This window comes from Hippoglossus hippoglossus, chromosome 20 (assembly GCF_009819705.1).
Source record: "Hippoglossus hippoglossus isolate fHipHip1 chromosome 20, fHipHip1.pri, whole genome shotgun sequence".
Classification (NCBI taxonomy): domain Eukaryota; kingdom Metazoa; phylum Chordata; class Actinopteri; order Pleuronectiformes; family Pleuronectidae; genus Hippoglossus; species Hippoglossus hippoglossus.
In genome coordinates, this window is record NC_047170.1 from 13396395 (window position 1) to 13468483 (window position 72089).

Genomic DNA, 72089 nt, shown 5'->3' on the forward strand with positions numbered 1-72089 from the left:
TGAGTACGTCTGTTTATCGTATCCAGAGAACTTTTACCTCTGTGCTTCCACTGCTTGTCTATCTGCAGCTGAGTGACGTGCAGTAAAGCATTGTGATTACAGCTTTGAAGAATTACTCCACCGCTGCATTGATGAGACACTTTCTCTCATAACATGTGATTTGCTGTAATACAGGAGAAGCAACACAATCACTGCTCGACACCTGACAGTCTAAACGCAGCTTAATAGAAGAGACGTGCTATTTTTGGGAGCATATCATTAATATCTCCACTCAATCCACGCGCATCAGGGACATTGTTATTCTGTGCAGTTGAAAGAGTGATGCTGTGGTAATTAGAAAATGGAAAATGAGATTCATCATTGCAAACATTGTTTTTATGAGATAATAACACCTTTTTCATTCAGCTTGTGTGTATCCATGGTGACATCTAGAGGTAGAATAAAACCCTAAAAAAAACTATGATTGAAAACATTCTTAAAACGTTGAATTTTTGAGAAATAAACAGACCTGTGTGTTTCCCCTCTCTGATCCAGTTTCATTATGCGCATTATTGACACAGAGATCGATTCTATTGGATTTTGCTCTAGTGCATCACAGCTGCTTCTGTTGTGCTCGGTTCTACACTCCTGCTCGTGATTGGCCCAGGCACATGGGAAGTCCGGTGACGGCGACCAATGGGATTAGAGCTTTATTCCATGTCCTGGTTCCGGAGTGGCCTGTTTCTATTTTAAGTAGCAGGTGAAATATCGGTGAGTATTCCTCATTTTAACATTACAGTTGTGTTTCTCATGGTTAATATTAATTCCAGCACACGTTATGTATTTGTGAGACGTGAGTATTGGAGGTAGGAAGCGTCTTGTGGATGAGAGATTGGATCGCATCGTTCCTCGGCGTGCGCGCTTTTTTACGCACGGATGAATCGTCCACGTTTGACATAACGAGTCGTAAAAGATGTGCAGTGATGTGAGCTACATGTTCACAGACACGTTGTGATGTGTGTACTGGTGGTTTATGTGCAAACACACACGCGGAGTAAGAGGATTTCTCATGGTGCTGCGTTCCCGTCACAAGTCCGTCACTTCCAGATCCAGCCAAGATTAATGTGTCGCCCACCATGGAGGGTCTGCAGCCGCCCCCCCACCCTCCATAACACCCACCATTTATTTATCTATTATAATAAAAACACTCTCCGTGTGGCAGATGGATAATGTTGCTCCACACATTCCAACATTCCTCCACACAGTTCAAATCACTGGATTCTACACAGACAAATAGAAAAAACATCCATCTGTCGATTTGTTTATGACTCTCACCTGCACCAACACAAGGTGGCGCCATATCTCCGATTGAATCCTCCCATTGATCGACAGCTCTGCCTGCAGGTCTGATAAAGATGGATATGTATGCTGTGCCCAGCCCGGAGATACCAGGCTGCCCCCCAGGACTAGAATACCTGACCCAGGTGAGCGTCTTTATTTATATCTGACATGTTTAATGTAATGTCAGCTGTTCATTTGGAACAACCTCACCTGCCGCCTTCTATAACTCAGTCTCCCAGTCTCTAGTAGTCTATAGAATTATAGAATTGTTTTATATTTAATTTAGTTTCCTGTTTTTATATTTAAACTCGCACAAATACACCACAGCAGGTTTAGGCGTCTTTGTCGAATGAAAAACAAAATGTCTGCATTCGAACGTAGCTGCTTCAGTGTTATTGTGCACGCTGGCTCACTGTCACGCTGTTGTGGGTTCGTGGGACAAGCTATAGATGGGTTTCCTGTTTACAGAGAGTCCAGTGTACGTGCACAGCAGGAGGAGAGAACATTTCAGCCCACACGAAAGAGTATTTTGGGACATTTTCAGTCAGAAAATAATGTATTTCAGATCAGAAATAAAGCAACTGGCTGGAAATCCCCTCACACATATTCCAGTGGGAAATACTATAGTAGCAAAGATAATACGAACAAAGACTAGACAAAATTAGTCCAAAACCATTGATCTAGTTACTGAGGCCCTATCACACTATTTAGCATTTAGTCACCTTACTACCAGGAGCGTTTCAAGGGACCTTGGGGACCCCGGGCAAAGGGGACCTTGGGGGCCCAGCGTTGAGCCAAACCAAAGTCAAAAAACACGTGATATCAAACCACATCATTCCAATCTTAAGACAAATCTTTCATCGTCAACATTATACACATAAATAATAGTAAAGTAGTAAAGTACAAACCTTCACTACCATCTCAAATACATCATATACACACATGTAGACGTTCTAGTCTTCAACCAAACCTCTAAAAGCCGGAACCTGAACATATCCGATCATAGAATTTAAGTTGGGTTCTCACACAATTATTGTTGCTGTGGAGTAATATAATCAACTGTTCTCAGGGGCCCCCTCCTCAGCTCGGGGGTCCAGACAGTCGCCTGCTTGGCCTTCACCCTGCTCTTGTTGTTGTTGTTGCAGATTTAACTTGTGTTCTCTGGTTTTCTAGGTGGACCAGCTGCTCATCAAACAGAAAGTGGAAGTTGTTGAAGGTACAAAACGTAAACAATGAAACAACTGAAAAAATATCACTGCTTCCTGGTTTGTTCTGTGCCGTTGGGAACGTTTACCACTAACGCCTCCGTACGTGTCGTTCACCCTCACGCAGCCCTCGTCGGTTTCGAGAGCAACAACAAGTATGAAGTCCGCAACGCCATGGGTCAGAACGTGTTCTACGCCGTCGAGGAGAACGACTGCCTGAGTCGACAGTGCTGCGGCCCCATGCGCTCCTTCACCATCCACGTGCTCGACAATTACGGACAGGAGGTCATCACCGTCACCAGGCCACTGAAGTGCATGTCTTGCTGCTTCCCTTGCTGTTTGCAAGAGGTGAGTGGAGCCTCTTCTTTCTAAGCACGATCCGTTTGTGTCCCTGAAATGACAGAGTTCGCCGCGGTTGCGGTTCACGATATTGTCCAAGCTTCAAATTTACATGTATTTTTGAAACAGTTCATGCCTACTAATCACACCCTGTTCTCCCACAACCCATCACTCAGCTGGAGGTGCAGTCCCCCCCTGGTAACACAGTGGGGTACGTTGTACAACAGTGGCATCCGTTCTCCCCTAAATTCCTGGTTACGGACGAACACTGCGAGCCTGTGCTGAAGATCCATGGGCCCTTCTGTGGATGGAGCTGCCTCCCAGATGTTGACTTTGAGGTGGGTTTCTCTAAACACAAGAAAACCATTAAATTGGTGAAAACATAACATGACACGGTAACATTCCCGCCCTCTGGGGGTGTTTTTTTTTTGTACTGGATCCTCCTTGTGCTCTGAGAAGGAAATGTGCTTCCAATCAAAGTGCACTGTAGCTTGGACGGGGGGGGCACGCTCCTGTGTGGTACAGTCTGGCCATTGTTCCACGGCTCAGCTGCTTTTATTACACTGAGCTGAGACAGGGATTTGGGTCAATGATACGGACCTTCTACCAGGGGAGGAGCCAACTGAGCCATGATATCACCCAGCAGATTTGAAGTCATTACTGTGGTCGCTGTGGCAACGGGCATAAAAAAAAACATGATCTCCCTCCAATGAAATGAATAAGTTCAAGGACTGATCTTTATCTTAACGCGACACGTTGGCTGTTTGTCTCGTCCTCAGATTCTCACCATGGATGAAGTCAGTAAAATCGGGAAGATCAGTAAACAGTGGACGGGACTTCTGCGGGAAATGTTCACAGATGCAGACAACTTTGGCATCCAGTTCCCCATGGACCTGGACGTGAGGATGAAGGCTGTGATGATCGGCGCATGTTTCCTCATCGTAAGTGAAATGTTAAGCATCTTAGCACGACTCCATGGTTAGTTACAGTTACATTTCGTTTTTTCGAAGGATTCTCTCATAGCAAATGAAATGTTGCCCGAATTGTTGCTGTTACAGTTGCAACAATCTAATGTGACCCAGCTTTTATTTGGGGAATGTATTCCTCTTCACGTGTGTTTGGATGTTTCATGTACGCACCTCTTCATGCACCACTTGGTTCCACATTTTGTAGGAAATGCGACCTGAAACCAGCCGATCGACACAAATGCAAAACAGCTTGTCGGCACTTCCCTCTGCAGTTGCACGACTTACATTTGTGAATGTTAGTAAAGTGCGTACCTCCGCCAAGGCCCGGCGGCACCATTAAATTCAATCAAGCTGCACCAATTTTCACATACTCATAGATATCAGTCAATTTTAGCAGTGATGTATCCATGAACGAATATGTCTCCTTGGCTGATGTATTTTACTGCAATAAGGCCTTAATATCATTTTAATGTTTTGCTTTTCTACAGTATTTACACTTTCTTCTCTTTTCCTCTTCACAGGATTTCATGTTCTTTGAGACGACTAACTAGGGGCCGAGCGGGATTTCCGAGAAAGCATTCAACATTCCTGGAAGAACAAGGCCATAAAGCCGTGATGATCAGTACTGAAAGCCCTGACATGGAGCAAACCTGTCCAACGGATGGTGTGAAGAAAGTACTGAGAGGTATCCACGTGTTTTCATTTTGCATGAACAGTGAAGCCTGGGGGGGGGGGGGGTGCAAAACTTCAAAATTAAATGATAACGACCAGAAACACGTTAATGAAACGTTTGTGAAGGAAGAATTGTGTTTCGTCATAGTTTGGATGGGGTCAGCCTCGTGTGCTTTGGTCAGATCAATAGTCAAGATGTTACTTTGTAGAGATCACTCAGCTTGTCGTTATATTGTGAGACCTGCAGGACTCGTGTGCTGCATTAGTTCCTAGATCTTATTTATTGATTTTTATATTTTGTGTTATTTGTCAACATCAGTGTGTGAGGTGCACGCAGCTTTTTCGTGTCCGTGTGCTACGAGTGCACTTGTGTGTGTGTGTGTTCACAGAATCATGAACTATCATAGGAATCAAGTTGATATTTTTGATGCCATAACAATTATGCGTTGTCGACTCCGGGGGAGGTTTACAGCATGTTATGCTGTCCCGGTCTTGTCCACTAGAGGGAGCCAGCTTTTCATTTAAAAATAATGCCCGAATGAACAAATTTAATCAAATACTAGAGTCTGATGACATTGTATATTTTTGGACAAACTCAGGTTGAACTGCATGGTACTGTAAAATAGTGTTGGCTGCTTACCTGCTGGCTCTGTGAATCCCACACCTCAGTGTTTGAGTACTTTGGAGGAGGTTTTGTACATTAAATAATATATATATTAATGTTATATGTCATATTTTGAATAGATATCCTGGTGCATCCTGGATTTTTCTAATCTATTCCACTGTTACTTTACATATTTAACAGTTTGAAATGCAAAGCTCAGAAAATACAGCTGATGCAGCATTATACAGTTGATTTGATGAGTGTGGCAATCAGTCTGATTTGGAAAGTATTGCAGCAAAGACATTAGCTATGTGCTACATCAACATTACGGTTCCTTTGTAGCATCATCATTCTACAGATGGTTAAAAACACCCATCTAAAGTTAGTTATTAAGCCTTAAAAGCTTAAAAGGCTTTTTATTTTTGTATGAAGTATTATACACAGCCCGCTGGGAGGTGTTTCCATTGGCAGACTCATATTTTCTTGTGTGGACAGTGTTGTTTTTCTGCCTTCAGTGCAATGACACTTGTTTGTAGAATTACCATAAGTGGATTTACCTTTTAAAAGCAGCATTTCAAGACGAAACTATGTGATCGAGTGCTTCAGATGGATGTATTTTTGCATATTGCTCTGTTTTTATGGCTTAAGTTGTTGAGAAACTATTCGATTTAATGTATAAATTTGAATTACATTCTTGCCATTAACATTATTTTTGGTTAAAGAAGCATTAACAGTAGAGGCTGGTACTGGATCCTCTAAAGGCTCTGTGATTGTGTTTAAAAGCCAAATATTCAAATCAGAATGTGATACAAAGGGAATTAAGCTATTTGTAGTATATTTAACAGTTAAAGTACTTATTCTTCTACTTTTGCACTAATACTGTGAACTAATGAACCATGTTGTCATTTTGTCATGCGATGAATGCAAACTAACTCTGTGAGCTGAGCTTCAATAAAACCCAAGTGTGATGTGTGCTGTTGTTTTGTGGTTTTTTGTAAATCGTCAGATCCATTAAGCTCCAAAACTCACTGAGCCTCAAAATAAGATTTTTTTTATCTGGCCTTGAGTCCTCCCTCCAGTGCAGACTCTCACAGTGAGCGTAACAATGGTCAGACCTTGTCAAAGTTAATGTAAAACCACTGAACCTTGCTTGTTAATTAGTGGAGCTCATTTGCCACCGTCATCTTGTTTTAGCGCAGCCTCCTGAAAGTGCTCAGGTGAAAGCTGAAAAGTCGGAAGAAAAAAATGTAAACTGCCGCAGCGAGTAATTGACTGGACCAATTACGTCGAAACGTAGATTAAACGATTACATGAAAAAACGGAAATTAGACGATTAAGTTTTCTCCGTTTTCAAATAAGCCCATTAACCTGAAGCAGTTAACCTTTGGTGTAAAGTAAAGAAAATCCCTGTTTTAATCACACAACAATGGAAAGAGCTGCTCCGGGGTCGACTAAAGACGAAGGTCGTGCTTCCATTCTTACTGTCTCAGCTCAAACTGTAATTTTTTCTCAAACTGTTACAACTCTGGTATAATAGAGTCTTTTCATTTTTAATCGACAAAAGATCAGAAGGACTGTGTTGAATGGCCACTCTGCTGATACGAAACATTTGAGGCCACGCGTCTGTTGCGTTTAACCTTTCATATAAGTACCTTGTTCTATCTCTGACTTATATGAATTCCCATGAGTCATGGTGAGAACGAGGCTTTTTGTGTAAGTGTCGGTTTAACACATTTCCTGGAATAGTTGTCTGGAACATATGAGGCAAGTGCAGCCCTGACTCCTATAGCTGTGGTTAGAAAACAATGAGCAGTGGAGGCGTGTACATGCGCAGCAAGAGATGACATGATTTACAAAAAAAATATTTGTATAGCAGAATAACAGTGTAAGTCAATTCACCCCTGGGACGTTTTTATACAGATGCTCATGGTCCCCAGAGGATGAACCCTACAGACTTTGTCCATCACCTGACTTTTCCTCTAGCACCACCATGAGGTTGATCAATGAAATAAACACAAATTAGAACAATGTAAAACTACTTTTTTCTCATTTCCTCCAGATCGTGACCACAACTTCTAAGGTTTCTGTTCTCTGGCATGATGTAACATTTACTTATTGATGGAAACAGACAGCTTTTGAATTCCTTTTACAGCCGTGATTAGCAAAGATTAAGATTGACTATTTCCTACAAATTTCTTTCGAAATGGACCACGGAGACTTCTGCAGAAATCCCCCCCCTGTTGGGGTAAGACGACACTAATTTCCTGCTTTGTTGGGTGAGATGTTACAGAGCAGCACTCGTCCTTTGGAATGAATTGAACGCAGAGGCCACACAGTGATACGGCTGATGTCATCCCTGCGATGATTTGCTGGCTGCGACGTCCCAGTCTGGGAAAAACACAGATGTTTTGTACTCCCGGCTACAGAATGTGGGATTCTGCTTACACCCCATTTCATGGACTCCCCCCTTGTAATTAGAATCATATTAAAGTTGTGCAACTCGTAAAACTGTGTGATCACTCTCTGTTGTGCGGCGTCTTTAAAAATGACACGATTCATTACACCAGTTACTTTGAAGTCAAACAAACAACAGCATTAATAACTTTGCTTCTGTGATTGAAGCAGGCGTGGTGACTATTTCCTGTGAGTGTGACCCGTGTTTAAACCCTGTTTCTGTCCAACATGGCACAGAAAGGACAGTAGCGTCTGTCGGTGGGTCCCACACTGAGAAGTGTTTGCTCATTGTTAATGGTGACCACTGTTGGCTCCCAACAACCTACTGGAATTTCTGGTATCTGTGCCATAAACCCACTTGAGATAAACAAATGGGCTAAAGCAACATCTGTGCAAACGTCGCCAGGGAAAACACCACACAACACCCGACTGGGGGACAGACAGCAGATGTAATATATAATGGGGGGGTTGTTTGTTTGGTTTAACACTGGCTTAGCTCAGAACAAATCAAAGACGGCAGAGACCGGAGACACTGGCTCCTAAAACAAGAAGCTCATCCGTAATGTATTTGCTTTGGGAAACGTGTCATGCAGAAAATAAACTGCTAATCAGATTGTTTTCCACAGAACGGGATGAGAAAACAATTAGTTTAAGTATTTCATTTGTTTACCAATTTAGCAAAATGATCAATGTTTCAGTATAAAAAAAACAACAACACTGAGTTGATGCAGGAGACATTGACTTTTTACAATATTTAACTGAAATCTGACCAAAAAACCTGATTTTTAATCATTTAGCAGCAACTGCCAACAATATGTGGAACACACGGACCAAATCCCAGTCCCAGTCAGTGGTATCCAAGTCTCCTCCCAGTCACTGTGTGGCATTAGAAAGACGTCACCCAGCTCTTTGTACTTTCAAAATCATTATCTGTGAATCGAAATATACAGGAAATTACAAGGAAAGGCTCTCTTGGAGCTTATTCATCCGCCAAAGCCCAAGAGTCCCTTCATGAAACCCTTTTAAATCCACTAGATCAAGATTTTTATTTGGATAAATATATTGGTAATTTGTCAAAATGTAAAAAATGCCCTTTCTCTCAATGTTAACGAAAGCAATTGGTCTTAATGGGTTCTTTCTAAGCCCAATTTCGGTTCAGTAGAATAATTATGTCAAACTAAACATCCAACCAATCAAACAAAAAAACATCCAACCAACCAAAGAAAACAATCAACCAACCAACTATCCAACTATCCAACCAAAAAACAGGAGTAAAAGCACAAACTCCTTGGCATATACTTAAGTTTCTTCAAAATAATACCCTGCAAATCAAATAAGTTGTTTATAACTATATTACTTCACTAAGTGGCACTGGAAGGACATGATTCATTTACTTTAGACGCCTTCTCTCCTCGACCTACGTCTGGTACATTTTTGGAGCCGTGTGGTTTTTAACATGGCCGCCTAATGATGACATTCAAATGAAAGGCCAAGAAAAAAAAGCTCATTACGTGTAATTTCCAAGGAACACTGCCCTAAAAAGAAAAAAGGTGGAATCAGTGGAGATGCAAATTTACAGGAGCCCAAAATCGCACAGGTTTGAAAAAATCTCCAACTTTCCTTCAGCATTTTACAGTCACTCGCTGCTCAGGTCTCTGTAGTTAGCTCAGTATGAAACAATAGATGAAAGACCGCCTGTGAACAAAGTGAATTAATTCTCGTCTAAACCCTTTCCCCTTCTGCAGCCAGACACTGGGGTGACATTAAAAATCTAGTCTTGCTGTGCTTGTTAAAAGCTCTTTGGTCTAAGATTAAATGAGCTGTTGATGACAAGACCCTGGACCACACCACGAGCCAGTGGATGCCCCCCCGCCCCCGGCCTCATAAGAGGAGCTGGCGTAGACAGAAGTGGTCCAAGGTATGATGGAAAGATGAGCTGCGCGGAGGAAACGAGCGTCCTTTCCATCGACCGAATTAAACTTCCTGTGGAACGATCAAAGCTTTTGGGTTTAAAAATAAAAACCTATTCTTTTACAATCATTGCGCAATTGTGGTTTCTCCGGCACGGTTGATGGGGACCACGACTCCAGGATTTGTGACTCACCCGTGCAATTGCAAAACCATCCGGCCGTGCCACCAATAGAGGGTTGAGTCAAAAATAGAGTTAAGATGTCCAAGGTGGGGCTCAACCACTGACACTTCTGGGATTTTGGTTGCGATACGGCCTGAGGCAGTGCAGGGACAACACATTGTTTTTAGATTATAAACCCACAAACAGTGATGGTAGGAGTCCTGCAAATCATTGGATAAATACAGGAGCAATTTCCTCTTCACTTTCCCATGTGTCGTTATTTTTATTCCTTCGTTTTCCTCAATAGAATTCCTAGTTTTTACGTTCAATATCGGGCATCTGCTTCCCAGTCTCGCTAAAGAATCTGTTTCTTCTTTCAGCTTGATTAAATTGAGACAGCGCCTGCAAACCCACTGTCTCCACAACTGTGCCAGAAATAGACGCCGGTCTGCTGTCGTCAGGAAGCTGCAAACACTGTTTAGTCTTTTTAGTCTGTGATGCTGAGGACAGGGGAGGCTTGTGTGTTTTATTTGGCTCGGAAATTAAGCTAAATTAAATAAAAAAGGCAAGGGAGAGGACAAACCACCTGAGCGGTAGGAGGGTTTCCAACCGTCAGGGCTGTCTGTGCATGTTGGTAAACAGGCTCGCTGTGGTCCAAGGTCTCTGCATGTGTGGCTGCTCATCCAGATGTGCACTCCCAGCTTCTGTTTGCTCTATCTCCCCATTTCTGTGTGATTAAAAGTCATTTTAACCCTCATCATCAGTGCCACTGCTGCATATTCACAAAACTACACCGAAAAAAATCACAATTTAAAAAGATGTACGACTAAACCGAATGGCGACATCTCCCAGCGTAACATATACAATTTTTGTCAGAGTGTAATCAAACCCAGAGGACGTTTCTCCAGCTTTTCTAAATATTTGGAGGGTGTTCAGATTTGAGCCAGTGAGCTGAAGCGAGACGCAGCACACTCCCTATGACTCGCTGCCAAGATGCAACATGAGGTTCTGTACCACAAACACTTATATTTTCCAGCTGGGGGAAGTCGATACCTTTGTAAAGCTGCACAGGCATTTTTTTTCCTGTTTTTTAACTTGATTTGTGTTTGTCTTCATGGTTTCACAATGGGGAGAATGTCCTTTGTTGGGGTGAGACTGTTTCAACTTGAGATACAGTTACAGTAGACACACGTAATAATGCGCTCACTTTAGTGTTGCATGCTGGATTACAGTAGGAATGTTTGATGCCCAAGTCAACTTGTGTGTGTTGAGTTTTCTGGCACGGCTCTACGTTCTCAAGGTTAACAGGGCCCCAGTGGAGAGAAGCAATTTATCTTGCACAAAAAAAAAAAAAAAAAAAAAGAAGTAGTGCTTCTACTCCTGCATTTAAAACCACGAGCCCGGTGATGTCATTTAGTTAAACAGTCTGGGCGTTGGCAGCAGTCACAGAGTGCCACGCAAAGTGTTCGCCAGGATGGATTGAGCCACAGGGGCAAGTCTGTTCCTCCTAATAATTCAAGGGAGACGCAAATGAGACAAAGTGTTGGTTTCAAGGTCAGCCGAGCACGCGGGGAGACACAGATACAATCTGACGGTAAATGGAAGTTGGATTTAACGTCTGGTTTCTGTTTTCCTCATCATCTCTCCCTCATGTGTGTGTGTGTGTGTGTGTGTGTGTGTGTGTGTGTGTGTGTGTGTGTGTGTGTGTGTGTGTGTGTGTGTGTGTGTGTGTGTGTGTGTGTGTGTACACAGCTGTAGGTGAGCAGCTATGGCATCTGCAACTTGACTGTTTCTCACACACACACACACACACACACATGTACCGTCATTAGGAAGAGGAGGGTTACCTGCTGCGCTGCAAGTTTATTTTTCTCACGGTGAATTAAAAACGTGTCGGCACAGTGAAGGCCGAGGGCTCTGGAGAATTGTAAAGGGATTTATTTCCACTCTTTTGTGGCAATTTATAAAACCAAATGATTAACACAGATGAGAATAATCATCAGTTGATACATTTTCTTAATTGTTCCATCATTAGCTCTTATTTGCATTAGTTTTCAATTGTGTGGTCAAATGCCTCAGATAAAGACCATGAAGTGTAACAGTAGAGTTAATATTATCTGAATGTCCAGAGCTTTAGGTCGGCCAGTGGTTCAGAAGAGGATCGTTATTCCCTTGTTTTATTAAGAAATGGTTCATTTGACTAAAATTCAAATCTTGTCTTACATGCATCACCATGTTGAAAAAATGAATGCAAGGCAATTGGAGCGGTTTTGCAGACATATCGGTATCTGCAGTTACGATTGCTGCTATGAAAATGATTAATTTACAGACATAAGTAAAACAATGTGCATTCATGTTTACATTCTACATTATAGCAAGTTGTTTATTTTCTCTTTACACTTTTGGGGTTTTTTATAACACAGTTGTGCATGGAAGTAAATAAAAAAAGAATGCACATTAAACATATATTACTCTTCTCTGAACAGGAACAGCTTACAGAGTGAGTAATTTTTTTCATTTCAAGTACATTTTTCTATTAATAAATGCAAGGCTTTACTGCAAGAGAGTAGTTTTACATTGTGGTTAATTTCAGGAGGGGATCTGAATACTTCTCCCACTGCCAGTATAGAGACATATTCATGCTAGATCGCCTCATACACATCATTAAAACAGGGACAGGGGAACTACTGTATGTTATGTGAACAATTTTAAAATAATGAATAAAGCCTTATACATTGAACGTTAGTTTTAAGATGTGATTTTGTAGTTTTACTCCACCTCTCACACTCAGGAGCCTGAAAACGTCTCTTCAGAGCAGATACTGCAGAGTGAGTGCAGTGCTGTTAGACAGAAGCTGTTGCTCAGTGGGAGGGGGCCAGCAGGAGGGATATTTAACAGCCAACAGGTGGGTCAGTGGGGGGGAAATACAGCTGTGCTCAGCTTCACTTTTGCACAAAACATCCCAGTGTCAGGTGTGAATACTGTTATCTATCAAACGCCTAACCAACACCTCCTCAAAACGTCAAAGATCGGACCAAACCTCTGCATCTGAGCCGCGAGTTACACACATCTGATGCAGGATGTAGGTGTTGCCATGGTTATGTCATAGAGAATTGGCAGGGGGGCTTGTGCAGAACATACACAGCTGCTAATTCAGTGCAACATACCCCACACCCACCTGTAGCCTGTGCAATTTTACATGCACGCAACAATATATTCACCTTTACCCTAAATTATACTCCATGGTGGACCACATGCATAGTTGATCGTGTCATATATTCCTTGAAGGGTGCATGTTGTGCTGCCTGATTCAAACCAAATCCCCTCCATGCAAAGAAGAGCTGCTTTGTCTGCTGTTAAAGATGAACTGAAGCAGTGAGGGCAGCAGCAGTCCCTCCTTTTTTACATTCTATTTACATCTACTCATTTGTTTGCAAAGCGAGGAAGAACTTTTTTCCGTGCAGCCTCTCTTTAAATTCAGAGCCCATGTTTGTTTTTCAGTTCATGCAAATTTGGAACCAGTGTCCGTACAAGCAGAAATCCACATCACGCTGACCTTGGCAGACCCTCGATGTGGAAAGTAACACAATTGCTTACAGTCACTCAGACTCGGCCTCCCAACTTCTCTGCGTTCCGCGTCCCAGATCTCTGAAGAAGTCATTTTAGGCTTGATAATTAAACCTGATGTATTGTGATCATCATGTGGAAGACAAATTCTAGGTTTGGCCTGAGGGGTGTTTCCTGCAGCATGTCCACACTATCCCATCCCCGCACTTTACAGGCAAGTAAAGAATAAACAAAAGTGGCAAAAACTTTAAATTTAGAGCAAAAACAAATTGCTGTGTGTGTGTGCACGTGTGGACTATATGAAGGGTTCAATCACTGTCAGAGCTGTGGCAAATGATGGATGGCTACTCTTGGGGAGCCGGCTTTGTGGGACTAGAACTGACAACCTACACATTTAACACCAAAAACGCAAACTACTCACACACAAGGCAGATATCACATAACTATTTTAGCACATCAGTGTGAAGTAAGTGAACTGTTGTATGTATACTAAAAATATCTCTTTAATTTTTCATAAATAATATTTTTTTTTAGTCATAAACTCCACTTCTTACAGAAGAAATTTGAGTGTGTGATATCCTGACATCACCACAGCTCTTTTCTGATTGGTCCAACAACCAACCAGGTCTCCATGACATATCATAACTACAAACTGTGATGAGTGTTGATGTGGCGTTTTCAACAATTCACCAAAACGCACGTAGCACACATGCGTAAACACACAGTGCGTTTCTCTGTTGCTCCTCGTGCTGTATCTCCTCCTCCTCTCACTCTCTCTCTTTGGGGGCTGTGACTCCACCAGGAGCCCAAGTGGCTGCAGTTGCAATTAAGCAGCCACGCCTGTTGCGCTCTAATGTCTGTGAATTGCAGTACTTATAGGACCCCAGCCTGCAGCGGCGCACAGAGAGCAGCATCAAGGAAACACTCCCCCACCCCCCTTCCACTTTCCCTGTATTACTTTAATATCGCGAGAGCCACCGGCTACATCACGACCCTCCAGGGTTGGTGCTGTCCGCTGCTGTGGGTCTGAGAGGCAACAGTCCAGTCGGTGACCCAGCCAGGCGCTCCGTGTCCGGGAACACGCACCGCAGCCATGGAGTACCTCACGTTTTGCTTTGTGTTTTCATGCTGGGTGAAGTTTGCAATGTCTCTCTCCTCCAGCGCCTCACCTCAGACTGCTGCGTCTATTCCTAAAGGTAAGATTCGATTAAAAAACAAAACTTTCTCTCTATTGTTGCCAGTCTGGTTTCACACCGGCCAGCCTTTTCTCCCATTACGCACGAAGTGACATCACACTTTTACAGCTTTTGCGCGTTTTATAGAACATCTCCAAACTTCTGTGCCAAGAGTGGAAAGTGGAAGTGATGTTTTTTTTGGGGGGGGGGGGGGGGGGGGGGTATATACTTTACATCATGTTACTGTACAGGAGTTGCAGATTGCACAGTCGACGTGCCAGCGCGTAAAATTACATGATGGTGCCCCACACAAAAGAACCGTCTGCGGTTTGTCACAATCCCGTTTTTATGTCATGTTGTTTGGCTGCGCACAGTCCGCTTTGTGAACACATGTCAGCCCGTTGGAAGTAACTCCAACTCCAGTCGAGTACTTTCGCTTGTTCGCCCCCTTTTTTCAGCTTTGTGCATCCAAGAGTAAACCAGAACTGTCAGTCACAAGACATGATTTACTCAACGTCAGGATGCGCAAGAAATCCATTAGTATTTGATGCTTATGTTAAACAAACAATTACGTGCGTAAAAAACCCAGCGCAGGAGTCGTTAACCTGTTGTAATTTTATGCTGGTGGAGCAGAGCCAAGCGCAACCGGCTCTTACCGCTGATTGCTCAGACCTATAGAATAAAGTACGTATTGGTGCTCGCCCAAGGCAGCAGCAGCAATGTGTCACACTTTTATTGACTTGTGTGAAAAGCCTTCCCCTGTTAACATGTTGCTGTGGCTAAATTGCTCTTAATTTCCTAAAATCATTTCAGTAAAACACAGCCCTTGTCACTTTGCATCTTGTGAAAAAAAGTGTGGATGTGTGGAAATCTGCTTCTGTCCCACAGATGCATTTTGTTGTGTGCCATCATCAGGGCACAGCAGCTGCCCCCCCCCCCCCCCCCCAGTCTCTCCACACAGGCTCCTGTATTGTCCTCCGGTCTGGAGGACTCGCTGGGTGTCCTCCACAAAGCAGCCACTTTAAACTTTTTTACGAGCGTTAAAATGTTTGCCTGCGAGAAGCTTCCAACTTCTTGGAAGGATCATATCACCGGGGAACCGTGAATGTTCTCTGAATTCACGTAAGGCAGGGAATACAAAACCTCACAAAATAAAGAGGATTTGGACAAAATCAGTAAATGGAAACGTTCTCGCTTTATGTGACCATGCAGACTGAATGCAATGAACATTTAATGACCTCCTATCAAAGTAGTTTATTTGGGTCACATTCCGTTTTGTTTGCTCTACTGCAGCTGCTTTCACTGGGGATTTTATCAGGTGCCATGTTTACAGCGAAGGTTTTTAGGTTTATCATAAAAGTAGACTTTTGCATTTTTCCACCTTGCAAAAAGTTGAATGAAAATTGCCAAACAGACAAGATCGAGGCTCAGGAGGCATTGCATGTTTCAGAGGAAGTGCAGAAGGTCTTTAGTTTCTTCCTTCTGATGAAAACATGAGCCAAACGTTTTAACTGCGTCATAATGACAAAACAGTGTCCACCAGTTATCAGACGTTTGTAGACCAATCAGGTTCCTGACATCAGGCACGCTCATGCACAACACCCACCATATGGTGTGTGAGCATCGTGGAGTATCAAACTTCATGAGTCATTTTTCCATCTTTTTAATGTATTTTCCAGAGAAAACTAGAAGTAACACGAGAGGCAAACAGTTTGAAGGACTTGGTGCGATCGCTGTGACTCTCGTCCAGCTGCTCTAAGGCCTGAGTGGGAGTCTTTAGAAAGACGTCAGCTTATCTGTCATCCACCAGGTTGTTCATAGAGTCACTCTACTTTTGGGTGGGGCGAGATGTTGGTCGCCATAGTGACAGGGTGTTACAAAGCACACACAGTGACACCAATATGAGATCCACGGAAACCATTTACATGACATGTAACACAGGTATTCAAATTCCCTTATCTATGTTGACCAGCTGTGGGAAGAGAGGAAGGGAGTGTGTCACTGTTGTTTCAGGCTCGATACCTTCTCTCCAGCACAGATGTGAACAGTGATATTCAGCAGTGAAGGGGATGGGGGGGTCTAACAGAAATGCAGAGCTCTACCCGTTCCTCACCTCCAAGCACCTGGTCAGTGGCTGTGCACAGTGAACAGCAGACGTGGCTGTTGGTGTGTCCGTTTTGGAAAGTTACAAAAGTTGGGTGGTGTGGAGTCAGACGGTCCAGCCCTCTGAAAGGAGCCTTTCACTGGCTGCTGACTGACTGCGTGAGCAGAGTCCACAGCGGATTTAACGTGTAGATCTTTTTGTGTGTGTCGGCCGGCTACGTTTCTCTGGATTCAATTCTATCATAGCTGTTGCTTTAACAGATATTTTCTGATATCGATGTGCAGGTTAATTCAGGAAAACGTTTCACGTGTCCATAGTATGTTGTGTGTTGTGATTACACAAAAACTAATGAATACATATCCACAAAACATAAGAGAAGAGGTGGACCCAGGAATTTATTTTGTCATTTTCTCCAATTTCCATGCAGGTATTAATTAATGGATCTTGATTAAACAAATCAGGTATATATTTTGAGGATTGATATCTGAGTGTTTAAAATTTGGTTTAATGGGACAGTTGGGTCTAGGTTGAGGTGTGTGTTCTACTCAGGGACTTTCTAGGTCTGCCGAACCTCAAGATATCACGATGTGAAAACGGTAGAAGTTGATCTAAAACAGGCCCCGGAGGATTCACTGCTCTTTTTATTGCAGCGACATTTCACAGAGTTATTATTCACTTGGTGAAAACACTTGTATTCCTGACAGTAACTGGGGCGTAATTCAGGGTAAATGTTTAAAGGAGCCTGGGACAAACACCATGATGATGTGGTCTGTCCTGTGGAATTGGCGTCTTTGGATGAGACCTTTCCCAGACTGCACTGACATGTCAACAGGCAGCGTTTTACAGAGAAAGAAAAGGAAACTCCACCTTAGATTGCCCGGGACTTATATACTGGATAATAGCGCTCTCTATTGCCTGTAATTCCAGTGTAACAAACTAACAAACCCTTTTGGCAGGGAAAGGCTGTAATCACGCCTCAGAACATTGTCACTTTATCCCCACAAGGTTGATTCCGTGCCTCCGTTTCAGCCAGATGTGTTGTGTTGTCTGCTTTTTTCTTTTTCTTTGCTGTGTCTGATGTGTTTTCTTCCAACCGTGAAACCGATAACAACAGCAGGATATGCAGCAGATTTCCCAGGATGCAACACTTACATGCACTGAAAACAGATCACATTTCAGCAGTGGACTTGTCAGGATCATGGTCCGAACATAGAGGTTGTCTAAATAATGAATGTCTGGAAGAGGGATTTGAGCAGCTGCTGATCTTTAAAAGCTATTTTGGCTGAAATTCATATTGATACAGCTGAGAGGTCAGAAAGTTCAAAATTCCTAATGTTCATCCAACTCATAGCTTTGTTTTGAGCTGTTATCATTAGTTATGTACATGCATTAATCACTAAAGGCTTTGGAAACCAGGGGTGGGATGTACTTTCACTTCAGTACTGTACTTTGGTACATTGTTCATGTATTTGAACTTTGCTTGAGTAGATTTATTTACTAACTTTTACAATGCATTATGTTACATGTTCACATAGTTTTAAAAATACTGTTTGAGAGTAATCAATAAAGACAGAGGTATTGGTCCAATCAGAGCGGGCAGGTAACTTTAGACCCCGCCTCCAGCAGCAGCAGCATCACTGGAAACAGATTTGAAAGAGGCCGAGATACTTAAAATTTAAAAGAATTTACATTTAATCATGTAGAAAACTTAATGTTTTACTTTTACTTGTGTACATTTTGTCTTTATATCTCTACTTCCTCCACCACTTCAAACAAATTAGCCAGCTGGGAGGAACATGCAGATCCCAGACGATGCTCTTCAGGGAGCAGCTCAGTGCTTAATCTTTAAAAAGCTGTTTCAATTCACTCTCCAGGTAGAAACAGGAGCTTTTTCAAGGAAGCAGCATGTGGCTGCACATGAATATACTTGATTCAGATCACCTCTGCAGGAAATAAGATCAAAACACAATAGCTCATATCATTAAAGTGTGTTCTGCATTTCCAATCCGAGTAATTTAAGCAAAACAAACCAAAGCACACTGTTGTGGTAAACTCTTAATTGTGTTTTTGTTAAAATAAACCAGGTGTGTTCCTGTTAACAAAGAATGCTTTAATGTGCAACACTAAAACGCAGAGTGTGGCCGACAGAGGAAACGACTGTCCAAACTGTAAACATAACCCAACAAGAAAGGTCATGACACAAACCAGATGAAATTAAAGAGTTTTTTCTACATTACAATGTTTGTTTGTTTTGGATAAAGTAATTAAACTGTTCTTCATTTAAAATGACGTGTGACGAGACTTCAAAATTGTTTCCTGGCTCAGTGCTGGTGACATGGTGCCACATCCTAAGGCTGAAGGGCCTGTGGTTTAACACATGTAATTGAAAACACACCCTCTATCTGTAGATGCACTACGCTGCCCTGGTGTTGTGGAAATGGTGTGTTTTATCACTCATGGGGAGTTCGACTCAGTCCCCGTGGTGGGCAGCTAAAATGATGTCCAACCAGCTAATCTCAGAGCTGTTTGGTTTTCTAGTCCTTTGTGTATGCATCCCTTGAATCTGGTTACTAAGGCAACATCCACAGATTTCCCTCTTGCTAATGCTTACACTTGGCATCCATGCTTCTCTGGAGGTTTTCTAAACCCCTTAAAATGGAGACGTGGAAACAGTCCATGCCTTGGTTTAGTTTGTAAATGGCTATGTGATGCATTTTCAGGTGTGTTAGTATGGACAGAGATTATTTCTGATTCGCAGCTAAACAATCCTCCTGATCTCAATTGATTTCCTTTTAATGAAGATGTTTAAATACGTGGCCTAAGGCTAATTATATCCACATGGAGTATTGGCCTTGGTTAGGACCATAGTATTTGTTACTGTAGCTGAAAAGGAACATATGCATGTCAGGAGGCTCCTGTCTTTTACATATCAACAATGCTATTTCTATACTGACGCAGCTTTTGATTACACTAAAAGTCTGACGTATTCTATAGCTAGAACAAAACACAGTTACTGTAGGTTGTGTAGTAAACGTCTCTGTTATAGCTGAGGGCTGAGAAATGAAGGGATGATGGAAACTGTATGTGAGGACTGAACAGTTAAAGAAGTGTATTGGACTAAGAAGAGATTTGCGTCTGTGTTTATCCCTCTTACATTCAGTCCAATACACACACACAATATATACAGATGTTTTTTTAATCTGGAATCAACAACCCAGCAGGCAAACCCACTTTATGCAGAAAGTGACATATGAAGTCAGGGTTTTGACTTTGAACGTGTTGGCCGTTATCACCATATTTAAAAGATGTCAAACCCTGTACGGCAGCTGGCTTTTAACCCCACCTTCCACCGTGGTTACTCAGAGCAGATGTAAACACATTTGATTTCCATCGGGGTTGGCCAACACATTGTTCTCCTGTATAACCGGCTAGAAGCGGCATCAATCAACAGTGTGAAAACAATGTGACATCCCTTTTACTGACTTAAGCAACTGAAGTGAACTAAAGCAACTTGTTTAAATCCTGGAAAAAGGGCGTTTGGCTAATCCTACATGACACAACAGCAGTATCGTCATCAAATCTTATCCTGTCCCATAAATCTCTTCTTATGCAACATGGCAGGAAACGTTCCCTTTTAGAGAAAGTTGTTAATGAGATGGGTTTCAGTTTGTTTCAGCAACACAAGACGTTTCAGCAGCACAACCTGGCAGTTTGAGTCAGTGTCGAAATTTGGCAAAGCTCAGGGGCCCGTCAATGAAAAGTCAATGCCTGGGAGGCTGTTAAACTCATTAAACACATTTTAAAAAATGTCTTACCTCTCGCTGTGTACTGTGATCCTGACGTCTCCTTTCATTATTTTATGAGCCGGGAAGAAACACACAGGAAACCTTGAGTTAAAAGTAAATGTAAAGTTAAATTCCTCAAGCAAAAGCCTCACATTGTGCAATCCTAAAATGAAAGTCTGGATGAGGTGACTTGTGGTCGTTTCTTTTTCCACCTGCCACCGGATTGTTTCTTGCTTTCCTTAGAGATCAGAGGCAGCCTCAGTCAAGCTAGCTCTGCTGTTGTTATCGGTTTCACGGTTGGAAGAAAACACATCAGACACAGCAAAGAAAAAGAAAAAAGCCCAGTTGGCCAATGACTCAACAACTTGCACTTCCCTTTGACCCCACACTTTTCTTTCTTTCTTTCTTTGTGTGAGACTTACAGGTGAAAAACTGTTTATTTACTTGGATGACCAAAATAGAGCAGGGGCTCTGTGTTCGCTGTCCAGGAATGTCTCGTCAAAAGAGGAAAGATCCTGTTATCCTTACGTTCAAGGCCAGGGCACATTCCCACGATGCCTCTTTACGTTCTGCAAGAAATGCTTACTTAAGCTCGGCACCAGCCAGTGAGTCAGGACTTTTGCTCATCTAAGTGTGAAAGTTTACCTAGACGGCTGATCTGCATGTGGTACAGACAGCGAGCGTCAGAGGGAAAGACCACTCTGCGTCCAAGCCCATTCTTGGAGAAGAGTAACGGCAGCACTGTACCGGGCTACATTCCTCCCCCCCCCCCTCTGTGGGCTGTTCATACAGTACTGACAAGAGCACATGCTGTATTTACTCTGACTACACACTCATCCTGTGAAATCGCGGCTGTCTAGAAGCTTCTCCTTATGAGTGTCTCTCAGCTTTCCTTCATTATTCCTGTAATTATGCTGTTTACGTCATAAAACACTTCAAGAGAACTGGACATCTGGCATCGGGCATTTGTGTACAGACAGAAAATGTGTTGTTTTGTTGTCCTCCAACTGTTTTCTCTCCGGCTGATGAATCTGAGCAGCAGGAATCTCATCTCATTAACACCCCGGCTCATTCCCATTTCTCTGTAACGAGTCTGAATACAAAAACAATTCAAACTTAATACAATAAATTGATATTAGGCCTGCATGTTGCATGAAAAAGCCTAAATGGCCTCTTGACTTCTGTCGCTATTTCTAAAGTAGAATGGATAAGATGTGACAACACAATTTTTTTTTTGACAGAATAAGCAAATCAGTGTCTTTTTATGATTCCGTAGATTAAAAAGAAGTTTCTCATATATATATTATTAGTTCTATATATTTAGTTGTATTTGTGTTTTGTCTTTATTTGTAGTTATTTATAATATATTTTATAGGTAAACAGAAAATATCAGACAGAAATTTATTTTCTTGTTTTCTTGTTTCTTGTTATAAGGGTTTGATTATGACATCTTAAGAAACATTGCCAAATCTTATTTTCATTAGTGACTGAAATATCGGTATATAGATTTATATCGGTATAAAGATTTATATCGGTATAAAGATATATCAATATATAGAGTTACCATCGATATATGTTTGAGGTTATGGCTTTAAAGTGTTACATATGTTTGCCTATAGTTCCAAGTAATACTGTATACTATATAGTGGCAGTGAACATTTTTCCAGACCATAATGTGGTTCAGTTCTTTCATTGCTTTTCTGAACCTCTCTGGCAGCATTTGGTTCACATACTGTATATTTCAATAGAGAATGAAAATCAGCTTTTAAAGACTAGAAATATAGTTGAGATTAGTTTTCCTTTTCCACTTGAGACCTGAGAGAGCGTTGTTGGAAGAAACCTCATCTCCTTTTATTACACCATGCTGTAAAATCAGTGCTCTGTTAAAGTTGTATGCAGCATCTGAAAGTGCACATTTTGGAGATGGTGAATATTATTTAAGGTTAGCTGTGTGAAGATAAAGTGTGGATGAAGGCTGGGGAGAAAATGATCTGCCAGGGGGTTTGTTTTGAGTAAAAATTGGCACCTATACATTTACAGTGTGCGAGGTCAGTTCCCTTTCAGCCCTCATCCATTGTTAGATGTGCAATTCAGCAATCTGTCGGAAAACAGCGTGCCAAACCTGTTAGAAGAGGATTTCCAGGAAGTGATGGAAAGCCCTAATCAAAAACTGGAGTGGGATCAGCTTATTGTCAACCTGCAGTTTAATGTAACACAAAAATGACGGAGAGAGACAGAGATAAATGGCCTCAGCTCGGCAGTGAATTGACACATCATAATTATCCCCTTGGCACTTTGAGCTGTATTTGGTGGCAATGTTGTGAGACGCAGCCAAGAACTCCAGCCTCATTGTTCACACGGGGGCCGCTGTGAATTCTGAGGGAGTCTTGTTCCACTAGAAATTGGGTTCAGAACTAGGGAGACTTGCCCGAGTGTTAATGCAACGCTTGTAAAGTAGCAAATAAAAATGTCAATCCGAAGAGGTTTGCATCCCCAGGCTGTATTTATGCTGGAGCTGCTTGTTGGGATGCACTCATGTGGACTGCATGTTTACACAAGAGGAAAGTGTGTGGATCCATGAGGTCAAAGAGAAGTCACAGAGGGATCACGGGGGGGTTTGGTGTCAGGCTGTTTCTCTGTTATCAGGAGCAAGTCTGTGTTTGTGTTTGTGGTTTTTTATCACGAGAATGACAGTGAAGGAAAAGCGTAGTTTAGAGAATTTAAACCCAGCTCACCATTTGCTTTAAATCACAGAAATACAAACAAAGCTGTTGGTGAAGGATTTACTGGAAGAGAAAAGTCAAGTGAGTTGAGTTCATTGCACACATATACAAAACATATTTCCTGTATGTAATCACAGCCTTATGTAAGGCAAACGATTCACGCCAAGAGATCCCAGCAGAAAATACTTGAGGCATAAGAATACTTTCCACTGAGACTCCACTGAAACTCTCCCCATCCACGCTTGAGGGTCGCGGGGTGGCTGGAACCAATCGCAGCTGACATTGGGCGAGGGGCAAGGTACACCACGGACAGGTCGCCATCATAGAGACAAAAATCCATTCACTCTCACGTTCCTTTACGTTTAAACCTCTTCAGACTGTGGGAGGAAGCAAGAGTTCCCCGAGGACATAAAGAAAATGAAGAGAAAGAGTTCACACCATAGAATGGACGGCATGACTACTCCCCAAAAGTGAAGCCAATTAGCCCCTGGAGGCCGGATGCACTTTAGATGCCTTCTCTAAAATGTCAAAATTCACATTAAATTACGTCATATAGGAGCAAGATGGCAGCGTTCGTATCCGAGTTATTTTGGCTTCACTTCTGGGGGGGGGGGGGGGGTGATGGAGACGTGTCTTCCATGTTTTTACACAGTCTGTGGATTGAACCCAGAAAGTTTTTACTGTGAGGCGATGGTGCTAATCACTGGACCACCGTGCTGCACTATGATCTAAACTGTGGACTGTTATTGATAAAAGTATTCCCTATGTGACACAGTGGGAATAGCAGCTGTATCTGCATCTTGTCAGAATAGTCTATTGTAAAGCAAGTTTACTTCCGGTACTGTTGCACCATCTGGACACAAGCTGATTCAAAGTGATTTACAAATGAGTTGGAAATAGATTAAAAGACAAAAGATACAAAAGTATCTCATTTATTATTAAGCCTCAGCGAACAATAGGGTTTCAAGCCCTGATGTAAGTGCACTGACAGGTTTAGCAGACCCCGTGTTGTCAGGAAGCTTGTTTCACAGGTGGGGGGGGGGTTTGAAAAGTGCTTTGCTTTTGATTCTGGGAACGCTGAGGAAACCTGTCCCAGGTGACCTGAGCAGGGTTGGATGCTTCACAGCACTCGAGTAAATCAGGGATGACAAGTATAGTGATTTTTAACTCCATTCTTTTTACTCACAGGAAGCCGGTGCAGTGATTTTAAGAACCGGTGTGTTGTGTTGTAGTTTCTTGATCTTGTCGTGTACTTTTGGCCGCAGCATTCTGGATGAGCTGCAGTTGTAACAGTCTCGCCTGCTGACGATAAACACATGAGCTAGTTTTTCTGTGATTAGTTCAGACAGGCATCATTTGTCCTCGTCTCATTTTTACATGCGATAGTCGGCTGATCCCATAAATGTCTTCATGTGGCTGTTGAAGAGTCCTAAACTACACAAAGATTTCAGGATTGATTTGCGTTTTTTTATGTCACAGATTCAAGCTGAGCACTGACTTTTAATCTGTCTTTTAATCCTCTTTCAGGCCAAAAACACTTGTTTATGTTTAGCAGTAGAAGGTTGTACAACATGCTGTTGTAGGGAAATAGGGGGCCTGTAAAATTCTCATGTAACCATTAAAATAACCAGCAGGGAAAATGTATTTCGCAGATGTACGAGACACCGTCCGCTCCCAGCACTCCACTCCATCATCTCCTGCCTTCAAGCCAAGTACAAGAACAAGGACACACCTGTGGCACAAAGCAGGCTTTCCATTCCACCATGCTGCGCTAATGTGAAACTCATGTTGTTCTAATTCTGACCAGTTTTTGCAATAATAATAGTAATAACTTGAATTTATGTAGCGCCTCTCAAGAGACCCAAGATGCTTTACATGTGTCAATAGAGACAGAAAGAGAAAGGAAAGAAAAGAAAGTAAATTAAACAAAACAGGACATGTGCCATCTGAAGCTGTGAGGCTGGAGGCGGACGAAAGTCTGTAAAAAGAAAGTCTGTGTCACAGCAGTGCTGGAATGGCTATTAGAGCCATGACAGGGCCACAGGCTAGACTGGGATGAGAGAATGGCTAAGTCACAATGATAGGAAAAGCCAGAAAAGAGCTGCTTGTAATGTACTTTAGTGCGGAGGAGTGAGTGGGAGGTCGATGATTTTGGATAAAATGAAAAGGCGCCTATATATCGTTCACTTCTCCAATGTAACATAAGACACATACACCATAACTTGATTTTATGTCCAACGTTTCAACATCCACACAGACGGTCTATGTCTGGTATATATTCAGACACTATGTCAACATATTTGTTCTCTCTCGTGTGCCATAACTTTCCCTTTCATGGCCGCCGCGGAGGCTTTGCATGACCAGTGGGAGTGAGTCGGGTTGTACTTATAGACTGTATATAAAGATGGACGTCTCCACTTCCTCCCACTATCAAGAAGTGAAGCCAAAATATTCCCAAATACGAGCGATGTTGCATCACCGACGTCTTTCGGAGCCAGAGTCTGTGCCGTAGCAATCGGGGGAATGGAGTGGCGGTATCGAAGTCCCGCCCCATATGCTCGCAATCGCAATCACGAGTCACGTCAATCATGACGTTTCAACCTGTTATTTAAAATAACTTATTAAACTTACCAGAAAACTTACTAGAAAATGATCTGTTAAAAAATTTGAACCCATGTCCCATCTGCTAACTTGGAGGAGACGGGGTATATGGTCTATATTGTAGCCAGATCAAGATGCTTTGGCTTCATTTCTGGGGAGTCATTACATACTGTCACATATCTAAAATGTAATCTGTTATAGCTTTATTTGTTTCGTACATGGTGAGATTCGCTGTGGAGTCAACAAAACAAATAATCCACACACTCCAGGCTCATAAAAACTGCTATTAAATGAACTAATAAATATGTGTTAATCTTTTTTTTACTCCAAAGGTGTAACGTCAGCTCTTGAGCTGTGTTCATGGGCAGAGTGCACTTTGGATTAGGTCTTTTCGAGGCCTTTACTCAGCCCCTATGCTTCCTCTCACGCTTCCAACGCTACTCGCCAGTGAAGGATAGTAAATAATTTACAAGGGGATTTATTGGAACATAGTGCTGCATATTAAATAGGAAGCAGATCGGCTCTGCAAACATGAAAAGCAAGATTAGTCTTCAAGTGCCTTTTGAAGTCGTATTAAAGCGTTGTCAACTTTTTTTGTTGGTCTGTAGAAAATACGAACACACAACAACATTTAGCACATTTTTAAATAATCTGTTCACAGCTGGGGAGGAATTAGTGCCCCTCCCCACCCACATGTTATAATAGTGTTTTACGAACCAGAACTACTTCCCTCCTTGGGCCACAGATCGCCGCCGCCACTCTGATCAAAGCTACATCCTGTGAACAGAAGAAGTGAAAACTTGCCTCTCGAGCTTCACATACAGCTTCAGTGCTAATTCGTATATGGTCTAACCCGTCCTGAAACCTCAGACTTTCAGCACTCATGACCACTGGAAATGTCCTGGAGGTTTGTGGGAGTTCCTTTAACCCAAGAAGATAGAAACCATCGAGTCCAGGTTTAAAATATACTCCTCTGTTTTTGAATCCAATTAAAACTACAGCTCTGTTCCTCGGAAGCCCAAACCGAATGGTCACCAGTTTGTTGACTTAGGTCTGAGGTTTACATGGAACTCGCTTCACTGAGGTATAAATCTAAATAATCTAAAATAGGTATATATGCATGAAGCTGAATTCACAGCTAAAGAGGTCACAAGTTTTCTGCTGAAACAGGATATTCCCAAATCCCTGTAATCAGCTGTGGAAATGTGCTCTCCTCTCTCTTTCAGAAAAATTGCTTGTCTTAACCGTAGCGACACAGGAAACAGATGGCTTCCTCCGCTTTATGCAGTCCGCAAACTATTTCAACTACACTGTGAAGGTAAGGATCCTTTTCTCCTCTTCCAAAATCACATCCACCAATGGGCAGTTTGTCCCAGCACACAATGCTACACACACACACACACACACACACACACACACACACACACACACACACACGCGGCAGCCAAATGTTTTCTTTTGAAAAACACAATTCACAAGATTGATTAGGCCCATTAAGGGAAACAGTGAAGTGCGGCAAGCTGCAAAAGGAACTTTACAGCGAACGCTGCTGAGTGTGGGCGCAGATTCCCCTATGTGGTCGAAAAAGCAACGGTAAAATAAAAAAAACATTGCTTTTTGTGGCGTGGGGCGCCGAGTTCATGGCCTGCTCACGTTTCCTCAGATCTCTCCTCCCCAGTTTGTATTCCACCTCCTGCAGACACACACCTGCAAACCCCAACAACTCAGGTGTTTCCTCAACGCCTCAAGTAATTTGGACCCATGAGGTTATCGTAAACTCCAACCTTCATATTTTTCTCTCGCCAATCACCTCTGTGTGTGTGTGTGTGTGTGTGTGTGTGTGTGTGTGTGTGTGTGTGTGTGTTTTATTCATGGGCATGTTACAAGTTTGTTCTGGCAGCTTTTACAGACAGGAGTGAACAAAGTGAGTCATTCTAGCAATCAGTGGACTGGATAGCATAACGGATCCATTGTCCAGACAAGATTCTTTGACCTATTTTCCCCTTGAATCAAGGGTAATTTTGGTGATATCACTGGACTGGCCAAACTCACGCCCCCTTAATTCCGGAAAAGGTCTTCGAAGATTCTTGCATATTGAAAAATGAGTGAAATCCTTTTTGAAAACAGAATTGTTTAATCACTGCAAAGCTTCCTTTTGGGGATTTTTGGTGTCAGACCAGTTCACGTCAGTTCTCCACAACTTGTCCTTCATGTTTTATGTCTCAGGTGTTGGGAATGGGAGAGGCGTGGAAGGGCGGAGATGTGGGTCGTTCTATCGGTGGAGGGCAAAAAGTCAGACTACTGAAGGAGGCCATGGAGGCTCTGGCTGACCAGGAGGATCTCGTTGTCCTGTCCGTGGACAGGTACGTTGACAACCAAAGATGTTTTTGAAGTTTGTTTTATTTACCTTTACGTGCCCCCCCCCCCCCCCCTTCTTTCTTTGTCGTCAGGTAATTTCAGCATTTTCTTCATAATCTGACATTTTTTGTAATTCAACTTCACGAAATTGAGGACATTTCTTCAGCATAAAGATTAAATATTCATCTCAAAGCTTAAATTAATCCTTGTTTATCTGATTGGATTAGTATTTATTTTCAATGACCATCATTTTTGCAGCCAACAAATATACATATATATATATATATATAAACACTAAATCTGATTTATATCATTTTTCTGTGTTTCTGTGTTTTTTCATTTTCTTTCTCTGAGAGATGTTCAGCTACTACCATGACAAAATGAATCCATCACAATGAATTACAGCGCAGGTCTATGTATTTAAAGTGAAACTCATTTTCACTATAGCAGCCTGTAATAATTGCTTTGCTTCCTCCACTCGTTCATGCAGAGTGATCATTACAGAGCATCAGCAAATATACGATTAGAGTAATGCTCACGTGCAGGTGGCTGAGTTAGGATTTGTCACGGCCGATGGAAAGTTTGAATGAGGTAATGAGAGTGATTTGGGATAATAACAGCTTGGAAGGTCATAGATCCTTAATTGAACAGGAGATGATTATACTTACTGTAGCTTGACACAACTTGCAAAGGTGTCACACCCCTGAAACAGGTTACTGGAATATATATATATTTTTTTTCTTTCAGTGGAAGTGATTGTTGTGTAATAAATAAGATCTGACACAGGAGATGATGACACAATTGTGTGTATTTAAAAAATCTATAAAGCAGCTCTGACTCCTCAACCCTTCTGATAGCTGAAATATTTGACTGCACTTCTGAGCATGTGCTGAATTCCAGAAATGAAGAGGAAAAGATAACATCTCTGTTATCTTTATCTGTTTATCAGAGGAACCATTAGAGCAGTGTTTGCAGAAGGACACTCAGTGCAGCTTTAGACTCTACGCTGGCTTCTGTCCTGCCAGCTATTGATTTAAAACACAAATTAACTCTTGAGTTGAGTCTCAATTAGATGGTTTCTGCTGAGTGTTCAGTTATGCTCTAAAAACCAAAAGTCGTGTTATGTATAAAATGCTCTGATTGTGCTCAAAGCTGTTTGTCTGCACTCAGCCACAATAAACTGTTCCTGCACAAATGTCCTGTGCTTCAGTTTGAGTCGGTCTGAATACTGATCTGATTTCTGCAGATTTCTGCTCTTGCTCTTGGTTTTTGTGAAATGACCAAACCAATAAAATGGCAGGTTTGACGTGGACCAATGAAAACGTCACAACATACACACAAATCTAAGATCTCGGGGAGAAAATCTATTTTAATGGTGCCATTATTTTCCTTAAAGGTTTTCCTTAAATCTAATTATATCTGTGTCATGTGAATACATCCTTGGCTTTCAAGTGGTATTTACACATAATTACGCCAACACTGTTGCTAGGTAACAAACAACTGAATGGATGGCGACGTGTTTCTATGGTGTCTGCGTGTCAGAGTTTATGAACGGGAAAAGTTCATAAACACACATGCTCAGCCATCCTGACCCAGACCTCGACTGTCACCACACAGTGTGTGTGAGAGCAGTGGGTATTCGAGAGAGAGAGAGGAGGAGGTTTTGAGGGAAATCATCACAGAATCTGAAAGTGAAATGAAGAAATGATGCTCGCGAAAAAATAACCACACTCTTGAGTAAAAAAAGGGAAAGAAACTCCACACTCAATAAGTGAGAGAGTGTCAAACAAGCCAGTTTGGTCATTATTGTCTGGTAATTAAGTTTTTAAACTCTTGTTTAATCAAATCAATGTTCTGTTTTGGATTGCGGGTCCTTTTTTTTTTTTTGCTGGAGCAGTAACTGTGATTGATGAGGTAACAAGCGACAGTGGGTTCTTGTATGAACATGTGTCGGCCACATGTGGACACACAGAAGAGCCAACGCTGGATGTTCGTTTGACTCCGTTCTTCTTGTAACATGTTGGACTGAGGAGGCTCGGATTGTATAAAGGAGTCTTGCTTTTTCTGGAACCTTATGTAAACTGGTGTGTGTATTTATCCAAGGTCACTCGTAGGCGGACAGCGGTCCAGACCCAGCCCCCCAGTCCCATTCGGACTCAGCATTATATTCTATTAGTCATTCAGAAATATTTCAATTTGACAGAGCAACTTAATTTTAACTGGTGCAGCATTTCTAGCTTTTATTGCTCTGGGTTTGCGGCCCAGGAAACTTACAGACCAATCGCATAGGTTGTAAATCATCTCCCATAACGCTGCTCAGCCCGTCGCCGACACTCGAGACAGTGAGTGAGAGACACAGAGGAGAGACGAGACGGGCCGAGAGGTCAAAGCTGGAGAAATCAGCAGGGAAAGGGAGGGAGTTGGATTTAAGAGGAAAAACTGAGCAAATGAGGTGTTAAAAGCTGTTTGAGTGTAAAGATGTGACGTGAATGTGAGTGTGTTGAAATGTGAAACACAAGAACGCAGACCCTAGTGCAGAATAAATGTCAGTGATTCCTGGGACCAGCGTGAATCGGCTCTTTTACTACGATGACTTCACGCCATAAAGTAATGAAAGAAACATGAGGATTTTCCACATCCCAGAAATATCTGCCCTTTCAGTGATTGCAATGCTTTTTAACAAGTCACCACGGAGCCACCACACTGCCTGCATCAACACGGTGTCTTTGTGGGTTAATGTCTGGCGCAGCAGGAACCTTTTGGAATTGCCCTGACGGTGCAGTCCAGGAATGCCTGCAGACACAAACGCTCACTCCTGAAGAATGTCCACTGTTTACATTTAGATCTCTATCTGTCTTAAACAAGTCAAAGCCAAAGGTTGTGTCTCTGAGGTAAAGTTAGTAAAACTGTCACACAAGGATAAAATCTAAAATGACAACCGCATTTCGCTTCTCCCCTTCAGCTACGATCTTATCTTCGCCGGGGGACCAGAGGAGATTCTCAGGAAGTTCCAGCAGGCCAATCACAAAGTGCTATTCGCTGCAGAGGGACTGATATGGCCAGATAAGAGACTTGCTGACAAGTACCCCTCGGTCCGCAGTGGGAAACGCTACCTCAACTCTGGAGGTGGGTTCCAAAAAATTCTAAACATGATGGAAATGCTGGAATGTTGAATGTCTCCTCCCTGACATGTTAACACTTTGTTGTCGGAAGCAAAAGTGACCCTCAACTACTCAGTGATCAGGTTACATGTTGCTACCACTTTATAATGTTGTAATCTGCATTGTTTTTAAATGAAGCCACACTCTAAACCCCATTTTTAGCCCAAACCCTTCCAGACTCTAATAATTGTCTAACTGAGACAAGTCTGGTAGCCACAGATTTTACGATGAGGTAGATCAGTGTTAATCTTGTAAATCCGAACACCTCCCTGTGTGTGTGTGTGTGTGTGTGTGTGTGTGTGTGTGTGTGTGTGTGTGTGTGTGTGTGTGTGTGTGTGTGTGTGTGTGTGTGTGTGTTGGTTTACATCTTCTACCAACAGCTGTCAAATCTTAAAGACTTGCAGGTCGAACAGGAATTCAGGGGGCGGGCTAAACACCAGCTACCCTTATTGTAGCTGATGTAGAGTGGTGGAGAGACAGACCAGTGTTAGTTTATGAATATGAAACCACCAGACTTTTATTATTGTGGAAGTACATTTACCCTGTAACGCGGCCTCCCAGTGGTCTGTCCTCTCCCTGCAATCGTTTCTCACTCGTGATGCATTGTTTTAGTGATCATCCTCCTTTTCCTCCTCGATATATCTACTTCACATGTACAGCTGTTCCAAAGCACAAAATCAGTGTGACCTCAAGTGAACTTTCTATTGTGCAAATTCATAGCAGAAGTTATCTCTGGGGCCTCGGGACAGGACTGATGGACTCTTTACAATATTATTTAGAGAGGCCCAACATTCCCCCATGAGCGAGGCTTGTGGCGAAAGTGGAAAGGAAAAACTTTTAGCGGGAAGAAACCTCGACTAAGTTAGCCTGCATTCTGGGAGTGCAGTGTTCCAGTGGGGTGATGGTTACTATTAGGTCTGTATGATATGATTGCGCCTGATTATTAAGGGATTATTGAGGTTTTCGAATTCTGTGCTGGTTTTTACAAGGAGCCGCTATATTCTGGATCAGCTGGAGTCGTTTATGTTTTTCTGCATCTTTTCGACACAGAATCTGCCAGATTTTTTTTTGCCATGTTGGGTATATCATCTGTACACTGAGTACATGCGGAGGATTTAACAAAGGATGAGTGTATCCTCAAATGACAGGACCAGCTGCATCCTTGCCCGTTCTTCAGGACACTGAATTGCTGCCTTCCCTGTGGTCATCAGCCTGGGCTGACCTCCCATATTGGAGCCTAGCTGTCTCAGGCTGATCAGAGACTGTTTTTAGCGTTCATTGTCATTGACATGACATGTGGATTTGTCTTGGCCCCCCGAATGTCCCGCAGTTCCTATAAAATTGTAGGCTTTGTTCGCGCTCCTATGGATCCTGCCCAAGTGACCATCGGGGAATGTTTTAGAGCATCTGGAGACTCACCACTGGGTCACAGAGTAGAGTGAGTGACAGATAGAATCAAGATACACTGAGGTTGTGCTTTCATTTAAGGTGATCAGCCAAATAACCTGAAACTGGGGAGCAGTGCAGAACAGTGACTTATTTTCCCACAGGCATTGTGACAAAAAAGAAATTCACTTCCCAGGGTTTTCCGTGATCTGTTGTTTTTAAAGCTATCATTTTGTGAACGAGCTGCTGACAATACGAATCGCATGAAATGTTGTGATTTGCTTTTAACTTTTCTTGCGCTGCTGCCATTTAGATTATATCATGTTTACCCATCGACTTGTTTATAGTGTCTGAGGCTTTTTAAATTTTTTTAATGAGGGGATGCAAAATGGCATAGACCAGCGACATAGCCAAACCCTGCAATCTGCGTCTGTGGTCAGTGACCTTAAGCGAGAGAAGGAAGACGAGGAGACGAGGAGATGACAGGGAAAACAGGAGGAGAGGTTGCCATGTGAATGTACATTTAGAGAGGGTGTGAGATGCTCACTGGTTCAGAGGCTCAGTGAGTAGTGCACTGTAGGACAGTTATGATGTATAGATTACAGCTCTCAGACAGGCCTTCATTACACTATTCTCTCGACAAACTGTGGGAAGGGAAAGTCCCTGCACATTTCTGGCCTGCTTTGGATTTTGGCCAAAAATCACACTTTGTGTGAAGCATTCCAGCTTCCTAGGGTGAAGTCTTCAGACTAAGGCGCCCGCAGATAGAGTATAATTGTCACCAAGCGCCTGCCAGCTATACGACCTTATTAACAACTCTCAGCCTATAATTTACAGCTGCATGTGTGATTCATTCTGTTTATTACTTGCAGGTATAATCGGCAGTGCCCCGTACATAAACAGAATAGTTTCACAGTGGGACCTCCATGACAACGATGACGACCAGCTCTTCTACACTAAAATATACGTGGATCCCTTACAAAGAGTAAGTATCTTGTATCTACGACAACACTGATTTAAAAAAAAAAAGAATAGATCCCTGGTAAACATACTGTAGCTGTGTCCCAATTCAGTGGCCTCCCTACGATCTACGTGGCCGTGTTCACATTGAAGGTTGAACTGAAATTAGACGGTCTGCTCTACAGAGGATTCCTGTGATCGGCCCACAATAGAGCTGTAGTTAAACATGACAAGCAAGTTTTGATGCCCCTTGGTTTTTTAAGATGTTTACCATTAGCCGTTTGGTTGAGTTAAAGCCTGAAACATCTTGTTTCTTGCCGGCACCATGTTAGTCAATGAATCATGGGATAGGTTGGGCCGGGAAGGATTCAACCATTGGAGCTCTCGTTTCTCTGGGATGAAAGGACAGATTAGTCGGCCACATCTGGAGGAGCCTTTGAAACGGGACATAAATTCGCTGCTGTGACACCATCAGTCTTCAAATGCAGCCTCCGAAGGATGCGGCCGCTGAATTGAGACACAGCTTGTATCTTGAATAGCTTCGTAACTGTCTCTATGTTCATGTTTTTCAGCAAAGACTCAATATGACTTTGGACCACAAGTGCCAGATTTTCCAGAACCTGAACGGGGCAGTTGGTGAGATATTCCCCAAACATTTATTCTATGATTCAATTTCCTGATTATCTGCCTAATATTTGTCAAACATTCCAAATAATGTCATTTGAAACCCCAGTTTTCTTAGTAAACTTAAACCTGTATCGTGATCCCCATTTCTCTGCCACGCTTCTGTGAAAGATCGCATATTTTCAGAGAACTTGTCATCTTGGCAACTTACCCGGCAAATTATAAAGCTTTGCCACTCTTGCCCATGTGGTAAGTCAGTTTTCATAACCTGGCCTTAAATGTCTCATGTTCCTCCTTCTGGCAGATGAAGTGCTTCTCAAGTTTGGAACAGACCGAGTGAGAGTCAGAAACACAGCGTACGACTCTCTGCCGGTGGTTGTCCATGGAAACGGAAACACCAAAGTAAGTAAGGAATAATGACCTCACGCACATGTTATATATATATATATTCAACTCATGGCACAGCGTGTACTTCTAAGTTAATCCTCCTTATCTAGGACACCGCATATAGCTTTGGGTTGAATTGTTGAACTCTTTGTCCTTTTTGCTGATGACTTTCTATTGGCCAATGCCTTTTGGATTTTCCTCCAGCTAACACTCATCGCCAAAGATTGCATTACAGTGTCTAAACTCCCATACAGTCGGGAAATATGCATTCTGTTCATGTGATACTTGCCAGACCCTGATCTAAAAAGCCAGCTCCTTATTCAGTGGAGAAGAAACGTCTGGCCAAAACTACGCTATCATGCAAAGTACATTTTCTCCTCCCCCTCATTCCCTGTACATGTGAGTGACGGGCTCTGCGAGCTGAAGAGCAGGATGTCCGTACACATTTTCTTCTCCGGTCTTTTTCCTTCCCCTGACTCTTCACACGTCTCGCTCCACCACCAGCTGCCTGTCTCTGGTCTTCCTTGGTTAGGGACCAAACCCACCACAGTGTTGAGTCACTCTTCCCAGAGGCCTCAGCATCTGGAGGAGAAGCTCGAAACTGTAGATCACAGAATCTGTGTCCTAGCAGTGGTTTCTCATGTGGAGCCTGCTAGATGGGTCTGTTACCATTAGTTAGTATTATTTTCCGGTCCACATGCCAAGTTCAATCTGGCGACAAATACATGATCACTCTTTAATGTCTCCAATAAATGATTCATAAACAGTAGCGCTTTGGAAATGATATGTTCCCAGACAATTTCTAACATTTACGCCCACTAAATACAGAGCAGTTATGATTGTGATTGCAATATGCTGACATTTATGAAGAGAACCACGGTGAGATAGCTGTCTGTCAACTGCTGTGTTCCCTCGACTGAAGCATGCAGCAGTTTACCCACTTCTTAAGAAACAGAGCCGTGACCCTGCCAGTTTATCAGGATTTTACTTATCACCTTCAAAGCACTTCCTGGTTTTTCTCCCGGTTATATTGCGAAGTTTCTTCTACTCCCATGTGAGCCAGAGTGCAGCCTCAGATCCTCAGACAGGGCTCTGGTGGCTGTTTATAAATCCCGACTTAAGACTAAAGGTGACCAGGCTTTGGTTGTCAATGCCCCTCAGCTCTGAAACTCCTCAAACTGGTTTGAAGATCTGAGGCTTGAAGAATCAGTCACATATTTTAAAATCACTTTTATCACTAAAAACAGCCTTTGTTTTAGTCCAGAAACATTTTAATCCCGGTTCAACCATGTTAAACACTTTGTAACTTTGTTTTGAGAACTGCATGCGTTTGTTTATTATTATTTATTATCACTAGATTGTCAAGTCACAATCTCCGTGGAATAGATATTCCTTACCCTGTGATTCTTCTCAGTCATTTTCACATTCTTCCAGTAGATCTGAAAATCCAAAGTTGTATTCCAGGTTGGGTTATTTCAAACACAGTGCTTTTGGTGTAAAACAGAGGAGTCATGGAATTGTTGCTTATGTTGCTATTAATCTTCCGTAACAAGTTGTTCACCTTCGTTGAAATCTTTCCTTTACAGATGTATTTGAACTCCTTAGCCAACTATGTCCCCAACACGTGGAACTATGAACGTGGGTGCGGCCACTGCGACGACGATGTTGTGGACCTGTCTCAGTTAAAAGTAAGTCCCACAAATGATCCCATTCCACTTCTATTTGCTGTCCACTTGAGTCCATTTTTAAATAGCCACTGTGGAAAGTTTGTCTTCAGCCTCCTCCCTGGAGAGGAAAGGATGAAACACAGCCTGGTTTTCCAGCATGAGCGATCCATCTATCAATGACAGTCTAGACAGAAGGAGGGTTGCCCAGCCAGTCCTATTTCAACAGATAAGCATTGGTGCCACACACACTCCCGTTCCAACAATAACAGGTCATGCACCCATTGGTCCTTTTGGCCCCTTTTAAAAGAGCATAAGTGCCAGAGAAACTACTTGGGGAAGCGGAAGCACTGCACTGCTGTGGTGCAGGATATGGCTTCTGGGGTTTTCGGAAGGGCTCACTTAAAAGGGTGTCACTGTCGACCAGCCTTGCTTTTAGTGGGCCTCGCAGTATGGGTTATATCCATAATAATAAGTTATGGTGGTTTTGCTGAAAATTTGTCACAAAGTGCAGCCAAGCACAGCAACGTATAGACGGCAGGAATGGCAGGAACTAGGAAATATCTCCGGCTGTGTGGTTGCATCTGTCAAAAATGTTTTAGTGTTTTACAAATGTACTTCTCTCTTTCTGGGAAGATTACTGAAGCATACACACAATTACAGTCAATATAGTGTTTTTTTTATAATCCTTGTTTTTATCTACTCTCCTTCTGCAAGTAACTTTGCTGTAAACCTGTTCAAATGTGCAACAAAATGGGGTTTTCTGTATTCCTGCAGACTTTAAATAGTTAAAACTGGAGCTGATTCAAGACAAACCCAGGTACATGAAAGGCATCTCTGTGCAGGCTGCTCTCAGTGACCCTCTATAATGAATGCAAAGAAAACACTGCTTTGCAATAATAGAGAAGTTAGTGGGCATTTCATTGCACTGTGCTACTCTGTGTTTGGGACAGAGACTTCTGGAAGATCAGGTCATGTGGAAACACTGGACATTCTGCCCTTTCTTGTGGGTAAAAACCCATTTGGATCTTTGTGTACTTTGGATGTAGGACTGAGTTTAGGTCGTATATAGACCTGTGCTACACCACCAGAACTGCTCCTGTGCCAGCCAGACCACTTTGCTGCATACTGTAGTTTTGTCTCTTGTGTAATAGGTGTTGCTTCCAGTTTTCAGTGGCTATTCCCTGTCCCTTTCTGCCACTCCCTTTCCCTTTGCTGGCTGTCCACTGTCATTCTGTGACAACTTCCAGCTCCAACTGGCTGGATGCACAAGCGCTCTCTTCATGTGCCTGAAATACAGTCATTGCGGAACTTGCAAATTAGATGGTTTCTGCTCGGATCCCCTTTGATCCCTGGCCCAGACCTTCTCTGTGAACTGGTCAAGAGGATCAAGAGTCCAGACTGAGCTGTGTGGGCTGGAGCGGAGTGTCATGGGAAAATGTTTCCTCTTCTCTTCCCTGTGCCTCTTGCATCATTTTCTGTATGTCATCTTAGGCTTAGCTGTCTGAGCGATACTTGTGTACATGTGCTGTTCTTTATAGAGAGTTACACGTGGCAGTGTGGGTTAGAGAGCCTGTAAGGCAGTTTGTTAATGTGTTATAATGTAAACTTAAAGTATATTTGTAAGACAGAACACTGCAGAGAAGACGCACAAGGGCCACATCCGTTAATTAAATGCTATGAGGTGGTACTAAGGAAAAGAGAATGATGTCATGGATACCATCTGGAGCAACATCACTGTTTGTTTATGTCTAATGTGTAAACGTCAAAATCCTCCATGATTGATTCTAAACAGTGTTCCCTTACTGGGGCCCTGTTGTTTAAAATAGTCCTAATTTGTCTCTCCTCTAATCTAAACAGGAATATCCGAATGTGTTGGTTGGCGTGTTCATCGAGCAGCCGACACCATTTCTTCCCGAATTCTTCCAGCGGCTGCTGACCCTGGATTATCCTCATGACAAAATCCACCTTTTTGTCCACAACAATGTGAGTCTCCAGCTGCTGAATTTCTTCTTTTTTCCAACATCTCTATCAAACATGACCCTTGGCATTTGACTCCCAATCCATTACCCACTGGCTCTCTCCTCAGGAGGTTTACCACGAGAAGCACATCCAGAAGTTCTGGGAAGAGAACCGGAATGCGTTCACCAGCTTCAAGGTTGTGGGACCAGAAGAAAATCTGAGCCAAGGAGAGGCCAGGAACATGGCCATGTAAGCGCGCCGCTTCTCTAAATCTGTCATCTCTCAGAACCTGTGGTTTGAAGAACAGAATTGATGGAGCCATGTTATGGCAGCGTTGGCACAGATTAATCATAGCCTTTAGAAAAGGTGCCTGCTGAAGGTTTTTTTCAAAGCTTCCTCGTGGTTTCTATTTCAGAAAGCTTTTCTAAATATTTAACCGTGCAAATTAAAGCTCGACCTTTTTGGGGGCTGTTGCTGATAGTGACATAATGGCCGATATATATATAGATATAAAAAAATGGCAATGATTTCTAAAGGCTCACGTTTGCTGCCTTTATGTACAAAAAGATGTAGCCCCTCAAAGTTCCATGTGTCTAGAGGGCAGTGCAGAGTTGAAACATGTTAACGGTGAAGGAGGTTTTGGAGCAAAAGCAGCTGTTTGAATTAATGTTGTATTTCCTGTCGTTTCTTACCAACGCGCAAAGTCTCTTCTCAAAAAAGATCCTCTTTTGTTGAAATGTATTTCTCGAGTCCCTTGAGCTATTGGCTACACTGCCCCCTCACGATTTCCGGTAGCATTGCTCCGTTTTGTCTGCTTCGTCTGTATCTATAAGCTTTGGGAGGACATCCACAAATATGGACAAAATGAACTAGACCCTTTTAAAAAACATTGTGTTTTCATATAAGCTAATATTAATGCTGAAACTGATATTTCAGACAATGGCTCATATCGGCCAACAGATATATTGGCAGAGCTATTGTCTATTGTCAGCTCAAATTCTGCTCGCTAGACTATTTTATAATTTCTTAATCTGGACTGTAGGAAAGTGTGGATGTGATTTACTCCGTGGCAGCATCTCAGGTGCAGTTTCCCCCCCCACAGGGAGCTTCCCGTCATTGTTCAGTGTTGAATAACAGTCTGTTGTCACAGTGATATTTCAATCTGTGAGGCCTCAACACAGCGATCAGATCAAAAGCACAGCAACCCTAAAGAGCGCTGGTCAGGACATCCCTATAATGAAGAAGTCTAAGGTTTATGAGAAGCCTCTAATCTTCCTACAATCCTATTATCCACTGGAGGCTTAAAGATAGTCAGCGAGAGTCTGACTCTGCAATTAAAAGTGACATCTTATACTTAGGTGCTGATAAATTCCAACTTGTGGTGGTGATTACTTCCAAGTATTTCACTGACTGTAATCAGGGCTGGAATATACAATCACTACTTTCTCTGCCATGTCTATGTCTTTTTGGTTTTTTTGATCAGGGATCTTTGCCGTAAGGACGCAACGTGTGAGTACTACTTCAGCATGGATTCTGACGTCATGCTCACCAACAGACAGACACTGAAGCTCCTCATCGAGCAAAACAGGTAAACACACGGTAACCGGGACACGGGCCGCACTGGAACACGTTCAGCAGACCTCCTTGGAAGCCGCTGTGATCATTGAAGCACTGAATTCATGCCTCCATTGGCGAAAGCGCAGGAACATTACAGCCGAGTGAATGAAAGTTTAAAAATAAAAGGCTCTGGCTTCCTGTTTTTGCCTGACCACATGGAAACAGTGAAGGAGTCCATTGCTCTAACCCCCGAAATGCCACTTTGCGTTATACAAAAAACAAACGTGCAGAGCTTTTTTCCTTCTGCAGCTCATGACTGTGAAGAAGGCTTCCCACAAACTAGATGTCATTGTGGCTGTGGGCTTGTATTGTGACCTGTTGGAAGCATGCAAAGCAAAAGCCTTTCTAGGATATTTAAAGACAGCATGAGAATTTTGTACTGGCACAAAACCTGTGGAAGTAAAATGCAGATGTATCTTATTCTAGACATTTTAGCCTTAGCATATAGCTTAGCCCATATCTACCCATGCCCCATTTTTTCTTAAAGCCTGCCTAGTTTCTCATTTAATAGGAAAAAAATTCCTTTCATTGTGGTTTGTGGGCCTAGAAGAAAAGCAGTGGAAAAAATCCAGTGTTACAGTATCTCATGCAAATTCAAAGAAACAGACAAAAGAAAGCCTGCTGCAGAAAGCGATCCAGTCCAGCATGACGTACAGCTCTGGTTTACATTAGACACTTCTACGATCTGTTACCGACTTGGCTGCGAGCGTATCTTTCCAGTGAGAGGCTGATCTCCTCCGCGCAGGACGCACGGCCTCACCAGCGAGGCACTCGGTGCATTAGTTGGCCGGCCGTCTGTGAGATGTCACTGAGTTTTATCTGCCTTGAGAGAATTACCATCTCTCCGCTCTGTCTCCCCTGCTTCCCTACAGAAAAATAATTGGTCCCGTTGTCACTCGTCACGGGAAGCTGTGGTCCAACTTCTGGGGAGCCTTGAGTCTCGATGGTTATTATGCCCGCTCCGAAGATTATGTCGACATTGTGCAGAGAAAACGCATGTAAGTCACAAGTGGCACACACAGCTATGGCTCTGCATTGTTATGGTTCACACACCATGTATATGTTTAGCGTTGGTCATGACTGTAATTATTGTGCTGAAACAACTGTTGCCCATGCTAACCCATAAAAAACAACTCAACTCTACGTTGCACATATGCAGAGTCATTAAAGACTGAGGCGTGAGAAAAGCAGAAGTCAAATTCACTTCTCCTCTCTGACAGACTCACTGTTTGTTTTTTTTACGAGATTGAAAATAAGTTGAAATAGCGGCCAGATGACGCAGAGGAATAAACATCCACCCACCGCAGTGGAAACGCAGGTTTAATCACCCGTGGACGACAGTGAGGGATCAGGCTTCTGTCGCTGCATTAGCAACTCCTACACTACTGGTTAGATAGAGGGGTGAGGAGGTGAAGGGAGTTGGGATCCGGGAATAGTTTGACTTTCCAGCACAACAGGGGACGTTTGTGGTGAGAGATTCTAAAGTGTAATGGAACTGTTTGTCCCAAAATGAGAGAAACTGGTGAAAATCCAGGGTGGCAAAATTATATTTTGCACAACTGTTATGTTCATTTGGACATGGTTCTAAGCAATAGTTCTGAAACTGTTTGTCCCTGACTGAATTCAAATGATCTCAGCTGCACATTAGTGGTATTTACTGGATTGTATTTGATGCTGTCCAGCAGTAACCACTAAAAACCCTACAAAACCACATTTAAATCTGCTGGATGTGTATTTTTATTGGATTAGCATCAAATTGCCCCACTCATAGGTGGCAGTGCTCAAAAAATATGACCCTCAAAATGTCAAGGAAAATGATTCCTTAAATCCATGCAAAAATTTGGCCCATATTCCATCCATCTACCAAGTGTCATGCAAATGCGTTCAGTAGTTTAAACGTAGTCCTGCTGACAAACAAACCGAAAGACAAGGGGGCGAAAAACACAACCTCCTCTATGGAGTTATTATTTATGTCTTTTCCCACGTGTACCATATACAGTATCTCAGCAGTTCATCAACAACTCCTACAGCTCACCTGTAGTCACGGATGACATGACGACTGCAAAGTCTCCTCCAGCGTTTCGGCGGTTGGCTGCTGCAAAGTGAGCTCTTCCTCTCTTGTTGTTTCTAGGGGCGTGTGGAACATTCCTTACATGGCACACATTTACCTGGTCAAGGGCCAAGTGTTGAGGAATGAAATGAAAGAGAGGAACTTCTTTGTCCTGGAGAAACTGGACCCGGATATGGCTTTGTGTAGAAATGCCAGAGAACTGGTAAGAAGGCCCGGCTTCCATCTTTAAGGATTCACGTCTCTAAACTAATATTCTGTATTTTAGTATTATTATTATTATATTTTAGTCTTTAAAAACATGTTTAAAACCTGTAAGGACGTTGCTACTTTAAAGGAAATTTATACCAGAATATTAACGCCTGTACTAGAGAAAATATTATTAGCATTACTAGTTTATAAATGCAATGAATCTTAACCCTGACAAAAGCGAACAGCTCAACGGAAACCAAAGATGAAAGCTTGGCAAGTATGAGCGGACTAAAATGTCTTCGTCTGTCATCGAGGCATGATCCTTCCCTGTTTATGGTTTCTCTATGGTGTGTAAAGGGTTCCTTGCTCCACTTATATCCCATCATCCTTCACTTTCTTTTGCCCTCGTTGTCATATGAGCACAGACAGTGCAGCCTGTTGCAATGCCTGGTTGTGCTAAAGCCGACAAATCCCACCTTGTGTGTTACTGAATGTGTTTTCCTTTCCTTAGCGGTTTTAAAAGCTTTTAAAAATGTGTCTCCAGCTAACGCTTTAACCTCACTGACATGTCCCCTGTACTCCGCTCGAAACGACTACCCCGCCGGATCCAAACCCCGGGTACTTTTGGATTGATTGACCCTTTTCCCAGCATGCACTCCTCTCCCGTGTTAACCCACAAAAAACATCAGCTTCAGAGGGAATCTTGCTCCTTTGTTTCATGCAGGCGTGTTCCCCCTCCTCCTGAGTTTCCATGTATGTGACGTATTTATATTTCTACCGTGTCTCTGATTCTGAAACATTGATTCATGTTATTCTATTTACACGATGCTTCTCCTTCATTTTAGACCAGTCACAGAGAAAAAGACTCCCCTTCTCCGGAATCATTCCATATGCTCAGGCCCCCAAAGGTTTCCACTTGTTTTGATTATTCTGCTTTGTGAAACATCCATTTCCAATGGGTCAGCACTGAGAATCTGGATCATTTCATTGACAGACTCTCATTTGACTAAAGATTTCTTGGCTCTGCCGAGTAAAAATGTTGTTTCATCGAAAAAATGTTTTGAGTCTAAGTTGCTGTCCGTGTTGCTGCCTCATGTCCATATTTAAAAAACGATGACTGGCAGCTCTTTGGAAATCGATGTTGACCTTTTTTCTTGTGATGAGACAAGCAGACTTGTCTAAGGTAGAGAGAAAGAAAGACCTGAGCGCTGTCCTGTTGTAATTATCACTTCCTAGAGGAGATGAAGGGGGAGAAAGAAGAGTTCCTCATGCAAGTCCCCTGTCCTGATGCTTTACAGAGAACAGCCAAACCCCACAGCAAACACATGCAACCACATGCAACCTCTAAACACACCGACTGATTTCAGACTAGGCTCCAAGAAAATTATTGTCAGTCTTAAATCATCCGGCTCCAAACCTCAGCTTTCACACACCATTTGGAAACGTACATTTGCGGAACCAATCCCTGATTCATTACTCTTTTATGAAGCCTAGTCTGACAGAGTCCACCCCCCCAATGCTTCAACGTAGAGGGAATATCATTCCTGGACTTGCTTTATCCCAACCTGCCCCCCCCATTCCTGTTCTCCCAATCCTCTCACCTCACTGCCCCACCCTCTCCTGTTCCCCACCAACACCCCTGCAGCCCCCCCCCCCCCCCCCCCAACAACCCATAAATAATCTTAGATTATTTATATGGCACCTGTCTCTGTTTTTGGTTCTCTCTATGATCATCATAGTTGATTTCAGTGTCTTAAAACACACTGAAATCACACTTGATTTGATTTTTTTGTGCAAATGAAGCTTTTAAGTAGTTTGCCACAAGTTTTTTTTTTTTTTTTCATTTTATACCAGTGCTAACCTTAAAAGAGTCATAAACATTTTACCATAATTATAACCTGCAGTGCGCTCATGCACTGTAGATCTGCACGTGTTATGGTTGTTATGAATGCTTCTTGTGAGACATTACTGAGATTGTTTGCCTCCCTAAAATCTGTGAAAGTGACTTGATGTTTTTCCCCGTTTGCTGCAGGGAGTCTTCATGTACATAACAAACCGTCACGACTTCGGGAGGCTCATTTCCACCGCCAATTATAACACTTCTCATTACAACAGTGACTTGTGGCAGATATTTGAAAACCCTGTGGTAAGTCATTATGACCTCTCCTTTATTCTTCAATCATAAAAAATAGACATTTCTTTCTGAGTAGCAGCGATAAGGAGCAGCCACCTGTAAAGGTTATTAGACATAATGGATTAGAGATGTGAGACAGCTTTGACTTAATGACTTCAGTGTGATAGCACTCCTGACTGATAAGGCCGGGTGATTTACTGTATTTGGCACGCTGGGACGTGCCTTGCAGGAGAGAGGATTAGCTCCGCGAAGTATGCGGGTCAGAAAACAGTCCAAATAAAAAAAGGCCACTAATCCGAAATTCTTTCTATTTCCAGGACTGGAAGGAGAAATACATCCACAAAAACTACACTCGGATTTTCACTGAAAACTTCTTGGAGCAGGTTTGTATTGATGTGTGTTTGACATGTACAGTAGGCAAAAGAGAAATGACATGATGTCGTGCAGCAATCCCAACATCTGGTTTTAACATGCAGGATCTGGGTATCCCATTAGTCAGGGCAGCTGGAGGTGAAGGTGTGAGTGAAGTCTATTCTCAGTCGTCTCTTTCTGCATGTTTACAGCCCTGCCCAGATGTGTTCTGGTTCCCAGTGTTCTCAGAGAAGGCCTGCGATGAAATAGTGGAGGAGATGGAGCACTACGGTTCCTGGTCTGGGGGCAGACATGAGGTCAGTAGAACTGCAGTGAACACGGTGGAGACACATAGTGGCAGACGTGGGTAGCTACGCGTTAGATGTACTCTGTTACATGTGTGAGTAGTTTTTTCAATAAATTGTACTCCTGAGAGTAGTTGTTTTGCTAAATACTGTAGTTCTGACTCCTACTCAGTTGCATTACTGATGAAAAATAATTACTTTTCCAGTGCGGACAAACCAGCAACGGTTCAAGTTGAAGACATTTGCTGTAACATATTAACTTCGTATAATACTTACTTCTTTTTAAGTGTCTGAATTACATGCTTATTATCGTAGAGCTGAAGCCTTCAAAGTCTAATTGTATTCGAATGTTTTGTTCAATGTGTGTTGTATTTAACACGAAGTGAAAGTAAGTACATAACATTGCTCTGTAAACTTTATTGTTCCAAACATTCCTTCGTCAGTCGGCTGAGTCGTTATCTCCGGGCCACCTCTCTCGCCCCCGTGTGAGCCAGATGTGCTGAGCAGCGAATGGCCTGTTCTTCAGATTAGATTTTTATTTTATGTGTTTATTAGGACACGCATCATCTCGCACACAGACACACAACTGATGATCCGCGTTCTTGTAAACACATGTGCTTTTAATTTTATCACCGTCGTCTCCAGGTCCAACATTTAAATATAATGGAATAAAACATTATGATGTTGTGTTGATGGTGTTTAAGTCATGCGGCCGGTTTTATGTGGTTTGAAATTGGTCATTAATGTGCCTAAAAGTTTGCCTGGGAGACTAAATGTATACAGATACTTGGACTAACTCTGTTTGGAGAAAGCGCTGGGCTGGATGGGTCATTAAGCCTGACGCAGGCCGACAACGGCACAGCCTGCGGTTTTGCAGACAAACACATGAACACACAGACGCGTCATCATCATCATCATCAGCATCGTCACCACACTGAAAACCACGGTCACACACAAAGAGGACGGTGGGTCATTTGTTCCGTCGTTAATCACACTGCAGTGTTTTGCTTTATTTTCTCTCCTCCTCCTCAGGACAAGCGGATCACCGGAGGCTACGAGACGGTGCCGACGGACGACATTCACATGAAGCAAATCGGCTACGATAAAGAGTGGCTCCACTTCATCCGAGAGTTCATTTCACCCGTCACGTTAAAGGTTTTCTCTGGCTACTACACAAAGGTTAGTGTGTCCACAGGGAGAAATGAAGGGGAGATAAAGAACGAGCTCCACCGCTATTCAGCCAAAAGCTGAAACAGCAGGAATAAAGTTAGCGTATTACCCTGTGATGAGTTTTTACACGTCTTTGACATTCTCTGATGAAATGTGAGCTTTAACAGCAGCTGACAGCTTTCACATATAGGATGATATATTAAAATGTACACAGCTGACTCGATGTTATCATGTGCCTCGATCGCAGGGTTACGCCATAATGAATTTCGTGGTGAAATACACGCCTGAGAGACAAGCGTACTTGAGGCCCCACCACGACTCCTCCACCTTCACCATCAACATCGCCCTCAACAGCAAAGACACAGACTTTCAGGTAAAAAAAAAAAAGAAGGAGGGTGAGTCATTCTGATATTAGACCAGGATTTAACATCTGGATATATTCAGGTCTGATTTATTCTCAATGTTCCCGGACTCAGTGACTCATTCCACAATTATCAATCCATCTTCAACTGTCCCTCACATTCTCATCTCCGCCTTAGGGAGGGGGCTGCCGTTTCCATAGGTACAACTGCTCCGTAGACTCGCTCAGAAAAGGCTGGAGCTTCATGCACCCAGGACGCTTGACTCACCTCCACGAAGGCCTGCCCACCACCAACGGCACCCGCTACATCGCAGTGTCCTTCATCGACCCTTGAACGACCCGATCGCGCTGTAAATTAGTCGTCCGATCTTTGCTTTGCTTCTCTTTCTGTCATGTTTGTTCAGTTTTTTTTTTTTTTTTTTGTGCCCCAGATGTTTTGCCGATGCGATCCTTTTCTTTAAGGCAACTGCTTTAAAAGAGTAAATGATTGCATACAAAAATAAAGGAAATCTCTGTCAAACAGAGTGTGGAGTGGAAAATGGAGGTGACAAAAGCAATTCACACATTCACACAAATAAGAAGAATGATGCTAGCAGGGTACAGCGCTTCCCATTTAAACCATTAAAATCCCAGACTTTACTGGTGCTGTAGCTTGTCATGATTCCCACACTGGTGCCTTTGCTAGCTGTACCCTGCTGGCGTGCAGCTGTTGTGTATCTATTTGCGTTTTTAGGTAAGATGTCACTGAATGCATTTATACTGTAAAATCACACGTTTCTACTGGTGCTAATCAACAATCCATGTTTCTGCATTAAAATTCAAATCATATATTGTTGGGGTGTAAATTGTTTTCCGCCCTAAAACAATCCAGATGTGTGATTTCAGTAAAATAATTTGTGCCCAGCAAAAAAAAAATATATATTTTTGTAATTTTGCACATCAGAAAAATATAAAAACAAAAAACAAAGAGGCAGAATTCAATATGAATTCCGTTTGAATGAGGTTTAATTTTCTGTTTTACTTGAAAGGCTTCGTTCTTGTTTTGGAGATTGGCAACATTCATTTGAAAAAGTTTTCCTGCGATATTCCTCTGCAAAGATGTGTGTGAATGGATTTTGGGACTCGGAAAATTAAGTTGTTTAACTTATTGTCAAATATGAATAAAATTCTTTATAAGAAAATGTGTTCTCTCGTTTTTTAAGCTGTGACAATTCGCATTTAAAGCTCACACCAGCCTTGTTCTGCAGCTTCTCCTGCTCCACTCGAAAGGAAGAAGACATGTATCCGCCTGTGCAGATTCTGGCAGAAGCAAAGCAAAGTCTGGACGGGATTACGCTCCACTGCGGAGAGGTTTCCATTGTGTTATCTCTGTTACCGGTGTGTCTGTCAAGTTGCTCTGCCGTGAACACGTCACATGTAGAAACAATCAGGCCTGTTCTTTGGAGTTCAGCTCTGCACAGGGCTGAGGGAGCAGTGTTTGGGGTGTGGTGTGCTGATGTAAATCAATGCAAATGTAGTTCAGTTTACACGAGGACCCGAGTGTAAACATGCACATGCAACTTCAGAGGAGTTGCACAGATGGTGGCTGTGAGCCTGATGATGGGGGGGGAGGAGGAGTATGTCGACTGGAACTTACAAAAAAGAAAAGACTAATGACCTATTGATTCATAAATATAACTTTCGACAACCAAGAGAACTGTGATTTCTCTGTAGCAGTTCCAAGTTTCTACATGTAGAAACCACAACACTGATCATAATCAGTTCACTGATGAAACATCTTCTGGAATCTCACCTCCCTATCAGATCTCATTGCTTTTTAGCACACGCGACCTCTGGAGAGACGACCCCTGCAGGGCGGACGAGTTGCTGCTCCCTGTAAAGTCCGGGTGGAGGCTGCATGTCTGAGGAGCTGCTGTGAGAGGGGGGGAGAGATGGAGGAGATTTGGGTCAACACGCTGCTGAAAGAGCCCTTTGTGGCCGTCATTTCCCTCCGTCCGCCCCATGAAAGGTGACATTGATTCCTGCCAGGCGCGCAGTAAAACCTGCATTCCTCACAGGTTCTCACAGGAATGATTTTTATCAAATGGCAGTAATGGATGAAAAATGGTTCAAGTCTGATTTACTTCTACAGCTGGATGAAGAATAAAGCAAAGTGAATACTTGAGCTACAGTGACAGGTTGTTTTAGATTCCTTTCTACCCTTTAGGAGTTTAGTCTACCTTAAGCCCGTGTTTTGTTTTTTTACAGTGAATTCCCATTGAGGCCACCCCCCCCCCCCCCCCCCCCCCCCCCCCCCTCTATAACCCAGTGAATACTCACGCTTGGGGTCAGCAGCTCTAACGATGGGTAACATGAGACTCTTCCAAAGTAGATTTGAGTGTGCCACAAACTGCAGGGTGCCCAGTAACAGACAGCGATTTAGCCATTACCGTGGCACCCACACGGGTCCTGACTAAACACGGGATTTAAATTAAGTGTTTGCAATGATCCAAGAATGCGAAGTGCCTGAGGCCAGTGTATGTGTGGGCAAATACAGTATGTGCTATCTGGTGCTGATGGTTTGGAGGAGGACAGTCATGCATATGTGCGTGCAGGAGCAGTTTCAGGCCTGTGGGTCACATCTGCACCATTTTCATATTCACCACTTGAGGGAATGAATCCAGGGGTTATTGCAGTACATGCCTGACCTGGTATGTGCCACAGGACATTTTAATCTGCTGTTTGAATTAGACATTGTCCCTGCATCGTGTTTGGACAACTTTGGAGGTCCACGGCTTCAGGCAGATTAACGTGATCAATGCATGGTTTGGTATTTTCATTTTCACAGGATTTGTTGACAGTAAAAATACAGATTATTAACAGATTTACGCTTTAAGTTATTTAATGTTCTTATTGAGTCATTTTAAAGAAAGCAGACACTGAATAACTGGCTCATTTGAAATCCACTTAAAATCAACATATAAAGGTTTGCATTGCAACTCCAAAAGTGTCCTCACTAAGATAGAAGTACAAACTTGTGCGTGGGTGTGTGTCTCTCTCTCTCTGTGTGTGTGTGTGTGTGTGTGTGTGTGTGTGTGTGTGTGTGTGTGTGTGTGTGTGTGTGTGTGTGTGTGTGTGTGTGTGTGTGTGTGTGTGTGTGTGTGTGTGTGTGTTAATGTTCCAGACGATTAACTTTCTGTATATTACTCAGATTGTATTTAAAGAGGAGGGGGAGGACTAGGAGTGGAGGTATCTGGGTTCATGCACAGTGCAACTGACAGTCAGAGATGGAAAAGTGGAAAAGAACTGGAAGAGAACCTGTGAACAGAGAGAAAATGTTCAATGCATATAAACAGTGCGTGTGTGTGTCTGTGCGCGTCTCAGTAGGTACATTTGTGTTCATGTTGTGTTTTTCTACTTCTGTGTGCAGTTCAGGAAGTTAAATTTGTCAAGTTTCACATTTCTTGCAAATGGACCAAAGTATATATATCTAGTAGCTGCGTGTGTGTGACGTAGCCACATTAAATGTAAGAACGTCTGAATGTGTGAAACCAGCGTGACCCCCTCTGTGCAATTTATTGCTTGGCAGCTCGAGCATCCGCACCATGTTTCACATTCTTTGAGAAGCGAGAAACGCTGAGGTATGAGGCCTGATGGGGCTTTAAGGGGACATGTACCAAACCAAAGATTCAAATATAAACTGTTGTTTCGAGCAATCAATGTCACTGTTATTGTAAATTAATAAAAATTAACTATAGTTTTTTATGATGATCCCTGTTTGCACATGAGGAACATTCAGGTGCTTGTTTATCATCTTTGCATTTGCAATAGTGCCGGAGAACATAAAACCCCTCAGTATCAAACGTATTCATTGGTTCCAGTTGCAGTTACATCATGTTACATTATCCATGTTGACTCAGAACCACGCTTGTTGTTTAAAACCTGTGCACTTCCATTATCATGTGGTGAGTTCGAGTCCTGCAGCAGCTGAAGAGGAGGAGACTTCACTTCTTTGATTTTAACAACTTAAACCCACTGACTCTGGCAACAGTAGCTACTCTCACACATTGTAAAAGGTTTCGTTTTTGTAACTTTTTATTGGGCTCTTATAAAAAGGCCATGGGAATTTATGTGTGCAAAGACCTTGATCATTTTTATGTTGGAAGTCTCTCGTGTAGCAGACGACTAACTACGATTATAGGCGACATAATAATGGATCCAGACATGTCAGGTAAAACATGACACATTGAATATGATCCATATTCTGTAATTTAACCCAAATACCACTTATTATTTCAAGGCTGCCATCGCGCCCGTCATCCAGGTAAGTAATCAAATACATCCAGAGTCCACAACAGCAATTACGGTTGATTGTATGCTTTCGAGACGATCTGCACACTCCCTTTTTGCCAGCCAGACTGTTTACCATCCCAGAGTAAACCGGGCGCAAGTGCCATTTAGCCAAATTACACAGAAACGCTCTGTAAAAACCATCAGCAGCCCCACACCCCCAGACAGATATTGATTTATGTAAAAAAAAGGACAAAAGCAAGGAGGAGGACGTGGATGGGTGGAGGACGGGGTGAAGCCACAGAGGCTCCGTTTGTGGTGAGCAGAGTAAAATATAAGTCGCACAACATGTCTTTTATGAGCTATTTTCGGGGGTGTTCTGGATGATCCTTCAGTGTGTTTAGTCTGGTTCTGCTCCTTCAATCGACGCTTTGCAAGTCGAGATGCAGATGAAAGAAAGGGAGTGGAGGGTATTTTGGTGTCTCGGGTGTGCGGGCGCCCTTGTTTACGTGGAGGCCACGTGTCTTAGGTCAATACGGGCAAAGGGGGGGGGGGGGGGGGGGTGGGGGGGGGGGGGGGGGGGGAGCAACAGGAGGACGGTGTTCAGACCCCCAGAGCCCCCATGTGGGTACACCCTGTCTGTGCCATTTTTAAAACTGCAGTGTGCAGCTGTGAGGTGAGAAGTCTGGCAATAATATCTCAGACAGGAGAAGTAGTTACATTAATCATTAATATTCCATGTGACAAGCGGATGTAATGAAGAGCAAATACACGGGTGCACAGGAGTTAATCACACACCTGCGAGCGAAGCAGAAACTCTGACTGGAGTGTTTTATGATGGGTTTGTGTGTCAAATGAAATATACTGCGCGGCGTCTTGTTCTTATTGGAGCAATCACATTGATCGCGCTTGTTTCCTCAAGGAACTACATCTTCAACCTCCGTGTCAGGCAAGAAAAGTTTTATGGATTTTCTATTCGCAGGCGGTGAGAGTTTATTTAAGCACATTCTTCATATATGATGAGACAGAGTTATGAAAACAGGGAGATGTGATGTTGAAATGTGTAAAATGCTGAAAGAAAGTGATGAAATACCTCGATGGGTCTTTGATCTGTGAAATAACCCCGACGTCAGAGGAAACTTCCTGCAAAGTTTGTTGAGGTCTGTCAACAAACTGTGTCGGGTTTGTTGACACATCATCAATTCCCTCGCTACTTTCACCGGAGTCGGTTTGTGATCTTTGGCGCGATACTAGAGGCGACCACCCACGTTCACCATGTCCATGACACAAGGGAAAAAATGATGTTTAGGGACAGTGAGTTTACTGAGGATGAACCTTAATATATCGATGTTTTTATTTAGGTTCTGAGCTTGAACCTACAGCAAAAATATAAACATGAATAACTGAAGTTAAGACTAAAATAGTCTACATGTTAGAAATATGCCATCTTTAGTCCTTTATACCAACCGTAGTGTCTCAGAGACTTTATTGCCCTGAATTAAGACTTGTAGGTAAACACTTCTTAAGTGTGTGATGTGTTTATTTTGCCTTCTTTACTTTACCGGAATAGAAAAAAAACATTACCTAGAATGGAATTCTGTATAAAATGACCCCACCAAAGCCAGTGTTCGTCAAGCTCGATCTATTATTCCCTGGGAAAGTGGTGAAAATGTTGAAAAATCTTGCAATGTTAAAGAAAATTAAAATAAAAATCTGGATTTAGGCTCGACACCAACATTTAACGGGTTCTTCCCTGACCCAGACTGCATCCTCCAACCAAGATCTGTGTTAATCTGTGAAGTTTTTGCTAAAAAGTAAAAGCATGACCTCCTTGGTGGTTAAAAGACAGGATGAAAATAAAAGAAATGAACTGTAAAGATACAATGATACATCAGTGTGACATTTTCAAAAGGAACATTTCTTAAAATGTATAAATGCAGTGAGGTGGCACCGATGTTGTTTGCTTTTTGTTGAGCAGGAAACGACCTGAAGCTAATAACCGTGAGTAAAATGCACTGACAGCGTCATACCAGCTATAACAGAGAGGAAAATCCAAGAAAGCCTCAAGTGCTTTACTTAAATCATCCGAATAACAACCATGAAAACATCTGAACCTGTGAATTCTGTGATGAGTGAAATCTAATCCCAAGGTTCCAGAAGGCTCATCCAAGAACAAGAAATACATCAACCACATTCATCTATCATTTCATCCCGGTGTCTAAGTGTGTATTTATCACTTGTAGATTCCCTGATGGACGAGCAGACGCAGCAGGGCAGGGCCGAGCTTCATTCACCGACACAGAAGGAAAAGCAACAGGGTTCAAGAAGCGTTCGTGACATGTGAGCATTCCCACCACTGCTCTGGACCTCATGCCATAGAGAGCGTTCTCCCACTGCCTGTCTATCCATCACTGCGATATAATTGCACGTTCCCGTCGTGTGGCTCTTGTTGGATTTGTACTTAGCACTTCTTCAAGTCCGATCAGAAACCAAAGACCAAGAGTCCCTCTGTGGAGGCTGGTTTTGCTGCGAGTCCTCCGCGCGAACCTGTTGCCCTCTGAGGAGCCAGAAGCGACACAATAAGCAAACTGGCAATTTGGTGACCACAGCTCATCAAGACAAAACCAGTGGTGATCCACCCTAATCCTTCTAATTGGCTCTTTGGCTCTGACTTAAAAGAACCACCACAAGAGAGGGATTTCTTTCCCTCCCTTGGATACCTCTGTCACATGCACCAAGCGAATCCTCCACACTGGACGTTGTGGTCTGTACGGCTCTGTTGTGGCATCCTGCCTCCGTCTAGGCCCGCCGCCAAAATCCTAGTTTTGTTTTGACTTTCACAACTTCGGGTGGAATCATTTATGATGCGGGTCAAGTGAATCTAGCCGTGTAATACTATAATATTAGAGTTCAGGAGAGGGAGGTTTTGCCAAGAGAGGCACACATCATACATGATTGGAAGTCTTTACGATTCAATAAAACCTTTTTCTTTCTCAGCCAAGAATTTGGATAAAGTTGAGGAGAGGTATCCTGTTTGGACAATGAGTCACTTTAAAGGGATGACTACTGTTTAATTTCCATTTGGCTAATTTTTACAACATCTCGACATCTCAAATCCTTCAATACGAATACTTTTAGGTTCATTTAGGAGAGAACAAAAAAAAAACACAACAACAATGAAGTGCACTGTATTGTTTACAGAAAAAGAACATTAAAACTTTAGCTTATGGGCTTTTACGTTATGGGGCTAATCTTATAAAATATCTTCACTCACTATCAGAAAATGACTGAAATAGCGTATGTTAGTAATTTCATATTGTCTGTGGTGTTCAGTACGTTTCTTTTACATCTGTCAGGTGCTGCTCTGTGTAATATTAGCATTGGTTTAATAAAATTACAGAGTGAACCTGAACTCAGCAGAGGGTCCTCTCGAGACGGAGGAAAACATTTAGCCACTGAAGGTCGAGGTTTGGTCGAGAAACAAGTGCAGAGCACAGCGCCAGAGTCAAGTGGTGGCCATGAGGGGACCACACACAGGAGCTCCACCCCCCCATCCTCAACCACGCCCTGTTGTCCTCCCCCCAAAACAACCACAAACACATAGAGGTCAGAAACTAAGTGGAAATCACACACACACACATACACTCACACTTCCTGGGAACACAAAGCCTGAGATGGGTTTGCAAAGGTCGAAAGTTCCCCCTCTCATCTGCTTCTTCCCTCTCCACCATTTTCAGACCACGATCAACAATGTTAAAAATAGCACGCACGTTTAATATCTTCTGCTTTGTGGCATGGGAGAAGCCAGTGAGCTCATTCATGTGGTAAAAATCCACAATATCTCAGATTTATTGCCGAATACATGCGTAGTGCAGGCGCACATATGTTTCCACTTAAGTACGTATATCTCTTCTTGCACAGCCTTACACATAAAGCTCCCAACCTCGGATCGCTCTACGCAAGCTCTCCCCTCTTAAGGCTTGCAGACAATTGTCCAAATGTTCCCTGGAACTTGGGAGCACTTAGGTACAACTCTTTGTTCTTTGATCCACTCCCGAGACAAGCCCAGTCTGCTCTGAATGGCCAGCTGACCCACTGTGTTGCAATCGGTCAACTGCTTCCAGCTTCTCTCCCTTTACCCGGCTCTGATAAGGAGCGTGCAAGACGAGCCACGAGGTGTGCATCATGCAAACGTGGGGCATTGTGATGTCACGACGTTGCTGAAGGGCTGCACAGACGAGTGACGAAGTACTTACCCGTAAGGTACATCTCTTCATCCTTGCAGCCGACTCTAAAGAGCCTATTTATGTCAAGCCGGTGGAAGCCCTCTGCAATGAGCATCAGGTCAACCTGATCAAGGTTGATACAACAATAAGTGACTGGATTGGTCTGTGCTAGTTTGACCGTGAGGGCAAACCCTGCAAGATGGTGGGCTACAGCTGCGTGGTAGTGAAGTACTACGGTCTCAAGCCAAGGATGTGATCAAGAAATACTTCAAATACTTCATTGCATTGAGGCAACATTAATGACAGAGATGCCAGAGACAGCAAAAAGTACAGAGACAGATTTTCAAACTTTGATAACAGTTTCATAAAAAAATGTACCTTTCCTTCATTAGGGCCCGAGCACCGAACGGTGGGAGGCCCTATTGTATTTTGAAGGATTTGTATTTCCCTTTTGGGGCTTTTTCAGGGCCTAGACGCTCAAATTGTTACCAAAGTTTGCAGGGAATTCAAAACCCCAAAAAGTAATTGTATTCTGGAGTAATTTGAAATGGGCGTGGAAAAATGGCTCAACAGTGCCATCTAAGGAAAAGCCCCTCAGTTAGCTTTCACCGATCTTCACATAAATCGTAGCCCAGGTGTATCATGACCAGACAAACAAAAAAGGTCAGAGGTGCAATTGGAAAAAAGCTACAGGAAGCCCGCCATTTTGACTTTAGTGGCCATATTGACCATTATAGACATTTTTACTTTGACGAACTTGTCGTAGGGCTTTCATCAGATCAACTTCAAATTGAGATGAGTGTCATTTAAACAAGATGGAGATAAAAACTAACCCAAAGATCGATTTTTCGTCACACGGTGTGACCGTGGCGTGGCGACAAAGTTTGATTACACGCCATCAAAACACGAGGTTCTGTATCTCGGACATACATGGTCCAATCGAGTCCAAACTAGACATGTAAGACAAGAGTCCCAGCCTGATGACATCTACACAGAAATCATGGCTTAAAATCACAGCACCACCTGCTGGCTACAGGAAGTGACATGTTTTATACATTGATGCACTGCTCCTGGCTGATTAACAATATACAGCTCAAATGAGCTGAGACAAGTCATTGGACCATGGTCAGAATTGTGACATTTTCTCAAACCGTGTAAACATTGCGGTGCAGCGAAGGATCATCCTTCGCCAAAGGACACGATGTTGTCATAACTCCAGTGTGCATAGTCCTATCACTACCAAACTTCTGTCACATGATTAGAGTCCAAGCCTGAATATGTGTCAATATTTCCTCAGCGCCACCTACTGATTCGCCATGAAACAGGAAGTACTTTGTAAATCCCCTCTGCATTATCCAACCGGCTCCGAACTACTGCCCTATGATCACAATCCTGACCTGAACACATCCATATATTAATATTAGTTCAGGGTCATAGCGCCTGATCAGTTACGTTACTGATCAGTGTGAAAATTAAGTTAAGTTAATTAAGTTGTTGTAACAAAATTGCTCACGCTACATCAGAGACCCTACTTGAACAGATATATCTAATATATGTAATAATAGTGATGGCGCCACCTACTGGCAACAGGAAGTAAGCTTTGTTTTACAACTATCATTCGATTTACATAAAATGTTCACAGTGTGATGTGCAATTGATAGCGTGGACCGTAATGAGCAATTAGCAGGCAAGGATTGACAACACGTGACGGACGCAGGAAGTGAAGCGTTTGTCCTTGCCGCAGTGCGCAAAATGCATGTAACGCGGGGACGTGCGCTTGGTCATTGATCGCTCTCTCCACCGACCGCAACAGGCTTGAAAATGCCTGTGCTCGGGCCCGTTAGTGCTACAACGTATCCCTAGTTTACTTCTACTGTATAGGTCTCCACCTGTTATGTATCAGGAACATCATCAAACGTATGTGCAGTCTTTTGAGACAGCCCCATAATTCACTGCTTGTCTTAACGCTGGCGTGTGTGTGAATCCTCATAAAACAGCTGGAGTAGTGTACATCCTAAATGGGAAACTCATCTCTCCTGGTGAGACGAAGCTGCAGATGATCAACCCAGACGTGAACTGAAAGAGGATCCGGAATCTAAAAACTAAATACAAACTCCTTTAATATGTATTTATACACAAGCCTCCTTGACCTCATTCATATATGTTGAAAGCACATTGAAGGGGTTTCCCATAGGCACTTTAAATCATTAGCTTCAAATGGTTCTGCAGAGTAAAATGCCTTCCATGATAATGCTGGTAAACAGAGGGCTTTGGAAGAATGAGGGTTCCATCGAGGGAAACAATTTTCCTGTATTAACAGTCATATAAATTATACTGCAAATATTTGTTCAACCCTTTTTCAGGAGTTTAAACTGGAGTCCTGATTGTGGGAGTTAAAAAACTGATCTCACATCGAGTAAATCCGATAGATAAAACGATAGAACGATAGAAGGACAGATAGATCGATCGATAGAAGGATAGATAGATAGATAGATAGATAGATAGATAGATAGATAGATAGATAGATAGATAGATAGATAGATAGATAGATAGATAGAATTTGTGTGTATCTGTATCAAATTCACATCTCACATGCAGATGCGGAGGAAGATAAATCTGCGATAAGCTGCTGCAGACGGGCAAAACTTCATTACACCCACTCACATACTTACACACTGCACTCATTTGATTTAGTCGGTGGGCTGAAATACCCGCGGTCAGTCAGCGGTGGCGTATGTTTGCCTACGTGCACACTTACACACAAATTCAGGTAATTTTCACTTGCACGGGAAGCCAATTAATTTGCACACCCAACTATGAATATACATCTGTCGCGCCCACAATGTGCAGATACGGAGACTGAACTCTCTACCTTTGCACTTGAAGCAATCTAATTACTGCTGCATGTGTAGGTTTGGTAGTTTGCTGCTGGTTCTAAACTTGTTTGACACTGTACAGCATGAAAATGGAAATAACTGATAGAACTCAATACATTCACAAGGATTTCTTTTTTAATATTCATATTACTTAACCTCAGCACTGCAAAAGACTCCCCAGAGCCCGAGGACTCGCAACGCAAATATCCAGAGATTTCTCCAGGAAATTACACGTACATTAGCGATAACGATCCGAGAAGACTCTCAAGTGAGCCATGATGGAGAGAAAAACATGGAGGACCGTCTCCTGTGCCAAACCGAACTCATCAATCCTGTATATTGCTCTAAATCTTTGCTGCACTCTCCGCCGCTGCAGACAGGGACACATCGCATGGAGTGAAGAATTTACAGCTCGCTAACAAGGCAGTAAAATGTGCTTCATAAGAAAAATAATTCATTTTGTGGACTGTAACGTAGACGGGGCAGGATCAAAACCTTGGCTTGTTTTTCATGCACGAAGGGAAAAAAACATGGGAGCGGGTGTTGAGAGAGAAATGTAATGGCCCAGGTGTTTTTCCTCACAGACTTACAGTGGCACTGCCAAGACACGGAAACAACCAGGGTTTTAAATGTGGGGCAACATTAAAGCGCAGTCTGAAACTAATGAGTCATGGTAGTCTGGGAAAGGTGACATCATTTCCCTTTCGCCCCAGTGGGTCAGGAATGTGACCCTTCCCGCTCTAACCGCTGCTGCAGGATGTCTGGAAGGGACGGAGCTGTGAAATTCATCTACAATGGAGACAGTGTGGGTTTTGAACCTGTAACGCACGGGGAGCCACACATAGACCAGGTGCTGAGATAATATCATTTCACTTTAAGCAGCAAAGAAAATAATAGGAGTCCTAAAGTGGCAGCGTGATTTGGGTATTTTCCCTGATATGCGCTGTAATCCAGCCTTGTCAAATTGCAGGGTAGTGCCCCAGAAAAACAGGCATTAAGTGAGTTTTTCACCCGGCACGGAGGGAGCTTAAAGCTAACAGCCAAATTGAATGGTGTTATTACCGGGATCTGATGAAATACTGTGGACGTGTTGGTAAAAATCAGCACATACACTGAAATACAGCGACAGGATGGAGGGAGGTGTGTATTCACAGAGAAGCCGAAAAGATTTCCAGAGAATGACGACTCATCCCAAGAGTTACTTCCCTGGGATTGATACTGTGACTAAGCGCTGATAGCGCCGGATAAATTCCTGGCTGGTTAGATAATTAAAGAAGATAAAATGCACAGAGCTCCGTGAACAGTCATATATTCAGAAAGACGCTACAGCCTCAGCTGTGTGGGAGAGACATCTGCTCAGTGAAATATGACGGTGGAGCAACGCCAGTCTGAAAACCTGCCCTCCCAGGAGGTCTGGTGTTTCTGAAATGAAGGGAAGATGCACATGGTAATTAAAACTTTTTTTGAAGCTCGTGTAAAAATACATTTTCTCTTTGCATTGAGAATGTTTTACGGCCTGATGGGAGAGCAACGGCCTCTTCTGTGGACACGAAGGGGGTCGATGGTAATAATCTACTGGTGCTGATACAAAATAAAACCCACAGTGTATTAACACAAGATCCGGCTGAGTCTCTCCACCTTGTGCATTGCTTCTTCTTCAATTATAGACACATACTGCATTAAGATGTCATTCCAGGAAACTAGATTGGCACTGAGAAGTGTGGATACATCTGCCAAGGCCCAGCTGTCCCCTCAATTCTATCAAGCCCAGCAAATTGCACACCTGATCCATGAATCATTTCTCGGAAAATCTGTGAAAATGTCTCTCGCAATGTAAAAGAGAAAAAGAGAAATTCCTGGATCCAGATCAGCAAACAATTCTAATGGGTTCTTCCCTGACCCATAGGCCGACTGTGTCCTTCTACCAAGTTTGGAGGAAATTCATTCCTCATTGATATCGGAGGAAACTGCAAATCACTGTTAAACATTTGTGCTTGATCAGCTAAAATGAGATGGTACATATACGTTTTTTAATATCTTGCTTTAGTCTCCATGTACATAACAAAGGTTGATGAGGTGGACCATCAACATAGTAAGTACAATTTATTTAATAGCAGCTTTCTATGATAAGTAACATGGGGTTAAATAAAATAATACCAGAAAGTAGCAGTACAAATATGTGTGTGTGTGTGTGTGTGTGTGTGTGTGTGTGTGTGTGTGGTTTAGGGTCAATTTGAGTCCAACCTGGAGCCACATTACACACTAAACAAACACCTTTTCACTTGCACAGGAGAACAGAGGATGTTCACATGTTGAAAGTGTTGCCGTGATGTATAAATGCAAAAGTGAAAAGTAATATTTGAATGCTTGAAATGATTTAATACTCTGTGATGTCAAAAATCCACATCCACAAATGCTATTTAACAGTGAAGTGCCAGTGCCTTTATGTCCATGCTGCCATCTTTAATACAGACTAAACAGAGATCGACTGGATGCGGTTCAAAGTTTGGATTCAGTTGAGTTTAAATGTGTTTCATGTCCCCGCCAGCATCCACAAGGTGCCACCGCGAGGACGACCCCGTCACAGGCATGAAGCCCCTCCGATTCCTGTGCTGCAAAATTAATCAACACTGCAGGGAGAGGTTTTTAAAAAAAAAAACAGGGCACAAAAAAAAAAACACATCAAAAAACGAATTAACATTTGCTCATTTGCATTTGTCAAATGCTCAGCCATCAGAATTATCACAAGTTGATAGAAGTTGTTGTCAACATCATTAACAACAAAGCGGAATTTCAAATGGAAAGGAAATATTTGATCAGGGAGATGAGAAGCTCTGTGTTTGCATCTGTTCCCCTCTTCTTCCCCCTTGTGGCTGAGGACGGGACACGGAATCAGCCCTAATGAAGGAGCCACCATTAGACATGCAGGCACGTACTTTAACTGTCTTGATCTTTGCCTGGAGATACTTTGGCCAAGAAAATATTCTCATGACATTTGATTTCTGTGAAATTATAATAAAACATCTATTAAATATTCCCCCCCCCCCAAATATAACCAGATGTTTTATTGACTCTTTCTCTCAAGGCAAACATGAAACAGTGATTTTTTTTTTATGTCAATAAAATAGTAATGTTTGATATTTTAATGTATTCCCACTCAAATTTTATTCAAGGAGGTCAAAAGGAGGATGTTCATCTTAGCGCCACAAGGCAGCGCCGGTGAGCTGCAAATGGAATGAGCTCCAACCAGCATCCAAAAAAACTGTTTAACTCTCACACACACACACACACACACACACACACACACACACACACACACACACACACACACACACACACACACACACACACACACACTGAAACTAACACAAAACTAACTGCCTGCACTGGCTGTGAGCTCCTAATTGACGATGTGGGTTTTGAGTTTCTGCACCATTCATCGGGAGCAAACTGGGTCATAATTTACAAACATCATTTAATAATAATGGCAATTCATTAGTGCAAGACCCAAGCAATCTCTTTCATCAGCTGAACAGAAAGAATGCCACTGGGGCTTGAAAGCGGGTCGGGCATGGGGGGTGGGGGGTGGGGGGTGGTGGTAAACAGCAGTGCACGGTCGTTTTAATGTGGCTGCCTGCTGCATCCCTCTGAAAACGTGATCAGAAATGAGCCTCATCTGCAAAGTGTAAGTAAATGTTTCCACGAGGCCCAGCAGGGACAGAGTTGGGAATCAGCGATGTCTCTCTGACAAAAAGCATAAATCAGAATCATGTGCTTTTTACTCCCCGCTTCCCCCTTTCACAAACAAATTGAATGGCCCATATCTTTTGTCATAAACTTGAGTCATGTTTCGCCTTTAAGCTCCTGAACACAATGGCGCCGGGGCTGTTTTGTGTTTTGGCGGCAGACAGAGGGAATAAGTTGTGCAAGTGTTGTCAGGGATAATTGTGATTCAGTCCCCGCCGCTTGATGAGAGGAGACTGAGCAAGTGGAGGGAAGAGATGAATGGTCATGGAGGAGGCTCTGGTTTATCTTCTCTGTGTTGGTGTCCGGGAAGATATGATGGATGTCGGTGCCATCGGGGACTCGAGGTGTTGTCTGGGTGGCAGAGGCGTAATAGAATGTGAGGGATTTGGGGTTCTCAAGGTGGGTCCCGTGTCTCCAGAGGACAAGGACGCTTATCTGCCAAAAGTCCCCGTCCCCGAGAGACAACATCAGGTGGCGGGGGGAGAGGATTGACTCTCATCCTGCTCTTTGGGTCTGATGGATGACGGCAGCACGAGCACTTTGCTTTAGCATTATTGAACTGACACACATCATCTGCACTAGGAATGGAAAATAAAGTAAACGTGAACCTCAGGCATGTGATGAGCAAGACAAATTATAAATGAACTGAAATAATTGATCTATTATATACTTATAAGTGTATAATCAGGTTTTATGAGGCATAAGTTCGGGAAAGGTTTCTGAATTTCATTTTGTTTAACATCATTCTTCATTAAGTGTTTGGACTGTTGCACAAAACAATTATTTTCATTATTGATTAGACTGCTGAAGAATTTCCCCTTTGATCGATTAAGAATCTTGTCTAGAAATGTCTTCATTTGTTTCATAAATGCTCCAAACACATTTCCAGAGTCAAATAAGGACTTTTATAACCCAACAACACTTTGAAACTTAACGATCAAACAGGGAAAAAAAAGAGAAGAAGCCGATTTTTTCATAGAAACATTTTGAAGGTTAAGTTTTGGTTCATTAACAAAACCACTAATCAATAACTTGACAATTGTTTCAGCTCGAACTATGTAAGTTTGACTTCATGGAGATTGTTATGGCCTTAAATTTATATTTTTCGGACATTTCAAGGGCTAAATGATCAATTTCTTGAAATATAATTACCTCCGCCAAGGAAGATGTGTTGTTATCGGCAACTGTTTGGTTGCAATTTAGTAGATTACAAAGAAACTTGGTGAAAGGAAGCTGTATGGGTCAGGGAGGAACATGTAACAACATGTTGGTGCGTGTGCGGATCAGGGGGCAGATCCAGGATCTTTTATCCCTTTCTTTAACATAGTTTTTTGACATTATCACTCATTTCCCATTATGCATAATGCATGATTCTAGATTTAATAAAAAGAATAAGGCATATTTAAGAGAACTTATATCTATCAGTGTGTGTTGTGGGAAAGCTTGACTGTTGGGCCTTGGTGGAGCTAGATGCTTTTCTGAATGCTATTCTCGTTGACAGATGGATTGCTCATGGAAACAGATGTTGCATTTCCTATTTATTATCGTTTTTGTTATTATCATTATTATGTTCCACAGAAACAAGTGCAGTGACTGCTCAAGTGCATTGGACAGTGGGCGTCAATGAGCGTGAACTGAGGTCCTGTCTATGAAGTCATCAGGTAACTCCCTGTAGCTGCAGGATGTCTGAGGACATTATCTTAGTTTCTCAATGTTAAAGCACATTGAATTCTTAAAGCATTTCAGAGAGCTCATCTCCCGAGCCCCCTCTCAAGAACCTTACAACAGGACAATGCACAAGGAGAATTAATTCAACTGAGAATAAAACCTATTCAGACACCTAAGACACCTCCGCGTTGTCTCGGATGAACTCCCACATGTGGGAGAGATGGATGAATTATTAACAGTCGGCCCGACGCTCAGTCTGTTGTGTGACACACAGAGACGATTTGATTTCCCACCACCCTGTCAGAAAGGATGAGGTCAATGTCACAGACATGAGAATCCTGAATGCTGGGGGGGGGGGGGGGAAACATTTGGGCTGCTAACACCTTTACGCACTCAAGATATACTTTTTATACGTGTTAGGAAAACTGCAATGACAACTTGCCGAGGCGATAAAAGCGGCGGCAGTGGCAGAAGGGCAGAAGGTGGGAGTTAAGAAAAATGTGGGAGTTGGATCATAAATTGAGGCATCACCTCTTCTCCACCCCTGCAGGCTGCAGCTTGTAGTGCCATATCTCCCATATTCCCATTACATGCTGCCTCGGTGCGTTTCCTCTGGCGAATCACAGCAAAGTGGTAAATAAGCAGGACAGAGGGAAAATAAAATAAATAAAAGCAAGGGAGGCGGAGGACCCTGAAATACAGGCATCCCATAACCGTAGCCCTCCCTCCAATAAACGCTGATGTCAGTGTCGGCTGCAGGAGCAATTAATCTCAGCCAGAGGAGGCACCGGAAAAAAAGAGAAACGCACGAGTACAAAAGCCATCACGATGACAAGACTTCACAGTGAAATTTACTAGTTTTCTATTGCCGTCAAGGATATAAGTGCCATGATAAACTTGTTATTGTGTGTTGGCAGCGTATTGCCAACGTGAGGCCCCTGTTGCTATTGTTGTAATTGAGATTTTTGCAATTACATCCTTTTTGCAGGTAATGAAGAGAATACGGGGCGCGTGCACACACACAGACACACACACGAACACACACAAACACACTCACAGGGATGCATTTGTAAGATTAGCAGGAGTTATTAAAGGAGGAAAACAGGAAGAATATATAAGCGCAGCTGCCTGAAGAGTCCTAAACATGAAACTCAGGCTCCACCAGTGAATCCTTGAATTTAAAAACATTAAAAAAATAGACATTAAAATCCAGCGAGTAGCCTTTTCAGCAATAGTGAATTACTCAGGCATCCATTATGCAAGGCCAACTGAAGCGATACCACAAAGGTAAGTGAGATGAGCCTTGAAGTTGTTGGCCTTCACAGGAAACATAACATTAAAAAGACAAGAGGAGAAAGAGCTGTGGTGTCGACGACCATCTTCATTTTATAACCACAGCACTGCAAACCTAATATAACAGAACGTGCACTATATAGACTCATAATGCATTTAGAACATGGACCTCCAACCTTTTCTGGTCCGCAACACATCAAAGATATAATATAATCTAAGCCAACAGCATTATTTTTTCATATTTTCTTTCATACCAATTTAACAATTTAAAAACAGGACTCACTTTTGTGCCCACACATGCCCTTTATTTTTCATTGATGTCTTTTTCCAAATAGAAAAGGAAGGAGGATGATGAACACTGACAGTTTCGAGAAAGATGGACATTGCAATTTGTTTTGTCGAGTTCAGTTGGAAATGCTACCTTCCCATTCCTCCCCATTCTGTCAACAAGCAGTGACACATGTCCTAGTATGTATCTTTATTATAACATCTCAGTCTCTACCCTACATGAAGCGTGGGCTCACATTACATATTCTCCTCTCTGACATCAAAATGTGTTATTTAAAAAAAGATTATTAACAATACAAGAACAATTCAAATATAATACGTATTTCGGTCTTTATATAATAATTAACACTATCATTAATGCTAAACTGCCACTCTAGTGTGATAATGTTAAAGTAATAATCCAAGTCAATAAATATAAAATGAACTAAACAACTCAAATGAATCTGACGAATTTGCTGTGACACAAAAAAGAGAAATAATAATAATAATGTGTTTCAAAAAGCCACAAACCCGACCATTCAGACATGAATGCCTTTCTAAAGAGCCGGCAAAGCAGGAAAGCCGAGAGAGAAAGAAAATATTTCCGAACGCACCCCCTAACCTCTGAGGAATTCAACACAGCCCAGAATAAAATGCCACATAATAAATAACTTGGACTCGAGGTACTTCTGGTGGAATTCCATAGATATTTCTGAGATATTTTATTATTGCACCAACTAAAGCTTCGTCCACCTTATTAAAAATAATAATCACAAATAGGGTCGGCACAGAGTTTCACACTTTATCATTGAAGGATGCCACACTCACCATCTCTATTTTTATCAAACCACAAAACAATATGATCGAAAGACTTCGGGATCCGATACACAACGTGAGATTAGTCTTTATGCAGATGAGTCATTTGTTAACTTGAATAACACTTTCATGTCACAAAATTTTCTGCATCGTTAACTCCACTGTTTATTAACACAAAGTAAACTGAAGCAAATCAACTGTTCTAACACTGTCTGATGATATTTGTGATTCTACACTTCAATCACTGCGGACCAAGCTCCCACTCACTCCCATTGGAAGAAGAACTACGTACAAAAAGAACATTTGTTGGATCAAAACACTCGACGATACACAACCAACTACGACACCTATTACTCACTTCACAAACTATGGCTCAGGAACTTATCTTTCAAAACTGAAAATCTACAGAATCTTGATCCAGTCGCTGGATGAAACTATAAATAGATTGCAATGAAACAGCAGGTTATAGAATGAAAGGTACAGTGTATATCAGACTTCAATGAATTATACACATTTAATCTCTTCTGCACTCAGAACTCTACAGTAGCTACAGTCCCGTGAAAACTATTTGAACGACAAGGCAGATTAATTTTGTCGTAGATTGAAGGTATTTGAATTTAAGATCAAAAATCAATGTGAGACAAGAGTTTGGAATTCCAGCTTTTATTTCCTTGTATCTACATCAAGATGTGTTTAAGTACTTAAAAGCCAAAAGAGCTTATTGTTGCCCCGGCGTTCTCTTTTACATGGATTGTTTATTCATGAGCTCTGAATGGCCTCTCGTGGCTGTAGCCGTGGGTTCCACCATTGAAGACTGCATTTGTTAAAACAGACAAACCAACACGAAGAGCACAGAGCTGTCAATGGGAGAGAACCAGAGGCCGTTCTGAAGACGACAAAAGAATCAGAGCAGCCATCGCCAGAACAACTGCTGTACATGGAACATCCTGAAAGAGACAGAAAGTAGTGGTGCACTGAGTCATCGACAGCCGCAGATGACAGAAAGACAGTGAGCGCTGCGGAGGAAACCCCAACAACAACAACAACAGTCAGTGGCATCACCACCAACCTCCACAGGGCACAGGTGGAGGGATAGAATGGAAGGATACGTACAAGGGAGGTACGTCAAGTAAAGAAAGTTATCGACGTTCTACAGACAGATGAGTCAAAGATTGACCTCAAAGTGTGGAAGTAGAATGAAGCTTGCATGTCTGTGTCTGGAAAAAGCTCACAAATCCACAAGAATTATATAATAAAGACATATATGACGCAACTACTACACACTATTGGGATGTGGTGCGATTAAATGGTATTTAATTGAACACAATAAAGTGCAATGTAAAAAAAAGATGCTATGCAATTCAATGAGTTAAGGACAATATTTATTTTCTTAGGTTTTTCATAAACAGACTGCAAACCATACATTTACTCTCTTTCATTTACAGTTTCTTTTTGACACCAATAAAACACTTGAATATTTCATAAACAGGCATAATAAACTTAGTTCATCCAACCTTCTCAATGGATATGAGCCTTTTCTTCCTATCTTTACTGATATAAATATATCACTAAATACTTATGTATCCATTACTTATATTTATACATTTTCTTTGTTTAATTTTTCTCTGTTTAAGTACGTGTGTGAGCATTTGATCCTGAGAGAGGGGGGAGTAGCTGCTCCTGTTGCTTGTTTTTGTAGCTGCAGTTGAAAAACAGATGTTTATTAATTACAGATTGTTGATTAATATTGTTGTTATTAATAAATCATATTACGCTTTAAGCAGCTGTTGATTGGTGTTATTTGTGCTGCAGTCACAGTCGGGTCAGTGCTGGGATCCAAACCTCCACTTATTAATTTGAGACGTCATTTTCAGTTCGGCTATTGATCCCTGAGACCTATTAAAATTTCTGTGACAACCAATAATTATTTCTTATAACTAAAAAGCTATTTTCCTAAAAATTGCACCTGCTCCTACCAACGCACAGGAAGTCGTTCTGTAACAGATGGCACGAGGCCTGTCACTGACATTTCAAAAGAAAATTCAAATCGTGGTGTGAAAATCCTTGGCGCACCGTCACATATTGCTGTGACAGCTGTGGGTTTGCTTTTCTTAAACATCTGAGGACGTCGCTGATGACTTTGACATTGAAGGATGAATTTCACAGGACGTTAAATACTGTAAGTCTTGAGTTTGTTAAGTGTAAAAATACGCAAGTACAGATGAGGCACTAACAGAAAATTATATAACTACTTCTGTGTCGTACTATTTTGTATGAATTCAATGGTTGAGATTTAGTGGTTATATAAATGGTTCATGTTACAAGGATGCAGAAAAAAGTGCGATCGTTTTGTACGGATTTGTTAATGTAGAGACGTTTGTGTTTGGAGAGGAGTCCTTGGGTTGAAGCGGAAGGTAACGACCACATTCAGCCATGTCTGGATCGGTCTATCAACAGTAGCACAAAGCAATCACTAACATTTATGAACTATCTGAAGAGCGGACTGTCGCCATCATTCCTCCAATGTCAGAGAGAAATGAGCTGGAGATCTCAGTATTCATCTCATTCTGTCACGTCACCACAAACATGATCATTTAAAAATCGTGTCTAAAAGAAAAAGGAAAAGTCTCCAGTGCATGTGGGCGAAACCTCCCATCATGCCCAGCAGCTTCAGTGCACGTGTATATCAAACTAGTCTGGTCTAGCATATTTATTAGCATTAAATGAGTTAAACAATGGGGAGGTCAAATATTATCAATAAAACAATGAAGAAGTGTCAAATGAAAAGAACGGAAACTAGTAAATTACATTACGTCATTTGGCAGACGCTTTTATCCAAAGCGACTTACAATTAGTGCATTCAACATCTATAAGGGGCCATTTAGGGGTTCAGAATCTTGCCCAAGGACACTTCGGCTGAGGATGGGGAGACTGAGGATCAAACTGCCGACCTTCTGGTTGGAGGACGACCGCTCTACCCCTCAGCCACAGCCACCCCCTAAATGTCAGATATCATAGATTGTATATGAAGATGGACGACATGACAGCTTACTAAAGGGAAACCAAAGTATCTTGATCGCCACCTGGTGGCTGGCTGCTCCACGATGGATGAGATTTGGATAAAACTCATAAAGTCAATGTACTCGTCAATTTCTCCTGGTAAGTTTGGTTTAGATTAGATATTTGATGCTATAAAAATTTGTTGAAAAAGCTGAGACTGAGATATTGACCAACTGTCATACATAGACATGATGTCTGATATATAAGTAAATATATAATTACTTTCAAAATATAAGTGAGCTCAGTACTATTATGTTAATTGGAAACTAATGTAAACATAATTGTGAAATTATTATTATATAGCAGGTATATTAAACAATTCAATGTTAAAATTCTGCCTGACAAAGAAACTCAACTTATAATTGGGAGCTGTGTTAACCTATGAATACATGTATATACCGTGACACACACATGTAGTATATATACACGACTTGAGCAAGTTTAATGGTGTTCCACAATGTTTGTATGTAAACACTAACTTCATCTATTAGAGAATGATGTACATGTTTATTAGTAAAGTTCTTTTCTCTCCATTTCCTACATGCATGTGTTATTATTTAAGGTTTGTCAAGTCTTATAATAATAATGAGACTGTAATCATCCACAGGCACATTGCCTCTAAAGAGACGCCTAGGTTATTCAACGAGGCCAGGATCAGCTGATCCAACCTCTCCCATAATTGGATTTAGTGAAGACGACGTTTGCTTTTCATGCCGCTGAGATACCGGATGTCCCAGGGATGCGAGCAATAGAAGAAAAGATGTTTACAGAGGCAACACAGTACCCTTCTCTCAGAGGTCCTCAACCACTTTACATTACAAAAGAGGGAAACAGCGACAGGGAAAGCTAATTATTCACCTGATATTTACCATTCAGCCAGACAATCTAACATAGTGGGTTGTTTTCGTAATTCTTGTCTCTGTATTTGATACAAACACAGAGCTGATTTTTAATAAGGCCCCAGCACCGCGCTGCCTCTCTGCTCCCAAGAATCAACATTCCACTAGAGAGCGGCTGGGGGAAAAAAATAGAAATGTGCATATCAAATAGGAAATCATTATTTCTGCCTTTCACAATGCAGAAAACGAGGGGCGTAAGGTTTTCCCTTTGAAACAGGATAGATTGAAAACATTTAATTTTCTATCTTTTTGCAACTTAGAGCTCATATCAAGTTACTGTGTGCTTCGGACAGATGTGGTGGAGTGAGTGTATGCTGTGCGTTCACTTCTGCTGTGAATTTGAGAGGCAAACATTCTCTCAAATAACATAACTCTCCATAAATAATAAACAGTCATTTGTGTTGCTACCAGTTTTAAAAACTACCAGAAAAACAACATGAAGGAGTACACAGGAAGTTTCATTCAGTTGCTGCATGAAAATGTAATTTCTAAATAAAATTTATCTTAACCTTCAACAAACAAACTACAGTGAAGCTGCCTGTTGTTTTTCTGTCTGTGAAATTGAGGCCAACCTCATCCAAACCATCAGAACACCAATTTTGTACACTTAAAGTTAGGAAAGTTATCCAGATTTTGAAACATTAAAACTTGTAAAGTAATATATGCAAAATACAATAAACTGAAGGAAGCTCAGAGAGTTCAAGGCTAACGCCGTATCGCCATGTAAGAGAAAGTGGAAGAAACTTCCTGTGTCTGCCTGTTTATGAAATGCAGTGTGTTCTTCCTTGAGTCATGCCCCGTTCATACACAACATTTCATGGAATGGTCAGTTCGGTTCAGTAGGTTTTGAGTTTGCGCCTTTTCACACATATGTGAGTATTTCAGTGCTGAGCCTGAGCGAGGAGGCAAGGGAAACATTTACTTCCTGTGGCGAGGCAGAATCGCAGCGTGGCTTCACGTGGAGTTCAACTATGGAGAACTTCGACCTCGCTTCGTATTCACATATGCGTGACCCTGCCCTAATGCTGCTCACAGACCAACAGCCATGAAATTATAAAGTCCTTGGTGGAGGTAATAATGATAATTTGCACTTGCATGTTATTACAGGCCAAATTGGAGGCTACATTCGTACTACACTGTCAAAGCAGAAATCTATTGTGAGTTATAATTACATAATGTCAATATGTTTATTGACTTGTTGACATCGCAGTAGTTTTCCAGTTCTCTCCCTCTCCGAGCAAAAACTGCTTTCAGAATACTCTTTATTCTTTTTAAAAACGGTTGATGATGGATGATTATTATTGTTTATGAACATTATCCAAGGTCATCTCAATGTAGAGGAAAGGGCTGTGGAAATGCAGCACAGCAGCAGCACAGCAGCAGCGGAGCAGCGACAGTGTTGACACTCATGCCTGTGAGCCGTCATGTACAGGTGAGGGAAGAGCGGCGCCTGATGCAAGAGGTCCGTCACCTCCTTCCTGCTTGTTACAGTATGTCATCCCTGAGCAGGATGACAGCTCAGGGCAGGCCAAAATAAACCTGAGTCCCCTGGGGAATGTGTCTGTGCTCCCGGTGGACTGTCCTGCCACTGGGTCCAATTCAAAACCGATGTCTCTTCAAATGTTTTGGCCCGTGGCAGCTCCGAGGGCTCATTTTAACAAAAGCTGGCCCGACACTTCAATCCTCTCCTCAGAAACCTAGAGTTTCAGGTTAGACGGCTGCTCAGTCGGACACGGCTGAGCTCTCATTTCCACCTAGGTGGCTCCGCCCGCATCCTGAGACGTGGACAATCAGCGGCGGTAATGGAATCGCTCATTAGCCTGATTGTGCTCAGCTGCAGCTTCCAGTCTGTAATCAATATCCATGCGGCTGAACCGACTTGGTTTTTTGCCATAATTACTGTTCTTCGTGTTTCTCAGGTTTTTATGATTGCATCCGACCGTTGCGCTGCAGCTCTTCACATATACACTTACTCAAATCACCATCCAGTTGACTTTGGGTACGTTGTGGGGTTGTTGAGTTGTTTATTGAAATCTGTCGCTAACCTGCCTGCCTGCGTGCACCCTGCCACTAAGAGAGGAGCGGATCGGCCCTGACATCATATCCAGGCGTTGACTCATCCACCCACAAGCTACCCGAAGGAATTGTTTTCTCCAATTTAGTGACCCGCAACCGCAAAAAGATTCCAGAAATAAAATAGTTCTCTCTTTAGAGGATTCAGGTGACTCCACCTCTCCTCAATGATGCTTGCTGGATTCTTAAAGATTCTCTTTGCGAGGTGCTGCAGCCGTTTTTTTGTTTTTGTCCCAAAAAGAAAGCAATCGGTCCTCTGATTGCTCCAATTGGCCTAACCAATACCCACCGTAACCTTCAGATCCACCTTGAGTCCACAGGTATAACTGCAATCCACGCACCACTACTGCCTGTCCTCTCACTGGGAATGACCACGGTCCTCAGCCAGAGCGACGGAAGCAGAGACGAGAGCCAGAAGTTAGCAGGGAATTCAGGGAAAAAAGTCGGCTTCCAGCAGTTGTCATGTATCTGTTGCATATTTTCTAAGTGAAGCAAGTGTAACTGCTCTTGCTCGCGTTTCTAGACTTCCCAATAGCGTTCTGTAGCATTCACACTGTGTTGTAAACCATGACTCACCTGAACCACTCCTACCTCTGCTTCTTCTCCA

At 42.4% G+C, this 72089-nt stretch overlaps 2 protein-coding genes across 4 annotated transcripts; both read left to right on the top strand.

The window, feature by feature from the left end:
- Positions 1–505: 505 nt before the first annotated feature.
- Positions 506–6157, top strand: si:ch73-206p6.1 (phospholipid scramblase 1). 2 transcript variants are annotated; one of them, XM_034572907.1, is made up of 7 exons: positions 506–750; positions 1384–1463; positions 2494–2536; positions 2653–2873; positions 3041–3202; positions 3644–3805; positions 4354–6157. In XM_034572907.1, exons 2-7 carry the CDS (start codon positions 1395–1397, stop codon positions 4381–4383), a joined length of 687 nt encoding a protein of 228 aa, XP_034428798.1. In that variant the 5' UTR covers positions 506–750; positions 1384–1394; the 3' UTR covers positions 4384–6157. The 2 variants fall into 2 exon arrangements, with proteins under 2 accessions (XP_034428798.1, XP_034428799.1); XM_034572908.1 differs by having other exon boundaries at positions 1372–1463; positions 4354–4494.
- Positions 6158–14033: 7876 nt separating this feature from the next.
- On the top strand, positions 14034–47193 carry plod2 (procollagen-lysine, 2-oxoglutarate 5-dioxygenase 2). Of its 2 annotated transcripts, XM_034572901.1 has the most exons (20): positions 14034–14396; positions 26815–26906; positions 27815–27951; positions 30909–31072; positions 33366–33478; positions 34026–34089; positions 34382–34479; positions 36051–36152; positions 37989–38114; positions 38218–38339; positions 39574–39678; positions 40580–40705; positions 41839–41980; positions 42813–42875; positions 44000–44113; positions 44419–44484; positions 44665–44769; positions 45790–45936; positions 46175–46300; positions 46467–47193. In XM_034572901.1, the coding sequence occupies exons 1-20, from the start codon at positions 14294–14296 to the stop codon at positions 46620–46622; spliced, it is 2271 nt and encodes a 756-aa protein (XP_034428792.1). In that variant the 5' UTR covers positions 14034–14293; the 3' UTR covers positions 46623–47193. The 2 variants fall into 2 exon arrangements, with proteins under 2 accessions (XP_034428792.1, XP_034428794.1); XM_034572903.1 differs by lacking the exon at positions 42813–42875.
- The last annotated feature ends 24896 nt before the right edge of the window (positions 47194–72089 follow it).

Bases quoted from the DNA above. Each gene is read 5' to 3' on its own strand.
- si:ch73-206p6.1 (XM_034572907.1), top strand. From the start codon at position 1,395: ATGGATATGTATGCTGTGCCCAGCCCGGAGATACCAGGCTGCCCCCCA. The intron at 1,464-2,493 runs GTGAGCGTCTTT...CTGGTTTTCTAG, and splicing joins GACTAGAATACCTGACCCAG to GTGGACCAGCTGCTCATCAA. The intron at 3,806-4,353 runs GTAAGTGAAATG...TCCTCTTCACAG, and splicing joins TCGGCGCATGTTTCCTCATC to GATTTCATGTTCTTTGAGAC.
- plod2 (XM_034572901.1), top strand. From the start codon at position 14,294: ATGGAGTACCTCACGTTTTGCTTTGTGTTTTCATGCTGGGTGAAGTTT. The intron at 38,340-39,573 runs GTAAGCGCGCCG...TTTTTTGATCAG, and splicing joins GAGGCCAGGAACATGGCCAT to GGATCTTTGCCGTAAGGACG. The intron at 39,679-40,579 runs GTAAACACACGG...GCTTCCCTACAG, and splicing joins CTCCTCATCGAGCAAAACAG to AAAAATAATTGGTCCCGTTG.